Raw genomic sequence first — 71,437 nt, 5'->3', positions numbered from 1 at the left:
CAGGGCCCAATAAATGCAGAAGGAACTTTGTTTACAAATCAACTTCTCTCTCTGCAAGGCAGTGAAAAGTTTCTAGATATATGATAGAAATAATGAGGGAGAAAGATAGACAAACAAAGGGAAGGGAAAGAATGTTTGAGTTTTTCAGGGAATAAGCAGAGATCTTTCCAGGAACTTAGGTGCTACCTCGTTCCATTGGTGACTTGGATTTCTGGTCCTGGCTAGGAGGTATATTTTAGTCTTGAAGAGAGAAGAAAGATACCAGGGAAATCTAAGTCAAGTTGATCCTGTATTATACTTTTGAATAAAACATTTCTCAACATATCTACATTCAGACCAAGTAAAACCTAACCCAAATACAACAGAGACAGACACAATGGGAAGGCAAAGATGCCAAACCTTCTCATCTGTTCCACCAGACATCAGCAGGCCCAAGTGAAGAGTCAGTGTGTTCAGCAACTTTCCTTCAAAGCACCTAGGCAACAGTTACCATAACTCATGCCCATAGGTGTTTTCTATGTAAAGCTGGGGGGACAATCTTACTATAATGCCCAGCTCTGTGACCTCTAAAATGAGTGACCTTTAAATCAACTAGGACCAAGTGATGCTAACGCTGTATTTCGGTTTTCCTTCGGTAACACCAAGCAAGAGAGACTGGTTTATGAGAGGCTATGACAGACGGCCTGCCATGAGTTGACTCTGCAGGCTTCCTGAGGGCGTTTTGTGGCCTCTGGGTGCTAGATGGCCTTCCCTGTGTTCTTTTTTTTTTTTTTTTTTTTTTGCCAGTCCTGGGCCTTGGACTCAGAGCTTGAGCACTGTCCCTGGCTTCTTTTTGCTCAAGGCTAGCACTCTGCCACTTGAGCCATAGCACCACTCCTGGCCGTTTTTTATATATGTGGTGCTGGGGAATTGAACCCAGGGCTTCATGTATGGAAGGCAAGCACTCTTGCCACTAGGCTATATTCCCAGCCACCTTCCCTGTGTTCTTATACGGCAGAAGGATAGAGAGGGAAAAAGCTAGCTCCCTGAAATTCTTAGAAAGACACTACACTCCATCTCTTTGTTTGTGGTTATTTTTTTTTTTTTGGCCAGTCCTGGACCTTGGACTCAGGGCCTGAGCACTGTCCCTGGCTTCTTCTTGCTCAAGGCTAGCACTCTACCACTTGAGTCACAGTGCCACTTCTGGCCGTTTTCTGTATATGTGGTGCTGGGGAATCGAACCCAGGGCCTCATGTATACAAAGCAAGCACTCTTGCCACTAGGCCATATCCCCAGCCCCTACACTCCATCTCTTAATACCAGCACCTTGGTTAAGTTCCGGAAGGCGGATTGGGGGAGGGGTACACCATTATTCGGTCCACAGCACCACTTATCCTCCTCTTCTAGGGAGAAAGCTTTTGTTTCTCACTACTTTTGAGATGTAAGGAAAAAAATAATATAAAGAAGAATTACCAAACCGCACTCAAAAATGACCTTTCGTTTTTAAAGGTCATGCATCTTTTCTCCCAAGCGTCTGCACCAAAGGTGGTCATGTAGCTACGCAATGAGAAGGCATAGGCTTAATGTTAAGGTTAAAGCACACGTAAGGTTCGATTTTAAGCTCGATGATGTGTACTTTGCAAATGTGCACGTGCTCAGGTATGCTTGCCTTCTTCCCTGCTAAAGCTGCAAGTCCCAGCTCTGCCCTACCCCAGCCGGCGTGGGCCTGTGCCCCACGCAAAGCAGAGAGAACGTCACAGGAGTGAGTGCTACAAGGTAGCCCAGGGTATGCTAGGTTGCATTACTGCTTAAGAAAAATCATCATTCACTCCCATTGCTTTAGCACCAACAGAAATCACGTGTGCCCTGCCTGGCAATTGCACTTGAGTTATCGCTTCCTCTGCTTTGCTGCTTAAATTGAACTCCAACTCGTCCTTGCTTTGATTTCTACCCTTTCCCCTCTCCTGACCCCAGCCCCACCTTTGCCAATTCATAAGGTGGGGGCCCAGCTGGGACCCCCCCCATGGGAAGCTGTTTGGCTTTAAGCCCACCTTTACCTGTGGGAACACCTTGAGAAAGGCACCTTCCACTGTAAAATGGGGCTATGAATACATTAATAAGATGATAATTGAGTTAATAATAATGAATCTGTTATAAAGAAATTGTTAATAATCACACCTATCAGAAGAATGGCAATAGGATTACATTAGCTCATACTAACAGGGGCTTTAGCAATGGTTCACACAAAGAAGATCATGGTAAGAAAATACACTTCCCATTTCTACCGCCTCTGCTCAGGACGTGCTTTCTCTCCTCTTAGGATTCTCCCCTTACATCTCCAAACAGAGCCACCAGGGGCATCCGAGGTCTCCAGTGACATCAAGGCCAGTGACGGCTCTGTCACTAACCCCGGGCCAGGGCAGATGGCATCAGAGGACATGCAGCACAGATGCTGGAGTTCAACCAACCAAGTTTTGAGCCAGATCGCACATTAGGGAGCTTCTGGTTTTCTGTCTTTCAGAGGATGGAGCTCACAGTCTGGTATTGTTCAAAGCCTTCTCTCAGGCCAGGCGCCAGCAGCTCCCGCCTGGATCCCTGGCTCTTCAGAGGCTAAGATCTGAGGGGTGCAGGTAGAAGCCAACCTGGGCAGGAAAAGTCCTTGAGACACTTATCTCCAATTAAGCACAGGAAAGACCGGAAGTGGCGCTGTAGCTCAGGTGGTAGAGCACTAGCTTTGAGCAAAAAGAGCTCAGAGACAGGTACAGGTACCTAGGCCCTGAGTTCAAGCCCCATGACTGACCCAAAAAAAAACACAACACCAACCACTGGCCTAAACCTTGCTTTCAACTCCAGTTTACTAGCCCTGGACCCTGAGGAAGTTGTTAAGACTCTATCTCCACAGCCATGAGATGCTGAGTGAAATGAGTAATTCCAACGGTCACATCCCAGGTGTTGTCAGAGCCTCATCCCCTTCACAAGTGCCTGGATAATCAAGGCCGCCATGTTTCTCTCCCATGCTCACCTCCTGCCCAGATCAGAGATAGAGAGAAATCAGAGCCTCTGTACTCCTGCCTTCCCCTCCGCCAGGCGATCACAAATGACTGCGTCCCTCCACCGAAGGGCGCTGGCCTATGAATGTGGGGCCTTGAGTAACACCAAAAAAAGAAAGAGAGAAAGATATATATATATTACATAATATATCATATATATTCCTAGTATACATATGTTCCATATATATATATATATATATATATATATATATTCCTAGTATTGAAGCCAGGGCCTTCTATACCATTAAGCTATACCCCCTAGCCTTGATAGTCTAACATGTGAAAGTGCTCTAGTGTTCATCAATGTGAAAAGAATACCATAAATCAGATATGGACCCAATGGAATACTAGTTAGCAATAAGAAGGAATAAGCTGATATACACAATATAGAGGATCTCAAAAATATACTGAGTCAAAGAAGGCAGATGAGGAAGAATTCCTATTATCTAATTTCATTTGTGTGCACCTCAGAAATAAGCCAAATTAAGCTATGCTGATGGAACTCAGAAAGTGGCTGGTAAGAGGCTGACAAGAAAAGGGAATCGGGGCACTTTCTAGGTGACAGAGGTGGCCTATGTTTTGGTTTTGGCTTGAGCATGCAGTTAACAATTGTCAAAAACACATCTGAGTGAACATGTAAGATCTGTGAGGCTGGGAATGTGGCCTAGCGGTAGAGTGCTTGCCTCGCATGCATGAAGCCCTGGGTTTGATTCCTCCATACCACATAAACAGAAAAGGCCAGAAGTGGTGCTGTGGCTCAAGTGGTAGAGTGCTAGCCTTGAGCCAAAGAAGCTCAGGAACAGTGCTCAGGTCCTGAGTTCAAGGCCCAGGACTGGCCAAAAAAAAAAAAATGTAACTTCTAAAGCAAACAAAAGCAGCGATCTAAGTGGCTCTGCAGTTTTATTCTGGGAAAATCAAATTTTTTTAAAAGGCAATTTACCCTACTAGTAATAAAAACCCAGTGGAGAAATGGTGAGACAGTAGGAATTTTGTGGTCCTCAGAACCCGATTCCAGGCCGCTCCTCTGCCCTCCCACTGACGCTGTACGCAGCCGGCTTCTCCTCCGCCCAGATATGTCCAGAGCTCAACCATCTCATTTCTCCTTTTGTGGAAGAAGTGCACATCCAAATCTTCTTTCACTCCTGGAAATGTGACTTAATAATTTGAACATCTTTACATATTGTCTCCTGATCATTATTTTAATTTTAAGAACTATCTTTCTTGTATTACCCGGAACACACTGTGAGACCAAAAGAGGATACTCTTAGGAGAGAAACACAAAGGCACAATGTCCAAGTGCCTCTTCATATTTGCATAAGATAATATAACATACGTGCTGAAACCAACTCCAAGATATGGAAACATGAGATTTCTTTCTTTCTCTCTCTCTTTGGCTTGTTTTCTGTTTTTCGTTTTCGTTTTCGGGTCTTTATGATTATGTCTTCTTTACCTTAGGTAAAGTACAAAAGTACATCTTCAGAAGGGCTGGGGGAGGGTACAGAACTCTAGGGGAAAGGGGAGAAGACGTTCAGCAGTGGAGCTCACTGGACATGGATGAAAATGAACTGGACAGCTTGTGGGCGGAGACAGGAGGGAGGGCCTGGGAGAGAGTGAGGAAAGACACTGTAGGAAAGGAAGTGCACTCATTACCTAGCTCATGTCATTGTAATCCTGCTGTACATCACCTCTATAATACCAATGAGGTAAATTAATTTTAAAGACTATTTTTATTACATTATTTTCTTTTTCATATATCATTGTGTATGTTGTATATGTGTGCATGCACTGGTCCTGGGGCTTGAACTCACGTCCCTGAGCTTTGGTGCTCAATGCTAGTGCTACAGTATTTGAGCCACAATTCCACTTCTGGCTCTTTGGTGATTAATTGGAGACAAGAGTCTCATGGACTTTCCTGCCTGGGCTGGCTTTGAACCACAATCTCTAGATCTCCGCCTCCAGAGTAGTTAGGATTACAGGTGTGAGCCACCAGCACCCAGCTCTGCTTAAATATATTGAAAGATCCTTTGTCTACATTAGTTTTTTTTTCTTCTCTCTAATCCTGAATACCTGTGATAATTTATACTTCATTTTACTGACTCAATGTCCTTTATAGGCTACTTTGGGCTACTGTTAATGAAGTTGTATTTTTATCAGGGTTGGAAATCTGAACCCAGGGGCACATGCACACTAGTAATTTATCTACTAGTGAGCTACCCACACCCCTGCCAGTCAGTCCTTCATGAGGCTTCTATTTCTATGATACTGAATATTTTAGTATGATAGTTCTTATTTCCTCTCCTTTCAGCCTACTATATCTTTCCTGAATATCCTGCCTTTCTTCTTTGAGCTTCAATCAAGCTATGGTTCTTTTCCTTTTTAACTTTTTTTTCCTGCCAGCTCTGGGGCTTGAACTAGCGGCCTAGGCACGATCCCTGAGCTTCTTTTCCTAAAGGCTAGCACTCTGAGCCACAGTGCCACTCTGGCCTTTCCTGTTTATGTGGTGCTGAGGAATTGAACCCAGGGCTTCATGCATGCTAGGCAAGCACTCTACCACTAGGCCACATTCCCAGCCCCTCACTTTCCTAATTCTGCTCTTGAGCCACAATAGTCCATTGTTCTGAGGAGGGTTTGTTCAACTCACCTTTGGTTTTCTTCCTGCCGGCATTCTTCCTTCCAGTATCATTGTATGGTTACCAATGTTTAGTATAGTTTGTTTCAAGTAACAAGTTATAAATTAATACCTTTGGTTATTAGTGTCATTGTGGAATGACTAGGGTTTTACACTATATAGTTGGAGAAATATCATGGGCCATTTCCAGAGTATTGGGTTTAGGGTTGGGATCCTTTCACGTGAGGTGACTGAAGGTTACAATTAGTTTGTTTCTGTCTCTCCTCACCACCAGGAAATCCAGGCCTGTCACTTCAATGCTCTAGTATAATAAAGTTTCTCTCCCTGACTCCTCTTCACTATGAAACTGCAGATTCTAGCAAAAAAAAGCATGTCTGTGGGTTCCCTTTGTTGCACATTAGGCACTTCTGGTTTTGCTCTGTTGGCAAGCTGAGAGATTGACGTTTAACCCTGTGCTGGTGAGCCAACCGGTGTTTTAGCAGTGTGGAATTTGGCCAACCTATCTCATGTGTGGGGCTTAGCATCATGTCTGCCCCCTGGTTTACTTTACAGGCACTTTAGACAGAAGACTAGAGAAAACCCTCTGACTATACCATTTTAACCACAGATAATTCAGTATCCGTACAATACAAATATAAATATTCGTGTCTTTGCTATGGCGTAAGAATAAAGTATATAAAAACTTGCATACCACTTAGTCCCTAACCTATTTCATCTGCATCTTCTGCACCCTCCCTCAACTTTTGTCCTGAGTACAAGATGATTTAAAAATCATCTGTAACAAATATATTTCTTCTCCTGAAATGTATAACATTTAAAATGAATTGCCAGGCGTTCTGCATGGCTCAAGCCTGTAATCCTAGCTATTCAAACAGTTGGGATCTGAGGGTAAAGGGTTGAAGCCAACTCAAAACAGAAAAGTCTGTGAGATTCTTAGCTCCAATTACTCACCAAAAAAACCTGGAAGTGTAGTTGTGGCTCAGGTGTAGCCGTGGCTCAAGTGGTAGAGTGCTAGCCTTGAGGAAAAAGAAGCCAGGGACAGTGCTCAGGCCCTAAGTTCAAGCCCCAGGACTGTCAAAAGAAAAATAGGATTTGGATATAAAACAGAAGAGATTTGGCCAAAGGGTGATGAGAAGCCAGGCATTAGGAGCTCCCATTACTAACCCTGGCTATTTGGGAGGCTAAGATCTGGAAGAGCACAGTTCCAGCTCGGCCCGAGTCCCCCGTCCTGAGATTCCCTTCTCAGCCATGGAGGCCGCCCGTCCTTCCGAGCTATGTGGGTGGGATTGGGAGAGCCACAGCTCCAGACCAGCCCCCGGGAACGAAAAGTCCACGAGACGCCATCTCCGCAGAGAGAGGCTGGACACAGTGGCACACGCTTCTCATGCCAGCTATGATGGAAGCCTAGAACATGCTGATCACAGGCCAGACATGGGCCTAGGCCAGAAACGAGACCCTCTAGCAAAATAACCAGCGTACAAAGGGCTGCAGGTGTGACCCAGTGAGAGAGCACCTGCCTGCCAAGGGCAAGGCCCTGAGTTCAAACCTCGGCACCACCAAAACTAGAAGGAAAAAGTGATCACAGAAAGTATTTGACAAAATAAATGTGAATTCTCTTCTGAGGACGTTGATGTAAATGTTGAAGTGTCTCAGCTTCTGAAGGGGGTAAAAATGATTATTTTGACTCTCCTTCTCCTGCCCTCCCTCCTTCCCTTCTTCCCTGTCAGTTCTAGAGATTGAACTCAGGGTTGTGCACTTGCTAACCTGAAGCTCTACCAGTCATGTCTCTAGCCCAGCAGTTTGCTGGTTGTTTGGGAAATGGAGGCCAAAGAACTTTTCTGAACTGGTCTGTCTCCTGAGTAATTAGAATTATAGGCATAAGCCACTTGTGCCCTAGCCTGAGATCATCTTTTTTAAAAAAAAGAAATGTTTGGGCTGGGAATGTGGCTTAGCAGTAGAGTGCTTGCCTAGCATGCATGAAGCTCTGGGTTCGATTCCTCAGTACCACATAAACAGAAAAAGCTGGAAGTGGCGCTGTGGCTCAAGTGGTAAAGTGCTTGAGCCTTGAGCAAAAAGAAGCTCAGGGACAGTGCTCAGGCCCCCTGAGTGCAAGCCCCAGGACTGGTAAAGAAAGGAAGAAAGAAAGAAAGAAAAAAAGGAAGAAAGGAAGGAAGGAAGGAAGGAAGGAAGGAAGAAAAGAAGGAAGGAAGGAAGGAAGGAAGGAGAAATGTACTCTTTATCTGGCTTATATAACTATAAACCTCCGTATATACCTTTATAATAACAATAATTTTTTAAAGTGTCTAAACTGGTTTATCCACTCCACCATTAGTTGAAATTTAAGACGCTACCAGTTTGGAATTATTACAAAGATGCTGCTATACCCACTAATTTACAAGCATTGCAATGAATACATGTTTACATTTCTTTACTTTTTTTTTTTTCTTTTTTGGTCTGAGACTGAGACTCAAATTGAAGCATCTGCTCATTGGCTAGCGCTCGACCAACTGAGCCATATCTCCAACAACCATATACACACTTCTCCTGTGTAGTCCTAAGAATAGCTACAAAATAATAAGGCCTAAATAGCCAACATTAGTTATACTATGTCAGATTTCCAAAGTAGCTAGAGAATTCTTCTTTTCCATGGTGTTTCAAGCCTATGATAAGCTTCTGTTTAGAACTTACTAAAATGGTTATATTTAAAATGGTCACCAGGCTGGGAACATGGCCTAGTGGCAAGAGTGCTTGACTTGTATATATGAAGCCCTGGGTTCGATTCCCCAGCACCACATACATAGAAAAAAACAGAAGTGGCCCTGTGGCTCAAGTGGCAGAGTGCTAGCCTTGAGCAAAAAGAAGCCAGGGACAGTGCTTAGGCCCTGAGTTCAAGGCCCAGGACCAGCCAAAATAAATAAATAAATAAATAATAAAATGGTCACCAATCCAAATAGTATGTTAAGGCTATTCTTAAGTGAATCCTACTAATATTTTTTGTTTTGTTTTGTTTTTCTGCCAGTCCTGGGGCTTGAACTCAGGGCCTGGGCACTGTCCCTGAACTTCTTTTGCTCAAGGCGAGCACTCTGCCACTTGAGCCACAGCGCCACTTCCGGCTTTTTCTATATAAAGGGTGGTGCTGAAGAATCGAACCCAGGGCTTCGTGTATACGAGGCGAACACTTTACCACTAGGCCATATTCCCAGCCTTGAATCCTACTAATTATTTTATGTCCCTTTACTAGTAACAGGATATGCGATTATGGCTTCAAACTGGAATCCTCAGATCCTACCCTCCTGAGTAGCTAGAATCACAGACATGAGAGTCACCAGCACTGGGCTAAGTAGCCATCTTTAATAATGAATGTCAAATACTGGCTGTGTTGCAAAATAACAAGCCACACTCACCCTCCAAGGAATTTTAGGAAGTACTTTGTTGACGTTTACGTGAAGCTCCATTGAAATTGTTTTCATGTCAAGAATGGAGAGAGCCTAGCATCTCGGAATGTGGACTCCAAGCCAGAAAAATTGAGTGGATCGCTCAACCCAGTAGCAAGTAGTTCTGAAAGGAAAACCAAGTCCCTTAGCTTCTCCATGCCTCTGCCTCCTATCAGTAAAATATAATATAATGTTCTATTATATAATAACATTCAACCCTGCTTTGTAGGGCTATTAGACACTTTAAAAGGGCTAACACATAGAAATCGCTAATACAGGTGTTGTTTGGTGTCAACAAATACTATGTAGCATAAAATCGATGAGTGAGGAGGATGAGAGAAAAGGGACAAGAACTATTTGGTGTATACTCTCAACACACCTAGACTGATCTGGATGAAAGAATGAGCGAAGCCCTGACTCTGTGGGGAACTGCAAGTTCACTCCAGACACTTGGTTTCTGCTGAGCCCTCGTGCTAAGTCATTTGAATGTAACTTCCTTGATCTTGAACTTCTAGCCTCAAACAAGGTGAAACAATACCTTCGGCTGTTTCCATCACCCAGTATGTCATTCTTTATCCCAGCAGCCCTGGTGCACTAACACAACACAGTATGTCCAATTTCTACTTCCTACTCTGTTGGTTTTTTTTTTTTTTTATTCAGAGGAGCAATAAATCTATAATGACAAGAAACACCCTCCCCCCATCCCTGGTCTCAGGAATTCCTAAGGAGCCTTTGTAAATGGCTCCTAAATCTCCACTTCTTCAAGCCCTTCCCAGTGACTTGAAGTAAGCAGGGCTCCCTCAGCACTAGGCACTGTACTGGGTATGAGTGCTGTACTTCCCCGTCCAGAAACCACCCCCACAACGAACACGCATGAGGAATTTTATTTTATTTTTCTCAGCACTTAAACTATTTCAGTCAGTCTGCTCGGGAAGATGCTGTTCTTTCTGGAAGGTTCGTTTGTGCGGAGGTGCCCCGTTCAGATGAAAGCAACACAGACTTCACACTTGGGCCCGGCTGCCTGCCGACCCTGCCTCCAGTCACAACATTGAGGGGCCTCGTTTGCAGTTGTCTTAACTTTTTTACAAAGGGATGTTGGAAGAAAGTATCTCAAAGCGTTCATCTCAATGCTTTCCTCTCCTTTCTTAGCTATTTATTATAGTGTGAGATATGAAATAGCTCACAGAGCTCTGAGGTTTTAAAAATCAATTCCACCGTAACTAGGACCTAAGTCTGAAGAAAGAACATTGTGTTTCTCCTCATGATTCAGAAAGTGCAAATAATATCCGGGATGATCTATCACCACGCTCATATCAAAACAGTTAAAACTTTAAAGAAAAGAAAAAAGAAAGAACAGCAAAACTAAATGTTTGGGGCTGGGAATGTGACTTAGCGGTAGAGTGCTTGCGTAGCATGCATGAGGCCCTGGGTTCGATTCCTCAGCGCCACATAAACAGATAAAGCTGGAAGTGGCGCTGTGGCTCAAGTGGTAGAGTGCTAGCCTTGAGCAAAAAGAAGCCAGGGACAGTGCTCAGGCTGGAGTTCAAGCCCCAGGACTGGCAGAGAAAGAAAAAAACTAAACTAAATGCTGGCAAGGATGCTCAGAACTGTACTTTTCACACATTGCTGGTAAGTGTGAAATGGCACAGGATTGCCTGGAAAACCACTGGGCAGCTTCTTCTAGAGCCAAACACAGGCCTAGCCAAGAACTATGCATGTGCACTCCCAGGTGTTATTTCAGACTGGTGAAAATGTACAGCCACAAGCCACTTCCTTGCAGCTTTAACGGGCCACGTTTGGAAACAATCAAGATGTCCATCAGCAGGCAAGTGCTGATCAAACAGGCAAGTGCTGGGGGAATCGAGGCAGTGAAATACTACCTAGAGGAAAAAGAAGAAACAAATATCTGGGCACCAGTAGCCTGTCATCCTAGCTACTCAGAAGCTGAGATCTGAGAATCACAGTTCAAAGCCAGCCTGGGCAGCAAAATCTACGAGACTCTGATCTCCAATTAGCCACCAAAAAGCCAGAGGTAGAGCTGTGCCTCAAGTGGTAAAGCATCAGCCTTGAGTGGAAAAAGGTCAGGAACAGCCTAGGCTCTGAGATCAAGCCCCAGTACCAGCATAAAAAATAAAAATAAAAAAGCTAGGTGTGTGGCTCTCAGTTGTAATCCTAGCTACTCAGGAGACTGAGATCTGAGGATCACAGTTCAAAGCCACCCCCGGGCAGAAAAGTCCCCATGAGACTATCTCCAATTAGCCACTCAAAAACCACAAGTGGAGGGGGCTGGGAATGCGGCTTAGCAGTAGAGTGCTTGCCCAGCATGTATGAAGCCCTGGGTTCGATTCTTCAGCACCACATACACAGAAAAGACAAGAAGCAGTGCTGTGGCTCAAGTGGTAGAGCGCTAGCCTTGAGCAAAAGAGCTGAAGGATGGTGCCCAAGACCTGAGTTAAAGCCCCACAACTGACAAAAATAAGTAAAAATGAAATAATATTCAATTATGAACCAAAGTCCCGTAAATTTATTTAATATAAAATTTTCTTTGCTTTCATATCAGCATCTCTTTCAGCAGTAATGCATAAAACTGAAGTCCAGCTGGACACTGGCGGCTTACACATGTCATCCTAGCCACTCAAGAGGCTGAGATCTGAGGATTGCGGTTCAAAGCCAGCCTGGGCAGAAAAGTGCGTGAAACTCATTCCAACGAACTATTCAGAAAAAGGTGGAAGTGGTGTTGGGGCTCAGCCTTAAACAAAAGAAGCTCAGGAACAGTACCCAGGCTCTGAGTTCAAGCCCAGGACCAGTATAAACAACAACTGGAGTCCAGTGGGAGTGAGGAAAGGGGAACCACTGCACTGTGTGAAAGGAAATGTACTCATTACTGGTCCTTGTTATTGTAATCCCTCTGCATGTCACCTGTATACTAATAAACTTAAAACTTCGAAGGCCATCGGTAAAGAAACTGCTAGAATTTCAATCAGAAGTTAGGGAGGCATCTGAACCTAATCTGAGCAGCCTTCCATACCATTAATTTTATCCTCAAGAACCAGTAGCATCCTTTCCCTTGTGTGATTTCACACAGGCATACGGAGCTTGTGTTATTTATGTTTAGTCCTACGAAGCCAGCAGGGTGGGCAAACTGACATGGCTGCCACAGGGTACCACTGACCTGCAGTGAGTCATAACTACTGTCTGGGGTCCCCATGGTAACCTCTGTGAGTCACAAGGTCAAAACTGTGGGGTTAATGTCATCCCACCACTGGAGCAAGCATACTGCCGAGAACAGCCTTGACTACTGTAAGTAGCCCCCAACCTCACGTTTAGGTGGGAAATGAACGATTTTAACCCATCCTGAGAAGCCAGTTCCCAGGGTACAAACCTCAGAGTAGTAGCTAGGAACAAGGGAAGGGCAGAGAAAATTACTTTGAGAATCTGGTAGACAGAAACCAAGGAAGAAAGAATGAGGATTCCAAAACCGCTCGTTGTTCCTTGGTATTTTACCTTTCACTAGCTGGCCAGACATCATAAGCTTAAGAAAGCACCATTTTACTAATATTGCTCAGAAGATAGTAGAGTATTAGCCAAATGACCAGGATGGCCACCCTCTAATTGTCAGAGATGAGTTTTTGTCTCCTTTACGTATTTTAGAGAGAAGCTTTTCTAGGACCCACTTTTTTTTTTCCCCTGAGCAGAATTGTTGCATTACCCAATAGGTCTAATTTTCAAATAGGTTTTGTTCTGCCTCTGGCCACTGTAAATCTACTATTTATTTCCTATAACAGAAAAAAGCTATTATTTTCTCCTACAATTATGATATTCATTCGCCTTCCACTCACCAAGTAATTGAAATCTAATCAAGAATTTTCCTGTAAAAAAAAAGGAATGCTTTAAAGCACAATCAATTTCAATTTCTCAACTGCCTCAAGATGTTCTGTTTAAAAACTTTGGAGTTCCCATTTCAGGCTTCGATATAGAGTTGTGTCCTTTCAGTGGTGAGTCTATTTTAGTCTTCAGAAATCACTAACCCAGTAAACGAGGAAGAAAAGGTAATTCATCATTGTGGGGGAATGAAATCAGTCATAAAGTATTCAAAATCCTACTTACTTACCTAGTCAATGGCTTCCCAGAGAACTGAATCTCCCAGAGAACTGAATTTCCTAGGGGAAAGCCACAAAGTCATCGTATAAAGAAACTTATTAGATCTGAGGAACTTTCAGAAGAGTTCAGCTGTATTGTTCTATCACTAAGGAATTCTTGATATGAGAGACAGCTTTGGGAAGGGGCACTGTATCAGGTTCCCAGGAAGAGAAACCACCAGAACACAGTCATAAAGCCCTCCAATGGAAAGTACCCAAATGGCTGAGTAGTCGTCATTAAGGTCATATATTCGACTCTCCAGGAAACATGCTCTACTCCCAATAGGTCACATCCTAAGTGCTGTACTTGGTCATCTGGTTTCCAGAGTACATAGCAAACCTCATAGTGCGAGCTGGCACAGAGGCTGCTGTCATTGTACAAGGGCAGCTATAATAAATGACTGTTGAGCAACAGAGAAAATGGGAGGGAATACTCTGGAAAAGAAGAGTCGGATTGCAGGCCCCAGTGGCTCATACCTGTAATCCTAGCTACTCAGGAGGCTGAGATCAGAGGATCTTGGTTCAAAGCCAGCCTAGGCAGGAAAGTCCATGAGACTCTCATCCCCAATAAACAACTCAGAAAAGGCAGGAAGTGGTGCCGTGACTCAAACCATACAGTGCTAGCCTTGAGCAACAGGAGTTCAAGGACAGTGCTCAGGCTGAGTTCAGGCTCCCTTTCCAGCTCAAGGCTAGCACTCCATCATTAGAGCCATATTTCCACTTCTGTTTTTTCAGTGTTTAATTGGAGATAAGAGTCTTTTGAACTGCAGTCCTCACATCTCAGCCTCCTGAGTGCCTAGGATTACTGGCTGAGCCCCCTGGTAGCCAGCAATACCAGCATTTTTTCTTTTAATTTGCCAGTCCTGGAGCTTGGACTCAGGGCCTGGGCTCTGTCCCTGAGCCTCACTGTGCTCAAGGCTAGCACTCTACCATTTGAGCCACAGTGTCACTTCTGGCTTTTTCTCTTTATGTCATATGAGGAATTGAACCCAAGGCTTTATTCATGCTAGGCAAGCACTCTACCACTAAGCCATATTCCCAGCCCAATACCAGCATTTAAAAAAGAATCCCTTCATCCCAAAAGAAGAGGAGGAGGAGGAGGAGGGGGGGGAGGAAGGGAGGGAAAGAGGGAGGGAGGGAGGGAGGGAGGAAAAAAGGGGAGGAAGAAGAAAAAGAAGAGGAGGAGGAAACAACAGTGGCCTTGAATAAATGACTCTTGAGATTCAGTAGCTTTAAAACATATTTCAAGGGCTGGGAATGTGGCTTAGTGGTAGAGTGCTTGCCTAGCATGCATGAAGCCCTGTCAGTACCACATAAACAGAAAAAGCCAAAAATAACACTGTGGCTCAAGTGGTAGAGTGCTAGCCTTGGGCAAAAGGAGCTCAGGACAGTGCCCAGGTCCTGAGTTCAAGCCCCAGAACTAGGGAAAAAAAAAGTCAGAAGTGGAGCTATGGCTCAACTGGTAGATCACCAGCCTTGAATAGAAAAAGCTAAGGGCCAGTGCCCAGGCCCTGAGTTCAAGCCCCAATAGCAGATTTTTATTTTTGCCAGTCTTGGAGCTTGAACTCAGGGTTCAGGCACTGTCCTGAGCTTTTTCAGCTCAAGGCTAGCACTCTACCACTTGAGCCATAGTTCTACTTCTGGTGTTTTAGTGTTTAATTGTAGATAGAGTCTTTTGAACCTTGATCCTCACATCTCAGCCTCCTGAGTGGCTAGGATTACTGGCTGAGCCACCTGGTACCCACCAATACCAGCATTCAAAAAAAAAAATCCTTCACACCAAATAAATCCTTTTAATATATAAGAATAATTATAGTCCTTTGATTGTATGTAACTGGCACCTGTGCTTGTTGACCCAACTAACTATACTTTTGTAAATTCCCTGAAATGAGAAATCAAGAAGAATTAAAATTTTAGGTGGTGGCTAAGGTCACATGTACCATGCCAGATCCTTATGTTTACATTATGCAGAAAGTATAAATGTGTTTTGGCCTGGCCTCCATTGAGCTGTCCTTGGCTCTCTTCTCTCTACTCAATGTGATGTCATCCAGGTGCCACCCACAACTTTAAACGGGTGAAAATGGTGACTGTGACATCCTTGGGCTCTAGTCCCCGCTCTCGACCTGTTTTCTGGACATTACTACTTGGCTGTCTATTGGGCACCTTCAACTTACCTGATCTGGCCCTGAGCACTACGTTTGCATTCCTCTTAATGGCATTACCAGTTGCTCAGACCAAAACCTAAACAACTTTCATTTCTCTCATTTCATTTCAGAGTCTCCATGAGCTCTGGAAGTTCAAGCTTCCCTGACTCTGGAGCCATCCACAGTTCTCTGATCTTTTATTCCGATTTTTTTTCTTAGAGGAATCACATTATTTCAGGTCTTGTGAAACTTAGATCTTCTCCCTGTGTTCAGCTCTGTTTTCAACACAAAACGATTGTACACTGATCACTTAAGACACCATTATAAACTAAGCCATCATTCCCCCCGGAGTATAGCAATGGCCACCCAAGCCTCCCTCCCTCTCTCTCCACCATCTCTTTCCACTCAGCAGACAAGGTTATCCCTAGGTGCTCTTTTGGTTTTTAGTTTTTTAGGTCAAATCTCTGGTTTCCTTTGGAATAAGCCAAGCCTCTAAGCTGTCACAATGCTAAAGGTGATCCTGCCTCTGTGCCTACTAGCCCTTTCACTCCCTGCTTACTCCCCTCTGGCTAGAACTGTTTGTCCTTCCTGCAATTGACAAGGTTTACTTTGGCCTTCCAGCTTTTATAGTGTTTCCTCTTTGGGAGGGACCTCCATTTCTTCTTCAGTCTCGTTTTCAGCTCAAATGTCACCACCCACCAAATACTGTGTCCCTAAATCCACATCCACTGCAGTCATTCATATCATCCTCTCTCCCTCCACACTACATGCATTTAGCTTCTCAGTTCACTTGTTTTACTTTGTTGTTGTTTACGGTGCTAGAAATTGGAGCTAGAGCTCTTCCTTGGATTTGGGCTCAAGGCTGGTGCTCTACCACTCCATCTCTACTTCCAACTTTTTGCTGGTAAATTGGAGATAAGTCTCTTGGATTTGTCTGCTTGGCTTTGAACTTCTGTCCTCAGATCTCAGCCTCCTGGATAGCTAGGATTACTGACCTGAGCACTTGTGCTCCCTACTCTCACCACTTATTCATTATTTTACTTAGTTTTTGCTGCTCCTGGAGCTCAAACTCAGGTCTATCCCTGAGCCTGTTTGTCCTCAAGGCTAATGTACTACCACTTGAGCCACAGCAAACTCTTCCAGCTTTTTCTGAGTAGTTTATTGGAGATAAGAGTCTCATTAACTTTTCTACCCTGGCTGGCTTTGAACCTCAATCCTCAGATGTCAGCCACCTGAATAGCTAGGATTACAAGCATGAGCCACCAGCACCCAGCATATTCTACTTCTTTTAATGGGGTGTGTGTGTGTGTGTGTGTGTGTGCGCGCGTGTGTGTGTGTGTGAATGTATGTGTACTCACGCTCATGCTGGTCCTGGACTTGAACTCTGGTTCTGGGCCACTGAGGCTAGTATTCCAGGCTAGTACTCCACCACTTGAGCCACAGCTCCACTTCCGATTGACTTTTTTTTTTTTCTTTGCCAGTCCTGGGGCTTGAACTCGGGGCCCTAGGCATGGTCCTTGGGCTTCTTCTGGCTCAAGGTTAGCACTCTACCACTTGAGCCCCAGTACCACTTCCAGCTTTTTCTGTTTATGTGGTACTGAGGAATCAAACCCAGGGCTTCATGCATGCAAGGCAAGCACTCTACTACTAGGCCACATTCCCAGCCCCCAATTTGACTTATTATAAAAGCACATAAACAGAAAAAGCCGGAAGTGGCGCTGTGGCTCAAGAGGTAGAGTGCTAGTCTTGAGCACAGGGAGGTTCATGGACAGAGCCCAGGCCCTGAGTTCTAGCCTCAGGACCAGCAAAAATAAAAAGGAATGAATGAAATGTTCAATACTAAAGCAGCAGATGTGGCATAAAGCAGTACTACCATTTATAGAATGACTAGACTAGAGAAGTAAGAACTAGCTTAAAGTCTCCTTTATTCTGCGTTAATTATAATCTGCTGAAAGACTATCCTGTCAGTCAATAGCTGCAAATTTAAGATGTGGATCGATGTCATAATCACTGTTCTACTATGTATGTCATCATAATGCAGACAAAATGGCCATACCAGTGGGTCTAACCTGTAAGGTATATGCTGTAAAAGGCAAAAAAGTGGGAAGGAAAATATATTTATTTTATATATTAATTTCCTAAGTCTTTCCTGAATTATACCCAAGCACAATACCCAAGTACTAATTTAGTACTAAGGGTTATGAACATTATGCATATATTCTGAACTAAGTAAAGTACTGTGAGAATATGAAAAATATCAGTAGGTAAGGTTTGGATCAATTTTCTTCATATCTGTTGCTGCATATTGAGATATAATTCACCTATCATGAAAGTTCAATGTTTTAAAGTACATAATGAGTTTGTTGGTGTTGTTTTTGGTACCAGAACTGGGGCTTGAACTCAGGGCCTAGTCCCTTGTCCCTTAGCTTTTTCACTCAAGATTAGCATTCTACCACTTGAGCCACAGCTCCACCTTGAACATTTTGGTGGTTGATTAAATGAAGTCTCACAGACTTTCCTGCCAGGACTGACTTTGTATTGTGATCCCAGCAACAGAATTACTAAGTTATATAATAACTCTGTAACTTTTTTTTTCCCCAAATTGACTGTCTCATTTTATATTTCCATCAGGAAAGTCTTTAAAAAAAGAGGGACTGGGAATGTGGTTTAGTAGTAGAGTGTTTGCCTAGCATGCATGAAGCCCTGGGTTCAATTCCTCAGTACCACATAAACAGAAAAGCCAGAAATGGGGCTGTGGCTCAAGTGGTAGAGCACTAGCCTTGAGCAAAAGAAGCTCAAGGACAGTGTCCAAGCCCTGAGTTCAAGGCCCAGGACAACAACAATAACAACAAAAACATAAAAAGAGTGAAGATCCAAGTATGAGGGTTTGAATTTCTCTACATCCTCACCACCACTAGCCATAGTCTTTTTGTTACTGCTGCTGTTGTCAGTAGTAGAGCTTGAACTCAGGGCCAGGGTACTGTCCCTAAGCTATTTTGCTCAAGGCTAGAGCTCCACTGCTTTGAGCTACAGCTCCACTTCCAGTTTTCTGGTGGCTAATTGTAGATAAGAGTCTCAGGACTTTTCAGCCCCAACTGGCTTCAAACCATGATCCTCAGATCTCAGCCTCCAGAGAAGCTAGGATTACAGGCGTGAGTCACCAGTGCCTGGATCCATTGCCTTTTTTTTTTTTTTTTTGCCAGTCCTGGGCCTTGGGCTCAGGGCCTGAGCACTGTCCCTGCTGCTTTTTGCTCAAGGCTAGCACTCTGCCACTTGAGCCACAGCGCCCCTTCTGGCCATTTTCTGTATATGTGGTGCTGGGGAATTGAACCCAGGGCCTCATGTATATGAGGCAAGTACTCTTGCCACTAGGCCATATCCTCAGCCCCCCCATTGCCTTTTTTATTAACACCATCCTAGTAGGTTTGATATGGGAATTTCGTTATGGTTTTGATTTGCATCTCCCTAAGGATTATGATGCTGAACATTTTTCATATGTTTATTGGCTACTGGTGTATTTTATTTTTGCAGGAATGTTCATTCAAATGCTTTGCCCCTATTGTAGTTGGGCATTTTGGTTTTGTAATAGTTCTTTATATGTCTCTTAGAAGCTACATAAGTTTTAAACCTGTGTTGTGGTTCAACCTCTAGAGGCTGAGGCAGGAGACTTTTAAGTTTGAGGCCAGCCTCTGCTACATAGTGAGATGGCCTCCAAAAAGGAAACTATATGTGATGTTTATGCATTTTCTCCCAATCTGAGTTGCTTTTCCCCTTTTGTTGATGGTATTGATAGCAAACACAAAAGTTTCTATTTTTTGACATTCACTTAACTCTTGTGTGAGTCTGTGTGTGATTTTTGGTCTCATATCTAAAAACAATTACCTAATCTAAAGCCATGAACATTTAGTCTTCTAAGAATTTTATAGTTTTAGCTCTTACATTTAAGTCCATGATCCAGTTTGAAGGCGTTAACGTGGTGTGAGGTAGGGGTCTTGGGAATGTAGATTTCCAATTGTACCACAATGCTGCTTGAAAAGACTCTTCCCTTTCCAGCCCACCCCCTGCCCCGCCCCCATCCAATTCAGTGGCCTTGGGAAAACAGGGCACATAGAGTGGTAGGTTTCTTTGTGAGGATGGCTCCCAGCATGTGAATGCCAGTAAGCCCCAAACCTGAAGAGCAGGCCAGTCGTCTGGAAATTCAGGTAGCAACGCTGTTTGCAGTCTTGCATGGCGGATGTGAAGGGCATCCTGGCAGGCAGGAAGTCAGGGTAGAATTTCTACGCTGTGTTCTTGAAGCTTCTGCCTCCTATAACCTCAGTTGTTCCTGATAAGGCCTTTGATGGATGACAGAAAGTTCACCCACCTCAAGGAGGTCAGTGTGTTACTCAGTCAACTAATTTATAGATGATAAATCATATCCACATCTACCTACACAGCAAAATCTATATTGTTTGACAAAACAGCCAGGCGCCACAAACTAGCCAAGCTGAAACATAAAAATGAACCTTGTAGGGCTCTGTGGCTCATGCCTGTAATCCAGCTAGCTACTATGATCTAAGAAGTCACAGTTCCAAGCCAGCCTGTGTAAGAAAGCCTGTAAACTCTGATCTCCAATTAACCACCAAAAAGCCAAAAGTAGACGTGTGGCTCAAATGTGAGAGCACTATCCTTGAGCACAAAAGCTCTGAGACAGCACCCAGGCCCTGAATTCAAGCCCCAGCATTGGCATTCCGCGCCCCCCCCCCCGAAAAAAAAGACCAAATTAACCTTGTCAAAGAATCAAATGGTATAGGGCACAATGGCTCACACCTGTAATTCTACCTGTTTTAAATCTTACGATCTCAGTCTGTTAGTGTTTGTTCAGAATTTTGTATCTGTTCCTAAAGGATACTGGTCTATAAGTTTCTTGTGATGTCATTGTCTCATTTCAATATCAGTGCTCTACTGGCCTTATAGTACGATTTAATATATGCTTACTCTGCAGTTGTTGGTCAGTTTGTGAAGGATTGGTGTTGAGGGGCTGGGGATATGGTCTAGTGGCAAGAGAGCTTGCCTCGTATACATGAGGCCCTGGGTTCGATTCCCCAGCACCACATATACAGAAAACGGCCAGAAGTGGCGCTGTGGCTCAAGTGGCAGAGTGCTAGCCCTGAGCAAAAGGAAGCCAGGGACAGTGCTCAGGCCCTGAGTCCAAGGCCCAGGACTGGCCAAAAAAAAAAGGATTGGTGTTGATTCTTGAAATATTTAGGTAGAGTTTAGCAGTGAAGCTATGTGATCCTGACTTTTTTGTGGGGAGTTTTGAAAAATTATTACTACTCATTTAATCTGTTTACTCATTGTAGGTCTATTTTCTATTTCTTCCTGAATCAGTTTTGAAAACGTGTGTCTTTTTAGAAATTTATCTATTTCATCTAGGCTATAGAATGTCAGAATGAAAACATAAATCACATTTCCTTAGATGCCTTTACATTTCTGAAAGCACATTAGTAACTTCTCTCCTTTGCTTTTTTTTTTAAGTTTTTCTATTTCGAAACAGGGTCTCACAATGTAATGTGTCTGGCCTCAAACACAATCCTGCCTCACACTCACAAGGGGGTGGGGATTACAGGTGTGATCTGCTAGTGCTAGGCCGCCCTCCTTCACTCTTGATTTTGGTATTTGTGAGTCTTTTCCCTTTTTTTTCCTTAGTATGCCCAAAGGTTCCTCCATTTTGTTGATCTTCTCAAAGAGAGAATTTGGGGTTCTTTTCATTTTCTCTATTTTTCTCTTCTCATTTTTAAAATTTCCTTCCTTGTCTCAATTTCCTTCTAATGACTGTAGGCTCCGATTACTGAGGATCTTTCATCTCTTCTGCCGTAGGGGTTCAGAACTCTATTTCCACATGAGCAAGTTTGTCACTGTGTCCCACAAGTCTGGGTATCTCATGTTTTCCAATATTTCTAATAGCATATTTGCTATTTAGGATGGCACTGTTTATTATCAACACAGGCATGAACTTGTCAAATTTCCCATAGGTCTCTATTTCTACGTTCATTCAATTTTGATTAGAAAACATACTTTATATGATTTCAACCTTTTTAGGTCCTCAGTGGTTTATGTCTCGTAACATGATCTTTTTTGGAGAGTGCTCCAACTGCACTTGAGAAAAGCGTGTACTGTGCTATCATTGGTGGAGTCGTAATCAAGTCAGTTAGGTCTATGCTACATTTCAAGAAAAAAAAAGGTGTTTTTAGAAATGACATTTTAAAATTATTTTTTAACTTTTTTTTTTTTTTTTGGTACTGGGAATTAAACCCGGGAAGTTGTGCTTGCTAGGCAAGCACTTTTCCACTGAGCTATATCCCATCCCAGAAATGACATTTTTATAATAGGTCACAAAATGTGATAATAGGTCATAAAATGGGTATACATAATGCTTAATGACTTCTTCATGTCTTCTATTTATCAATGATCTGTCTAGTTTATCTTACCAATTCTTGAAGGTGATGACTGAAAACCTCAATCTATTTTTACTGAATTGGCTATTTCTCCCCTACCAGGTTTTACCTCAAGTATTTTGAGACTGTTAAGTGTATATGTCTAAAATTGTTCTATTTTCTTCCTGACCAATTTACCTATTATCATAAAAATGTTATTTCTAGTAACACATTTTTTTCTTGAAAGCTATTACTGCTATTGTAAATAATCATTAAACTGTATTTTTCTCAAACTTTTGCCATTCACCCTATTTGTGTTTGAAGGCAAAATATTCAACTTAAACGACATAAAATCCTTCTGTTAAGTTTAGACATATTTCATGGTTTTTTAAAGTAATTTTTTAAATTTTTATTTATTTAATTTTTCAATCCTGTGCCTCGGATTCAGGGCCAGAGCACTGTCCCTGGCTTCTTTTTGCTCAATGCTAGCACTCTGCCACTTGAACCACAACACCACTTCTGGCTGTTTTCTATATATGTGGTGCTGAGGAATCGAACCCAGGGCTTCATGTATACTAGTCAAGCACTCTTGCCACTAGGCCATATTCCCAGCCCCATATTTCAGGTTTTAAAATGAAACAAATCATAGCTTTTAAATCTATTTACCACATGTAAATGAAAACAATATTGAGAATATAAAAGCTATTGTTTTTCAACTCTTGATGAGTCCTTAATTTAACTTAAAAAGATTTGTTCTACAAGATCCAATTTGAGCTGATCTAATTACCTGCTAAAGGTCCACAATTCTATTTCTGTCATACCAGCAGGGGAAGGAAATTCCTAAGCAGAAACACTGCTCAGAAAGTATTCTACCATGTCTCCAAATCCCTGAGAATCAAGAAAACTGGAAGCAACAGAAAACACTGTAAAGGTAACTGACTTTTGTTGAAAACAAGCACTTCTCTAATCTAAATGTGCCAAACAGGCAGGACAATAACTAACAAGTTAGTTATTCTCTAGCAAAGCAATGTCCAACAGAAGTAACATGTGAACCACAAACACAAATCACATATGGAATTTTAGGATTTCAAACAGACAGGTTTTTAAATGATCAATATTAAACAAGTATTAATATATTTCATGTAACCCAATATATTATTATTCCTACATGTGATTAGTCTACAAATGTTTTTAATTTCCTGTTGTCTTTAAAAGTTAGAGTGTATAATTTTACACTTAAAGCATATATCATTGCAAACTAGCCATGTTTCAAGAGATCAACAGCCAATAATGCTTAAGGGCTACCACAGTGGACAGTGCAACTGTGACATTCAAAGCTAGACATGGACTTTTAAATACTCTGTAATGATCAAATCACAGTTACATTTTTTTTAGATGTGCCATTTGAATTAAACTTAAGAAGTACAGAATTTGAATGCAGATTCACAGACAGCTAAAGTGTCCCATCAGCTCAGCAAGTAGTAAAAGTGTTTCTGTCATCTCCATGTCATAGAAGAGGGACCTGGGGTTGAGAAAGGGTAAACTCACAGCCCATGTGAGTGGTAAGGACCTCATTTGAACTCTCATACTACCTGGCCTTGGTGCCTTTTACTCCTAGCCTCCAAACTCATGTGCCTCCCCCAAAAGAATCCAGCCATTTATCCAATCATGAGAGAGACAGACAGATGGAGATGGAGAAAGAACAGAACAAAGTAATGGAAGTAACTGAGTCCATTTCCTCTGCCTGTGTTCAATTCAGCACAATTTGCTTTGGGCCCTACTGTGCAGGGTGGCCTTCAATATTAGGGTCCCACTTGCCCCTGTTGGGGTGTTCTGACCATAATAGATCGCTGCTGAGCACGGACTTGGGAGTTTTGCATTTCTAAATGCAACTTAATGTTGAAGTTTTGTGAATATGATAGTACTTCTTACTCCCGTTTTGTAGACGAGAAACTTGAGGCTTCAGTTACATTCATACAACGAATAGCAGACTAGAGAGCCAAGATCCCATCAAAGTCAAGTTCAAGGCTCTTAACCTCCCATCCTCTGATCTCCTTGTGCTGCCCTATATATTACAATATTTGGACTAAGTTCTTAGACAATACTGTTGGGCATCAAAGAGGACTCTGAGGAAAATGGGCTTGTATCTGCTATAAATCAGCAAACTGATGCTGAAAGCAGGCTCCATCTTGTAGGAACTGGTCTGTACTTTCAGAATGTCTCCAGTCCACCCCAATTTTACTGGAATTTCACAATTGGGGGCCCTTCTCCCTTGATTAGAATTTTTACAATAATAAGCCTGGGATGTGATTTTATGTTTGAGTAGTTGACGTCACTACTACTGTAAAATTGTTTCTCACTTGACACAATTAGGCTTTGCATCAGCAAACCAGCTCCCATCTGCCTGTGCCGCTGCTAACTGGCAAGGTGAAGGCAGCAGTCTGAGTTAATGTAGTGAGACCTTGTCTAAAGAAAAAAAAAAGTTTTGACATACCTATAAACTTACATTGGAAAGTCCACTACTTAATAATTACTACGTGAATGCATATAACCTACAAATCAAATTACCAATAAAAACATTACCGCAACAGGTATGAGACAGTAACTGCCTTGAGCAAGCCTCAAGGAAGTTTATCTTACGCTGTTATTCTTACTTTGATTTTTTTTGTTGTTTTCTTTAATCCTTATACAGACCCCAGTCTTAAATTTGCTCTGTAGTCTAGACCCAAGAACTTCCTAACTCAGCCTCCTGTATATTGGGATTACAGGCATGCACCACCACATCTGGCTTTAGTTATTTAAAAATCATCGCTTCCATATAGTTTAATTTTTTTTAAGGATCTTGGGTGAAGAAGCCATTGCCAAATCTTGGCATGCTCACTATGTATGGAAAGCATTTTGTGGGCACTAACTTTGAACTCAGGGCCTTGCAGTTGCTAGGCAGATGTCCTATCACTTGTCTCTCAGTCCCCTCCAATAACACACCAGAATAAAACTGCCTCACAGGAATGTATGTGATAGTTGGGCTTTGGAGAAACAATAGGACCTGGAAGGAAAATATCCTATCTTAGACACGTTAGCACAAAGACAGGTCCTGCAGAACTTTTATAGGAAACCCTATCATTGGTCATAACAAAAGTTTGATGGAATTTTTTTTTGCTACGAATCAATTTGATTCCTTTATATATAAAAAAAAATCTTGGCTGACAAGTAAATAAATAGGTCTTGGCTGGCCATCACAAGCTACAAGCGAATTCCAGAGCCTCAGCCAAAGATTCTGCACACCACAAAGTACATCTGGTTGATGTCAGGCCAAGGTTTAAAAGACCTAAGAGCCACTGTTTAGTAAGACTTGCAAGGAGCAGAAGAGCCAACAGGAAATTAAATCCTCTTAAGTTCAATACTATCAGCCCCCCACGCCCCAGGTGGACAACTACCTGCGTGGGGCCTATATCATTCATGCAAGGAATAGAGAATGAAATGTCCATCACGGCCACTCTTGGCCCAAGGAAACCTCAATAGACACAGTAGGGCCTTCGTGAGAAGTGCCCTCTGGCCTGCATGTGGCCAAGGCGGATGGTGCCAGCACCACCCATGCTCTAACGAGGTACTGGTGGACATCACCGACACCACCCCCCCCCCAACAGAGAGGTGCCCTACAAATCAGTGTCTCCCCCAACTTCTCCCAATCGGAGAGGGTAAAGGACCCCCAAACAGGAGGACAGTCAGGGATGATGGGGTGGGAGCCCGAGCGCTACATGGATGAGCCGGGAGGCTGGGGACCGGGAGGCGGGTAAATCCAGGGCCCACCACCCCTCTTCCGGGCCCGGCCTCGGGAGTGAGTCACCGGAGAGCGCGGAGGGAGGAACGGGCGGCCCGAGGCACCGCCCGGGGAGGGCTGTTCAGGGTAGGAAGGTGGGCTTCCAGGGTCCCCTCCTCATGGGAGAGACGAGACCCCGGCACGGAGGCCGACGAGGTGGGGATCCGCTCCTAGGCCACCAGGATGGGGCACGGGGTCGGCCAGCCCGCGCGGCGCGCGGGAACTTCCCGCGCTCAGTAACCCGCTCCTCCCCCTCCCCCTGCTCCTCCCCCCGCTCACTGGGCCCCATGCCCTCCCCCCGCCACCACCACCCCGCCAAGGCCGGCCAAGCCAGCCCACCCCCAATCCTCAGGCGACCCTGCCTAGCTAGGCCCCAGCCCTGAGTCCGGCCACGAACCCCTCAGGCCCAGCCCGGCGACCCGCCGCGCGCGGCCAGTGACGGTACGGCAGGGTGCGTGGCCAATCCGCTCGGCCCTAGAGGAGAGGCCTAAGCCACGCCCCTCGCCACGGACCAATGAGGAGCCGGCGCCGGCGGCCGCGACCGGGGTGAAAGGACACGAAGCCCCGCCCCGTCCCCCCCGTCTCCCTTTGCCCCGCCCTTTCCCGCCCGGCCCGCCCCCCCGCCCCAGCCCCGCGCCGCCGCTGGAGCCGGTCCCCGCGCTGGGCCCGCCCCGTTCCTCCCGCCGGCCGCCAGCGCGCCTCACGGCTCCCACCCCTCCCTCTCCTCCGTCTCTCTGTCTCCCCCCCCCACCCCTCTCTCTCACGCCTAGCGCAATGGCGGCGGCCGCGGCGGAGCAGCAACAGTTCTACCTGCTCTTGGGAAACCTGCTCAGCCCCGACAATGTGGTCCGGAAACAGGCGGAGGTAAGCGAGCTCGTAGCCCGGGTCCCCGCGCCGCCCCCCCCCCCCACCTCCCGCTGCCGGCGCGCCGGCCCGGCCCGGCCCCGACACGGGGGCCTCGGCCTCTCCGCGGCGCCGCGCAGGCCGAGCTCGGCGGGCGGGCGGCGGCCCGCAGCCCACGTGTGCGGAGCGGCCCGCGGCTCCCGTCCGGCCCTTCCGGCCCTGCCGCCGCGGCGCCGGTTGCCTCCGCCCGGCCCCGCGCACACGTGCGGCCGCGCCTGACACGCCGCCCCGCCCGCCCGGGCTGGAAGTGGCGGGTCCCCGGTTCGGCGGGGGGCCCCCGGGGTCCCGGGCTGCCCCCCGACCCCCTTCCCGCCCCATCCCGGCCCCCCACCCCACCCCCACCCCCACCCACCGGCCCCCTCTCCCATCCTCGCCGGCCGGGCGCCTTGTCCCCCGGTAGCTCTCGATCTCCTGCCTGGTTCTGACGATCGGAAGCCGCTCTCTCCCCTTCCCCTTCCCCTTCCCCAGCCCGGTGAAGTTGCCTTTAGGGTTTCTTCCTAAGCGGCTTCCACCTTGATCTCTGGAGACTGGGGGGGTGGGGGGGGGTCGTCTCTAATGGGATCTACTGGCACTTCCGTTGTGTCGTGGGGCCAGTACCATCTGTTTCAGGCTGGAGGATCGTTAAATGTGCAGCTCAGGACCTCACCACCCCTCTCTGCATCTCCTCTCCCCTTTCTCTTTTTTTTTTCCCCTCTCCACACCTTCCCTTCGGTTTGGTAGAACTGTTACCTTGCCGACATTGAGGCCACTGTGGGAGGTTAGATACTTCCAGGGGAGGGAGAAACTTTCCGGCCGACCCCTCAAACCTGTTCTTGGAGTTCCTAGCAACCTTGTAACTGAAATTCACTGGAAGAGGTTCAGACTTGGCGTTCACCAGAGCCAGCTATATTTCACAGCTAGTAGAAATTGACAGGTCCGCTTTGTGATCCAGCGGCCTAAAAAGTCTCCACAGAGTTTGTCTTTTTAAATCAGTGGCGTTATTATGTGCTTTGAATTAAGTTCTGGTCACACCTCATGATACAAGAGTGAGGGCAGTAAGTATTCTGGAACTTCAGATCTATAGGAAAAAGCTCTTTGAAACCACTACTTCATTCTGGTAGCTTTTCTTTTTAATTCCTTGTTCATTTATTATTATACATGGTCGTGGTTAAAATTCATACATTACGGTTTTTTAGCCCCCCCCCCAAAAAAAGTATTGTCTCGTGAGTCTTCAAAGTACATCAGCAACAAGCGTGCACGATAGGTCTCCATTTGTGCATGAATGAGTTTACAATACATACCCATTATTTTGCAACTTAGTGTATTTCACTTTGCCACATAATCTAGAACAGCTAAAGACCATCATATTGATAAAAAAAATTTATAAGCAACCCCCTATGAATGGATAATTGAGCTTTCCACTGTCCTTTTAAAATACTATTGTACATGTGTATCTGTCATGACAAGCTTTGTGACATTATTGGTAGGATTAAAACGCCATTTGTATCTCGAAGTATTAAGTGTGTTGTGTCCTGAATTTGCATTCAAGATTACGCTGATGCTAAACAACATTCTGAGGCTTTCTGCTCCCTTTAGATAATTTTTTTCTTTACCAAAATTCTTAATCCTAACTCAGAAATACTCGTGTGTTACAAAGCAGAACAGCATTGTAATTAGTAAGCTAGTTTAATTCTCCCTCTTCCCTCCAGTTGCTTAAGTCCCTATTGTCAAGCCTGGTAGGGAATCTCTTCCATTGAACCAAATACCAGTGTCTGATTGAGCTTGAGTTCCAATTGGTGCCTGCAGTACATCTTTTATCCCATCTTTTAACAGCATTCAGCAAATAAGTACTGTTACTCTTAATCTCTTTATTCTTAGCGAAAATATTCAGATACTACATTTCATTGTATATCCTCAGAATATATTTTAATGTAAATTAACCATTGATACCAAATTTTCTGAATTTGACCCAGTTGGTTTGTGTATAAGGGTTTTTAAAGCTTTCCCTTCAACATATACAGAAAGTGTTTCAATGTTTGAAGAAATTATTTGAATGCACTTAGTCTTAAATAAAACATATAAATAAGCAATTGAATAATTGACAAGGCATTTAGAATTGAACCTACATGTGATAACACACTTAGGTATTTTATTAATCATATGATTCCTCATACAGATTTGGTACTTGATTGATTCTAATACAGAACTTCATGAGATTTGAACAAAAGGTGGGATAGTGTGCTGAAAAATGTAATTATACATGGGCCACGGTGTTGAGGAGGTTGCTTGTCCCCTCTTCTCATGCTAGGGGAGGCTCTGCATACATATTTATGGAATGAGTGAGATGAGTACTCATTAGCATTTTGCCTTTGTGGGCAGGGAAGAGGGTGGCAAAATCCTGACACAGCATGATTACATGTGGTAGAATCAAATGGAACTGAAGCTCTGCCACAAAGCTGGGAACATTCACTGCACCTCTCTGGACAAGTGATAGGACTAGGTGTAGAAATGCCTGCCACTGTGGAACTTCCTAAACATCTGTCGAAGCTAAAATAAAACAACCAAAAAACACTTCACCAAGCCATTACCTCTGGCTGTGGTTTGGTTTTGGTCTTTTTTTTTTTTTCTTCCAGCCCTGGGGCTTGAACTCAGAGCCTGAGCACTGTCCCTGGCTTCTTTTTCCAAAAGGCTAGCACTCTACCACTTGAGCCACTAATGAGTTTTTCTGTTTATGTGGTGCTGAGGAATCGAACCCAGGCCTTCATTCCTGGTACTAGGCCAGCACTCTTTATCCGCTAAGCCACATTCTCAGACCCTGGCTATGTTTTTGATATGAATGTCATAATGCATTTTTTTGTCTGTATGTGTGCTGGTCCTGGGGCTTGAACTCGGGGTGCTGTCCTGAGCTTTTACTGCTCAAGGCTCAAGGTGAGTGCTCTACCACTTGAGCCACAGTTACACTTCTTTGGTGGAGGTCGGGGCTGGGGGGAGCTGGAGTCATAGCTCAGTTGATAGAGTACAAGCTAGTAAGCCAGTAATTGAAAGCATGTCCAATACTGAATTAAGTGCCGATCTTAGACTTTAAAAAAAAAAGAAGAAAGTCTCTCCAGTGGCTGGCTTTGAACCAAGATCCTCAGAACTCAGCTTCCTGAGAGCTAGGAATAAAAAGCATGAGCCATTGACTTTAGCCATGGTGCAGTTGATTCACTACCATAGTAAAGTGTATTGAAGGGCCTCTCTGGCACGGATGTTCCCATCACTGACTTCTAATTCATTCTGGATGTTGACTATTTCTAAGTCTCTACTATAGTTAGCACCATCCTATCAGTCGTCCTGCTTGAGAGAGCATGGAGATCCTCAACGTGATCAGAGGTTTTTGAGATCGATAGTCTGGTGAAGTTTAAAACAAAAAACACTTAATTTTTTAATCCTTTGTAGCAAGAAATTAAAGGATTATGATATTGTTAACTGCACTGTAAGATGGAACCCAGGACATTGTGCATGCCTTCCCCCTACCAAGAGCTACAGTCCCAACCCAGGAGACTTTTATTGGGGGGTTGTGGGGCTTGAACTCTGGGCCTGGTCACTGTCCTTGTAGCTCTTTTGCTCAAGGCAAACACTTTGGACCAGCACTCGCTCCACTTCCAGTTTTTGAGTGGTTAATTGGAGACAAGAGTCTTAAAAGCACACTTTTCTGCCCATACTGGTTTTTATTTTTAAGTGAAAAGGTTTTGCTGTTGTTTTTTTTCCAGTTGCTTTGGTTTAAAAAAAAGGAGGGGGGGATTAATTTCAAGACACATAACCATTTTTACAGTCAGCTTGCAAATATCTTTGCATAAGTTATCTCATTTTTTAAAATAAGTTCAGACCAACTTCTCCTTAGCTATGAATGCATTTGGCACAGTTTTTTTGTTTGTTTTTTAGCATTGTTAAGGTCCTAAATGCTTTTTAGTAGAGAGGAACAAGGTTATTAGAAGATCTTAAAATCCCCCCCCCCAAATCTGTTCTTCCTTAGACTGATATATTTGAAAATGGTGTGCTCCCCCATAAATGGGACTTTGATATTGTCAGGGGTGAGGCCACCTTGGGAAATCATTTGACTTGACAATTTCTTAGTCAGATGCCCAAGGCCATCAGCTTCCATTGAGAATTTTGTGTGGCCTGAAATGCTTTTTAAATATATCCAAATAGCCCTGGGCGGTTAAAAGGTTTCCCACTCTTGCAGTAGAGGAAGCCCTCAGGGCCGAAACTCAGAACTGACTAGTGTCAGAGAAATAACAAAGCCTTAGAGCAGAATTCTGTGTCTTTGTTATCTTTGATCTGGGCTGGTGATTTTAAACCTTCCTTTCCTATCTGTCAATATCTGGAGGATGTCATATCTCTAGGAGTACTTGGAAGATCTGTGGGTTCCAAGTAGCCTCACTTCTATCTTCCCTTTTTTGTGCAAAGATTATTATAGAGATGCTATACTGTGAAAGAGTGGGAAAGCCCTTTGAAGTTATCCCAGTAAGATATTGTTACCTATATATTAGTGGATGGGTGAAAGTTGATGGTCAGTTCTTTCAGGGGGAAAAAAATATCCCTGGTTGTGTACTTCAGTTGATTTATTTTCTACAGTGAAAAGACTCACTGTTGGAGTATTTGCATGTGCACATGCACCCACTTCAGCTTGCATTGGGATCCATCCTGACGGTCTGTTTTTAATTGAGGTCAACTTTTTATTGCTAAATTTGTTCTGATTTTACATCATTAACAGAAGTGTGTTCTGAGTTACAGAGTACTTTACTAATACACGGAGGAACCATAGTCTCTTGGCTACATTTCTCTTGAGTGCAATCATTTGTTTATGTGTGTAATGCTTGGAAGATAATGTAGCATAAAGAATTTGAGTACTTCCCTTTAACTGATACGCTTAATGTGGAGGATGCATCTGGTGTTAAGAAGTAGTGGTGACTTAAGCAGTTGTACCTAGTTTTCCAATAGTTTTAAGAAGCTTTCCAGAATATAAAGTGATACTAAGTGAGTACTTACTTTGAAGCACATATAAGCCAAGCCATTTTTTGACCTTTTTGTAGGCCATGACTTTTATGAACCAGAGACTATAAGTTGAGAACATATACAGAAACCTGGGAAACATCTATTTAAGAAGCATGGGTAGAAAAGAACTGAAGAACTCCTTGGACATCTCTTGGCTAACCTGTCTCTGTATAGTCTACATCACAGAAGGAAATGTTAACCTAGACCTAGACTGCTTCTGTAAAATGCTCCTCCTCTACTTTCCACTCTGTGCTTCATTCCCTTCACCTCCTCACTCATGAGGTTTCCTAATGACACCCTAACTTATCATTTTCTTCTCTATGTAGGAAACCTATGAGAATATCCCAGGCCAATCAAAGATCACATTCCTCTTGCAAGCCATCAGAAATACAACAGCTGCTGAGGAGGTAAAATTAATTTCTTCATATTTGAGAATGCCACATTCTTACCAAAGGAGCTGGGGTATTGCATTACGGTTAAAGTGAATAATGAAAATGATTTACTATGTAGATGTTTCTAGAAATTTACTAGCTAAAGGTATATAGGTGTTAATATAACTTTTGAAGTACTCTGTTAATTCCAAAGGAGAAAATTAGATCAGTTAGTATTTTCATATTGCCAAATGTTTTGCAATAATGTATTTTATCTACATAGATCTGTGTAAATAATCATCTCTAGATGAAACATACTAAAGATATGACATACTTTTTGAAAGTTGCAGTTTTTTTTTTTTTTTTTTGGCCAGTCCTGGGCCTTGGACTCAGGGCCTGAGCACTGTCCCTGGCTTCTTCCCGCTCAAGGCTAGCACTCTGCCACTTGAGGCACAGCGCCGCTTCTGGCCGTTTTCTGTATATGTGGTGCTGGGGAATCGAACCTAGGGCCTCGTGTATCCGAGGCAGGCACTCTTGCCACTAGGCTATATCCCCAGCCCCATAAAGTTGCAGTTTTTAATGAGTTGCCTAATGTGCCAAATTCAGAGTTGCTTGGAGTTTTAAGATCCCTTTATCCTGATGGTAAAACAGACATATATGCTAGGATTTAAGTATTATATGTCCTTGAGTATGTTTACTTTAGAAAAGATAGTGAAATATTCAAGTCTAAAAAACTTACTGTGCCTATAAAACAATTAGGACAATAAGGTAATAATATGAAAATTACTGATTTATTTTGGGGGGTGCAGCTTGGACTCAGAGCCTGAGCACTGTCCCTGGCTTCTTTTTGCTCAAGGCTAGCGCTCTGCCACTTGAGCCACAGCACCACTCCTGGCCTTTTTTTTTTTTTTTTTTTTTTGCCAGTCCTGGGCCTTGGACTCAGAGCCTGTGCACTGTCCCTGGCTTCTTTTTGTTCAAGGCTAGCACTCTTACCACTTGAGCCACAGAGCCACTTCTGGCCGTTTTCTATATAGGTGGTGTTGAGGAATCGAATCCAGGGCTTCATGTATACGAGGCAAGCACTCTTGCCACTAGGCCATATTCCCAGCCCAAAATTACTGAATTTTTAAATTTTAAGACTGCTCAAATCTTTGGTCAGTTTAGGAATTAGATAACTGAATTAATTATCCTCAACATTTTGGCTGTGGCATTTGTCTTTTCCTTTGGTGATTACCAAAAGGAATATTGCACAGAAACCACAAATTTACATGAATATATTTCATAGAAATGTAAAATATAAAACATTCTTTCTAATTACATTTTTTGGGAAAGTCTAAAAGGTGCCTTTGGGACAAATTCTTAAAATGGAACAGTAACATAATGGCAGAGAATGTTCTCTCTAGTAAAACATGAAGGTATTAATGGTGTCTGTTTGTAGGCTAGACAAATGGCTGCCGTTCTCCTGAGACGTCTTTTGTCCTCTGCATTTGATGAAGTCTATCCTGCTCTTCCATCTGATGTTCAGACTGCCATCAAGAGTGAACTCCTAATGATTATTCAGATGGAAACACAATCTAGCATGAGGAAAAAAATTTGTGATATTGCTGCAGAATTGGCCAGGAACTTAATAGGTGTGTGTATAGATACATTTATTGTTAGGTTTCAGGGAAAGGCTGTTGTATATGTTTTTGTTTTCATATATTCTTTGGTTTAGTGAGACAGTGTCCTGTATGTCCCCTATCGGAGCTACACACAGTGAGTATACTTCTTATCCAACTTGTTACCTCCTCCCTCATTTCCCCCCTCCCCATTTTCCTCTCCTCCGTGAGTTGTACACTTGGTTTATACTGTATGGTTTTGTAAGTATTGCTGTTACATTGGTTTGTCTTTTTATCCTTGGTCTCTCAATTTTAGTATTCCCTTCCCTAGTTCCAATACACATATATACAATATCCAGGGTACTAAAATCAATTACAGTGATATTAGGGGTAAAACCATGAGAAGAGAATACAAGAAAAAAAGAAGCTACAGGTTCACATGGCATGTTGAAAATAACTACAACAATGATATACCACTTGTTTCCATAACTTGAAGTTCATTTCACTTAGCATCATCTTATATGGGCATAGCTATTGAGCTATTGTGATCTTCTGGTAGGACTATCCTAGACTTGTGCTAATTATTCCCTATAAGGGAAACCATAGAATCCATGTTTCTTTGAGTCTGGCATACTTCACTTAGTATGATTTTTTTTTTTTCCCAAGTCCTCTTTTTTTTAAAAGTAGAATCTTTTAGAGGGGATGATTCACAAGTATCACAGTAGTGTTTATTTGATCTAAAATGAATGTGATTATGGATTCTGCATTTAGAGCCAAAAATTACAGATGTTTATATAGAATTCAGTCATAATACTTACCAATTGCTATTCAAATGTCCATATGGAAAAATAATCTTGTAATATGCTTCAAAGGTTTTAGCTATATTTCCTCTTTTATCTGTAAAGTTTTACAAGCACAGTCTACCTGATGGTAGGAGCCTTCTTTCTATGTAGTTGAACTTGCTGACCGAGGTAGAAAGCAGTGCACTTCATGTGCTGTAACAGCCATGTGTGCACAGGTACTGATAAAGCATGTACTTGTCTGTTAAATTGCTGTACTACGTACTTCATAAAATGCCAAAAGATTTTAAAATGAGATAAAAAGGAAACTTTAAAAAGTACATTTTTCTAATAGTAAAAATCCTAAGGGTCAACTGAAAACTTTATAATGTAATTGAATGCACAGATACGCCAAATTCACATGGTACCACTGAGCTGCGTCTTTGGCATGGTTGTAAGCTCTTTTTAGGTGATAGTTGAAGGATTCTTGGGAAGAGAGGGCTTATATAGGGCAATGTTATTGATTATGCATGGTGCATCATATTTTTTTTAATCTCAAACACCAACAATGAAGTCTTGTTTAAATTCAGCCAATAAGTGTAATTCTTTCTGATATCAACTAATTAAGAATTAGTTGACTTGGTATGACAAGTTTTTAATAGTTTAGGTAAATAAGTTCAAAATCTACTGGAACTTTTAATTTTTAATATAACAGATTAGAATTTTTTATTCTAAATGTATAGATACATTTTCCTTAATTAAAATCTCATGAAATAATTCAAAGTATTCTTACGTGTAGATGCTTTTTGGAGTTGCCTCAGACTGGGATTACAGGGGTGCACCACCAAGAACTGCTCGTGTGTTTTTGTTTTGGTGTTTTTCTTTTGTTTTGGGGGGCTTAGACCCAGGGCTTACATGCTAGCCTAGTACAGGCTAGGCAAGCACTCTACTGCTAAGCCACATTCCCAGCCCTTTGTTGTGTTTTTTAGCAGCTATCTTTTGTTGTTGATCACCATCAACAACCATGGACCTGGGCCCTCTGAGCTCTTTAGCTCAAGGCTAGCACTCTATCTCTGTGAACTCAGCACCACTTCCAGTTTTCTGGTGGTTAATAGGATATCAGAGTCTCACAGACTTTCCTGCCAAGGGTGGCTGTAAACCACAACCCTCAGATCTCAGCCTCCTGAGTAGCTAGGATTACAGGTGAGAGCCACCAGCGTCAGGCTGAAGCAGCTATCTTATTCTTCACTTTAAGCTTAATTTTGTTGTTGTTGGTTGTTAAAAGGGCAGTTTAGATTGGGACATTTTGCTATGGTTAGGGATTTACTTGGCGCATGTGCAAAGCCCTGGGTTTGTTTTATAAATAAAGGGGTAGAGGGAACTTTCCTTCTATTTTATTTTAATGTCCAGGCAAGCACCACTATTTTTTTTAATCAGTCATAGGGCTTGAACCCAGGGCCTAGGCACTCTTGCTGAGCTTTTGTGCTCAAGGCTAGCGTTCTTTCACTTGGAGCCACAGTGCCAGATCATGGACATTCCTGTACACACTGATTTCAAATCGTGATCTTCAGATCTCAACCTTCTGACTAGCCTCAAACTTTGGGCTACTCTTTGGGTCTTTGTGACATGTGAAATCTCCTAACTAGAGCAATAGTTTTCTTACTACAAAGTATCATTTAAAAATTTGTATTTTAAAATCTTGTTAAAATAATATTTTGTATACTTAAAATTATAAAGTAGCTACACGTAGGTGGCTCACTCCTGTAATCCTAATTGGGAAGCTGAGATCTGAGGATCACAGCTTGGAGTCAGCCCAGGCAGGAAAGTTCATGTGGTTCTTATTTCCAGCTAACTCGAAAAAGCTAAAAGTGTGGAACCTGTGGTTCAGTTGGTAGAGTTGCTAGCCTTGAGCAATAAAGCTCAAGGGCAATGCCCAGAACCTGAGTTCAAGCCCCGGTACCAGCACAAGAAAGGAAACTGTAAAGTATGTGCCGGGCCTGGAAGTACACACTTCTAATCCTGGCCCTTGTGGATCAGATGCAAGAACAACTGGAGGGCTGGGGATATGGCCTAGTGGCAAGAGTGCTTGCCTCGTATACTTGAGGCCCTGGATTCAATTCCCCAGCACCACATATACAGAAAATGGCCAGAAGTGGCACTGTGGCTCAAGTGGCAGAGTGCTAGCCTTGAGCAAAAAGAAGCCAGGGACAGTGCTCAGGCCCTGAGTCCAAGACCCAGGACTGGCCAAAAAAACAAAACAAAACAAAAAGAACAAGTGGAATCCAAGGACAGTCTGGGCTACACAGCAAAGTCTGTGCCACACTGGGCTACTTTAGGAAGACCCAGTCTGAAAAAATCCCAGAATCAATACATAGGACACCACAGGTCCTGCAGAATATAAGCGGCTTCTCTGGGTCCTCTTTGTCCTGCCGTGATCTTCTCTTCCACTTTGAAAGTAATCATTATTTTGTTTTGAAGACTATGCTATCAAATGTTATTAGCTCTGTCTTCTTTTAAACTGTAATAAATATCCTATATAAGAGATTTAGTCAGATAGTTGGACAGTCAACTTTCCCTCTGTTTACCTCCTCCTTAGAAATGACCACTGCTAATATCTGCTCACATAAACCCAAACATATATACATAAGGTCTTTTATTAGATTTTGGCAATGTTTTTATGGTTAAAAGACTTGATTTTAATGAAATTTCTAAAACTACAGAGCCAATGCCGTGTGCACTGTTCCATGTTTTCTGTGGGGCTGGTGAAATGAGCACGTCGGGGGTTGGGCAGGCACCCCTCACGACCCTCTTTCCTCCCTCGCAGATGAGGATGGCAACAACCAGTGGCCGGAGGGCTTGAAGTTCCTCTTCGACTCTGTCAGCTCCCAGAGCATGGGACTGCGGGAAGCCGCTCTGCACATATTCTGGTACATTTGCCAATCTTGCTTAACAGAAAAAAATGGGGGAGACTGGGAAGGTGCCTTTGCAGGAGAGGGCTGGCCTAGCATGCATGAGGCCCTTGGGTCCCACTCCGCGACATCAGAGAGACAGAAAAGGCCGGAATGGGCGCTGTGGCTCAAGTGGCAGAGTGCTGGCCTTGAGCAAAAAGAAGCCAGGGACCAACTGCTCAGGCCCCAGGACTGGCAAAGAAAAAAGAAGCTCCAGAACTGATTTTTTTAGCCTAATTCAGCTTTTGGAACTTTCCAGTACACTTTGTGTTTGTATTAAAAGCAAAATGGGGAATGGGAGTAGAGCTTGTTTTACATACAGTCTGCAGTTTTCCTTTGGTCCTGACATCTTTCTTAGTTTCCATGCCTTTATTTGGAGAGTAACAGTGTAGGTTTTAGACAACCACTATAACTGTGAAAAAGAAGAGAATGGGGGTGTGTGTCTACTGTTTTCTGTTAGTGTGCTTTATCATGTTCAACAGACCTATGTATGAACAAATAGGATCCTTATACTTGACAGTCAAGCTTTTCTACCCCTCGAGCTTTGTTTCTAGTCCTTTGTGCTCTAGTTATTTTTCTGGTAGGGCTTACTTTTTGCCCAAGCTATGCTAGAGACCATAATCGCAGAGCAGAAATGAGCTTTGCTAGAACAGCAGGACTGGGAGTGGATGGGCAGAAAGCATGGTTCATAATGTTGCCTCCTGCAACTTGTTACTTGTTCTTCCCATCCTGCCCTGCGAGTCAGCTGTGAAGCTGAGAGTGATTTGGATAAAGCCTGGAGCAGGGCAGAGCCAATCTAAATGGCCATGTGTTTGTTACCATTCGCCCTAAGTAGAAAGAGAACTTGTTAGAACATGTGAACATGAGGTTCAGTTTTGAGATAATTGGGCAAACTAGTTATTAGAGATTCTACCCTATGCTTTTACAAAGATATAATGTAGCTTTTAAAGAGTGTTTTTGGTTCATTTTCTAGGAACTTTCCTGGAATTTTTGGAAACCAACAGCAGCACTATTTAGACGTCATCAAACGGATGTTAGTTCAGTGTATGCAAGATCAGGAACATCCATCGGTAAATAATTTAAATTCCACTCATATTTACATCTGATTCCATCTAACCTGTGAAAGAACTTAATGGGGGGGATAGGATGTACTAAAACAAATGCTAATATACAGGTGAAGAAAATTTTCATCTTGAGTATGAAAAGGTCAATCTATCCAGCATCACATTTGTGGCATCTTTTATTCTCTTATAGATCAGGACATTATCTGCTAGAGCTACAGCTGCATTTATACTTGCAAATGAACATAATGTTGCTCTCTTCAAACATTTTGCAGACTTGTTACCTGGATTCCTACAGGTAAGAAAACAGTATAAAATTTGTCATAATTATGTCACTATTTTCATTAATCTAAATTCTCATCAGTTATATATAGTACATACATTTTTTAATTGGGTAAGTACTTCTTAACCTCTAATCTGCAGTGAAAACAGCAGGTAGATCTGTGTCCCTTTATGTGTAGTATATATCTGTGCCCTTGACTTTTTTCTTTTTTATTTTGTTGGTACTGGGAGTTTGAAATCTGATCCTCAGACTTAGCTGCCTGGCTGGCTTGAACAGCTAGCACTCTGCCACTTGAACCACAGCCCTAGCCCATCTTTTTTTTTTATTGTTTAGGAGACAGGCTTTTCTGCCTTACCCAGGTGAACCTCACACCAAGATTACAGGCATGAGCCAGTACCCGGCTCCATGACCTCCTTTGAGATAGGGTTTCACTATGACTGATCTCAAGCTCATGATTCTCCTGCCTCAGCTTCTATGTACTGTTTAGTTCTTAAAACTACTTACATAAAGTATTTAATAATGCATAATCACATAGGTGTTTCATATTGAATTTACCAAATAACCTATGAATGAGATTGAAGGCTAATTTCATAAAAGGAGAAACCAAGGCATAGAGAACAAAATACTTTCCAAGATCATAGTTTGGGTAGAAAAAAATCAGAATTCTGTCAGGCACCAGTGGCTCACGCCTGCAATCTTAGCTACTCAGGAGGCTGAGATCTGAGGATCATCATTCGAAGCCAACCAGGGGCAGGAAAGTCACGAGATTCTTATCCCCAATAAACTACACAGGAAAGGCTGGAAGTGATACACTATGGTTCAAGTGGTACAGTGCTAGCCTTGAGCACAAGGAGGCTCTGGAACTATACTGGTGGCCATGCAAAACAAACACCACTAGTGTTGGTGTTCCTGTTGGCAAGATCTCCTGAGATTGTGAAGTTCTGGACAAAGCAGTGTGATCTTCCTTGACTTCCTCAGTAGTTTGCTTTAGGTATAAGGATTTCTGAGTAGTCATCCATAGCTATCAAATACCAAAATCTGTGGATGTTAGAGTCCTTTGCATTAAACTAATCTGCCATATACATATAGCCAACGCAGCCTCTCATACACTTTAGTGTAAGTAGTTGTTATGCTATAATGTTGGAGAATAAGAAATAAGGTCTTATTCAGTATACACAGTGTTTTCTGCCACCACCCCCGAACTTCTTTTTTATGCTTTATTGGTTCTTTCTGCTAGTGCAGAAGGCCAAATATAGGTTTTTAAAAGGCAAAAATGAACTTGTGGCTAGGTTCACCTCATTTGATTTTCTGTTTTTATAAATAACCTGCTTTGTGTGAATGTGTGAGACACATGAAAGGTAAATAAGACCCTGGCTGGACCCCGGCAAAAACTGAAACCCTGTCTCAAAAATAAACAGAGCTTCTACCTGTCATCTTAGCTGCTAAGGAGGATGAGATCTGAGGATCCCAGTTGAAAGCCAGCTCAGGCAGGAAAGTCCATGGGGACTATTGTCTCCAGTTAACCACCAAAAAGCCAGACGTGCAGCTGTGATTCCAAGTTGTAGAGCTCTAGCCTTGAGCAATAAATCAGGGACCCTAAATTCGAGCCCCAAGACTGGAACAAATGAAAAAAGCTGAAAAGCTAGAGGTAAGACTCAAGTAGTTGGTCACCTTCCTAGGAAGCATGAAGCCTAAGTTCAAGTTACAGTACTGCCACCACGACCCCCCAAAAAGGATAGAGGAGGCAAAGGATTCTTCTGGTATGAAAAAATTTCTTGACAGATGTACTGTGATGGTTGTGGTAGCCTCGCTGGGTTTTAATTTTTACTTAAGAGTTTATTTTATTTTTATGTGGAACAGTAATTGTAGCCTTTTTATGCAGAACAGTATAAGCTACGTAATGATAAAATCAGGGTGCTGGATGCCAGTGGCTCTTGCCTATACCTAGCTACTTAGGAGGCTGAGATCTGAGGATCATGGTTCAAAGCCAGCCTGTGCAGGAAAGTCCGTGAGACCCTCTAAGTAACATCTACTTCCTAACATCTATCACTAGTTGTAGTTCCACTAGCAGTGCTGTAGAACATCCTGTCCTGTTGGACATCCTGTCCAACATCATCCCTGTGCCCATTGTGTTTCTAGGCCCTCCCCTCAGTATAGTTCCCACACTGGTTTCACTTTTTTTTTCCTTTTTTTTTTTAAATTAAATTTTATTGACAAGGTGTTGTGCAAAGGGGGTGCAGTTACATAATAAGGTAGTGAGTACATTTCTTGTCATATCTGTTACACCCTCATTTTTCTTTCCCTTCCCTAGTTCAGGTAGTCATATATACAATAGCCAGTGTACCAGAATCATATACAGTAACCACATAGGGTACGCCAAAGGAAATTCACCTAGAACATTAAACGTAGTGACGACAATAGAATCCTCCTGTGTCCTCTTTTTTTTTTTTTTTTTTTTGCTTATCCTCATATAATCATGTGTACATAGCTGTTGAGCTATTGTGATCCACTGATATAGGTCTGTCCTAGACCTTTTTATGCTTATTTAGTAGTTGTTTGGTTTTTGACACATAATGTAAAGCCGCTGATCCAAAAACATGTGGAATGGTTTCACTTCTAATTCCACCCATGTTGCTGTAATTACAGAAATCCATTCATTTTTAAAGCTGAATAATATTCCATCATGCATATAAGTATCAGATTTTCTTCATCTGTCATTGTGTTGTTAACAGTGCTTAAAACATGCATGTGTATGTGTCTTTACATGATTTTAATTACTTTGGGTATGTGCCCAGTAGTGGTACCATAAGGTAGTTACGTGCATTACTATAAAAGAAAGCCATACATATGGTTATTGGTATGACAATAGGAAAGTACTTTCTTTTGGTTGCTGCTTAGGAATGTTTTGCTTGCTGAGTTTTTCCTGTTTTATCTTTTCTAGGCTGTTAATGACTCGTGCTACCAGAATGATGATTCGGTCCTCAAATCTCTGGTTGAGATTGCAGATACTGTCCCAAAGTATCTGCGACCTCACTTGGAAGCAACTCTGCAACTGAGTCTGAAGGTAAATTGATATTCAAGCCTATGTCTGTACATTAAGTGCAGATAATAACCTCTGAAGTATTAAATGCATACAAATCTGCCTTCCTTGTAGTTGTGTGGAGATACCAGCCTCAATAATATGCAGCGCCAGCTTGCCCTCGAAGTGATTGTCACCCTCTCAGAGACTGCAGCTGCTATGTTAAGAAAACATACTAATATTGTTGCACAGACCAGTAAGTCAGAGCCCTTCCGTGCTTATATGTAATGTCACAGTTATTGGGTGCATGAGAATTGATGTGATTTCTCAGATCTGTTGACGATATCAATGTCCTTTGAGAGTTAGATGAATCTGAGGAAATGCACATATGCATAAATATTAGGCAGTTACTTAAAAAGTAATGCAGAGGGTCTGTATATCAGCATGTAAAGCAAACCTGAAAACTGAGGTAGCAATAATATGAAGATAGGCTCAGAGCACCCAGATGACACCAGGGCTTTCCTCGCTGTTTTATGGTGCTTTGCTTCATAGTCTGAGGGTAAAACTTCCATGATGAATGTACTCTGGAAATAACTGCTGTACAGTTTCATTTTGCTAGGATAAGGACTTAGAACTAACCTAATGGTTTTCTGTCCTAGCCATTTCTTCATGGGTTTCTGTTATCTGATCACCAGGTTTTGAGAGTAAACATTACCTTACCATGGTTATTTTATAGTGACGCCTACCTTTTATTTATCTTACACTGAAGTGTAGTGGTTAGAATTTTAGGGCTTTCCCATTAAAGACACTGTCACTCTTTGTTACGACAGTGTGAGAATTGGAAACAAAAATATTGCTCATTTGTGGGGTAGTATCACCACCAATGGAGAAAATAAAAAACATGTTAAAACTGGCCTAAGGATTAAGGCCACCAACACAAAAGTCATCCCTGTGTACTAAAAATTATCACTAAGAAGATTTGCTAGGAAGATACAGATGTTGTAATAGCAGCCCTGTCTGGTAATATATGAGAATAAATCAGATAGCATATTTGAAGACTTAACAGAAGAGGAAGTAAGCATCAGTTCTTTTCACATCAGCCTATAGATCTAGTTTCAAGTCTGGGGGGGCGGGTGTCAGCAGTGGAGTTCCTAACAAGTATGTAAGGCCCCAAGTTCAAATCCTAGTACATATACACAGAGAGAGAGAGAGAGAGAAAGAGAAAGAGATTAAATTCAATGTAATTTTAGTTGGTTCTAAAATTCTTCTTGAAAGAGTATAAGTACTGGAGTAGCAAGGGAGATTGTGAGCAAGTAAGCACTTGCTCTCAGCTTTGAAGATTGGAACTTGATTGATGGTGTAGGTATAGACACTGGAGTGAACAGAATAGGAAGAGTAAAACAAAAAGCCCACCTAGAAGATAATTTAGCAGAGGTTGTTGGAATAAGCTGTTTGGTTTTAAGGGGGGGGGGGGACAGAAACAACCCGTTATCTTAATTTTTAAAAATATTAGAAGTCAGGCACTGGTGGGTTACATTTGTAATCCTAGCTACTCAGAAAGCAGAGATCAGAGGATCCAGGCCAGCCCAGGCTGAAAAGACCTTGAGAGTCTTATCTTCAAATAACCAACAAAGGCCAAGTGGAGAGGCGTGGTAGAGCACTAGCCATGAGCAAGCAAGCGCTCTGAGGTCAATTAACTATAAGTATGAAAGTAATAAATTTGTTATTTGAGGTTATTTAAAGGTGTATAAGTATTTTGTATATATTTTGCAAGTTGGTATTAACAAAGACAATTTATTTTTATTTATTTTTTGGGGGGGCGGGGGCCAGTCCTGGGCCTTGAACTCAGGGCCTGAGCACCATGCCTGGCTTCTTCCTGCTCAAGGCTAGCACTCTGCCACCTGAGCCACAGCGCCCCTTCTGGCCGTTTTCCATATATGTGGTGCTGGGGAATCGAACCAAGAGCTTCATGTGTAGGAGGCAAGCACTCTTGCCACTAGGCCATATTCCCAGCCCAACAAAGACAATTTAACATCTGAGTCATCACTATAGGTACAAATGAATTTGTTTGCCAATACTAACTCCAAACCTTTTGACCAACCAAATTCGAAATTTAACAAGAAGGCTGGAAAACGGCTTCAGTGCTCACAGTCGGTGAAGCTTTGGCGTCTAGAAAGTAAATGAGGCGAATAAGCAGAAGAGCTGATGAGCACTGTGGAGGCTCACAGACAGGTGCAGGTGTGAGTGCAGCCTCAGAACACTGCCATCGGAGGCTGGTGGAAAGTGGAGAGAGGAGGCTGAGCTCAGCTTTCAGGCACCTCCTGTGCTCCACTGCAACAGCTGTAAAGGGCCATCTGGTGGTTTTTAGTTAGCCCTGAAGATACTTTTAAGGATTGCCTGTGCAGGCTTATACTTGTGATGGAAATGTATAAGCGTTTCATCAAATTGCACAAAAAGTGGGGGGAAATGGAAAGAATGTTCATCAGTGCTCAGAGTGTACAGTGGAACACTGGATTATTGAAAACCATGCAGGTTGAAAAAATGGACAAGGCATACACATTATAACATTTATTCAAGTTTACCTGTATTTAAAGTGGGAATAAGAAAACAGTGGGTTTGGGCTGGGAATATGGCCTAGTGGTAAAGTGCTTGCCTCAGCACCACATATATAAAAAAAAGCTGGAAGTGGCACTGTGGCTCAAGTGGCAGAGTGCCAGCCTTGAGCAAAAAGAAGCCAGGGACAGTGCTCAGGCCCCAGGACTGGCAATAAAAGAAAATAGTGGGTGTATGATGGCATTCACACTGGTGAGAGAAGGGGTATAGAATGCAGTAGGATCTAGGAAGTTTATCAGAATTCCTAAACATCCCAGCCCAACATAAACATAGCCCTATATTTTTTTAAAAAAGAAAAAAATCGGGCTGGGAAGGTGGCTTAGAGGTAGAGTGCTTGCCTAGCAGGCATGAAGCCCTGGGTTCGATTCCTCAGCACCACATATGTAGAAAAGGGCCAGAAGTGGTGCTATGGCTCAAGTGGCAGAGTACTAGCCTTGAGCAAAAAGAAGCCAGGGACAGTGCTCAGGCCCTTCCAAGGCCCAGGACTGGAAGGAAGGAAGGAAGGAAGGAAGGAGAAAGCTAGTTGGGTGCTGGTGGCTCACACCTGTAATCCTAGCTACTCAGAAGACTGAGATCGTGGTTCAAAGCCAGCTGGAGCAGGAAAGTCCTTAAGACTCTTATCTCCAGTTAACCACAAGAAAACAAAGTGGCACTGTGGTTCAAGTGGTAGAGCACTACTAGCCTTGAGCTGAAGAGCTCAGGGCCAGGCCCAGAGTTCAAGCCCCACAACTGACTCCCCGTCTACCCCCCCCCCCCAAAAAAAAAAAAAAACGATCTAAAGAAAGTGTGATTTTGACCTGAGGTTGACTAAATCCAAGGATGAGGAACCTATGGATTATAGGAAAGCTGGCCAGGAGTCTATGGCTCATGCCTGTAATCCTAGCTGCTAACCTAGGCAGGAAAGTCCATGAGACTCTTTTATCTCCTACTAACCACCAGAAAACTGGAAGTGGCCCTGTGACTCAAGTGGCAGAGCTCTAGCCTTGGGCTGAATAGCTCAGGGACAGTGCCCAGGCACAGAGTTTAAGCCCACGACCAACCAAAAAAAAAAAAAAGGAAGCTGATGTTTTGTTTCACCCTGTTTTAGAAGCAAAGCAAATCATGTTTTTATTTTTATTTTTTGTGTGTGGTTTTTTTTTTTTTTTTTTTTTTTTTTTTGGCCAGTCCTGGGGCTTGGACTCGGGGCCTGAGCACTGTCCCTGGCTTCTTCTTGCTCAAGGCTAGCACTCTGCCACTTGAGCCACAGCGCCACTTCTGGCCATTTTCTGTATATGTGGTGCTGGGGAATCGAACCCAGGGCCTCATGTATACAAGGCAAGCACTCTTGCCACTAGGCCATATCCCCAGCCCCATGTTTTTATTTTTATTGGTGGTACAAACAAAACAAAGCCAGTCTTCTGGTGTGAACTGATTGTTTGCTTTAGTTCCTCAGATGTTAGCTATGATGGTGGATCTGGAAGAGGATGAGGACTGGGCAAATGCTGATGAACTAGAAGATGATGATTTTGACAGGTAATCCCCACTAACTGCGTAGAGGAGGCCGGACGCCATGGGGCCCAGCCCTCCACCACTGTGTTCTCTGTAGAACTGCAGGTTAAACCTGTCAACTCGGAATACCAGACACTGCGCCTTTCTGTTGTCTTCATTTCTGTACCATGTCACTACTATTTTTTCATGTATAATTTGAGTAAGTTTCATGTGTCTAGTGAAAGCTTATAAAACATAGTTTCTAGTATTTTAACAAATAGTACATGAAACTATTTTGTAACGAAAGATAACTTGAACTTTGCCTACCTGTAATGTTTAACCTAACACATTTGACTGAAATTCTACATCATTTTCAGAACCATTGTTTGAATTTTCCCCTCCACAGAATTGGCATCATTGCATAGGGAAAAAGAACAATTTGTCTATTCTAAAAACATCAGAAGGAAGGCACCCAGGTACCAAGCCAGCTCAGGCATGCAAGTCTGGGTCTGTGAGATTATTACCTCCAGTTAACCAGCAAAAAGCCAAATGGAGTGGTGGATCAAATGGTAGAGCAAAAAAAACCTCAGGACCAGCACCATATATGATGTATAATATTTCTGTAATCTCAGCAAAAGACTGAAGATTTTATTGAAAGCCCTTACCTGGGGCCTTGAACTCAGGGCCTACATGCTGTCCTTGAGCTTCTTTGCTCAAGGCTGGTATTACTCTACCACTTGAGCTACAGAAAGTTCCAGCCTTTTAGTGGCTAATTGGAGATAGAGTTTCACAGGCTGGCTCTGAACCTCATTCTTCAGATCCCACCTCCAGAATAGCTAGTATTACAGGTGTGAGCCGCCTGTAACCTAACCGTTTTCTCTCTCTGTGTTTTGTTGTTGTTGGCTTGCATTTTTTTGCCAGTCTTGGAGCTCTGGGTTTGGGCGCTGTCCCTGAGCCTCTGCTCAAGGCTAGCCCGTTCTACCACTTGAGCCACAGCAACACTTCCAGCTTGTCTCTGTGTCAACTTTCCTACCCCGGCTGGCTTCAAACCTTGATCCTCAAATCTCAGTCTCCTAAGTGCTAGGATTACAGGTGTGAGCCACCAGTGCCCAGCCCAAGTTTTTGTTTGTTTTTTTAATCCACACTATCATACCATATGAAAACGTGCTTACACCATTTCTCGGTCCTATTTTAACATGTGCTTAGAAATATGGAGGTACCATGTGCTATTTTCAGTGGGTTCTGAGAGCTGAGCGCACGGTTTTGTTTGTGTTTAGCAACGCGGTTGCAGGGGAGAGCGCGTTAGACCGGATGGCCTGTGGCCTTGGCGGGAAGCTTGTACTGCCGATGATCAAGGAACACATCATGCAGATGCTTCAGAATCGTAAGCTGTGCTTGATGCTCCGGAGAGCCGACTGTGGCTCTCCAAACACTCTTAGTAAACGCTGGCACTGTTTAAAATTTAAACTTGGCCTATTTGTAGTGTTTAACCTGACGCATTTGACCGAAATTCTTTATCATTTTGGGAACCATTATTTAATTTTTCCCTCGACAGAATTGGCATCATTGCGTAGGGAAAAATCATTCTAAAGAAAACATGGAGATTTACTCTCTAGGTAGAAATCTCTAGATTTGGACTTAAATTTAAGACTTTTTTATTATCTTTAAGAAGTTGGACGGGGCTGGGATATGGCCTAGTGGTAAAGTCCTCGCCTCGCATACCTGAAGCCCTGGGTTTGATTCCTCAGCACCACATGTATAGAAAAGGCCGGAAGTGGCGCTGTGGCTCAAGTGGTAGAGTGCTAGCCTTGAGCAAAAAGGATCCAGGGACAGTGCTCAGGCCCTGAGTTCAAGCCCAGGACTGGCAAAAAACAAAACAAAAATAAGTTGGACAAAGGAGTTTCAGTTCATCAAATCAGCTTGTAAGGCTTTATTTGAATGTGCATGGAATAATAGTGTTTGACTCTTATCTCCCTTCAGTTCTGTGTATTTTGTGAAAGAAAAGGGGACTCGGGGTACGGCTTAGAGGGTAGAGCAGTTGTCTAAGTAGCAAGCACAAGGCCCTGAGTTCAGTCCCCACTACTGGCCCAGGAGTGTAACTAGACTCTTCTGTCCATTTTTCTCACTGATAAATACGTAGAAAGTTTTGTTGTTCTTTTGCAATAATTTTTTACTTTGCTAGAATGACATTCGTCAAGTCCAATTACTACAAGTCTGGTAAACGTAACTCTTTTTCCCTAGCTGACTGGAAATACCGGCACGCGGGACTCATGGCCTTATCTGCCATTGGGGAAGGGTGCCACCAGCAGATGGAAGGAATTCTAAACGAGATAGTAAATTTTGTTTTGCTTTTCCTTCAGGATCCTGTAAGTACCAGGAAATCTTTTGATTCGTAATTGTCATTACTACCATACTTAGACATGGACAGCAGCTTGTTTCCCTTACTAATGCAAAGGAGCATTTTTATTGCAGCATCCAAGAGTGCGGTATGCAGCTTGCAACGCCGTGGGACAGATGGCTACAGATTTTGCACCCGGTTTCCAGAAGAAATTTCATGAGAAGGTAAGTGACATGTCCTCACATACTCCAAAGTGTCAGAAGGGGGGTAAACTTTTTTTTTTTTTTGCCAGTCCTGGGCCTTGGACTCAGGGCCTGAGCACTGTCCCTGGCTTCTTTTTGCTCAAGGCTAGCACTCTGCCACTTGAGCCACAGCGCCACTTCTGGCCATTTTCTATATATGTGGTGCTGGGGAATAGAACCCAGGGCTTCATGTATACGAGGCAAGCACTCTTGCCACTAGGCCACATTCCCAGCCCGGGGGGTGGGGGGTGGTGGTAAACATTTCAAATGCCCCCCTGTGTGCCTCCATTCCTAGGTGATCGCAGCCCTGCTGCAGACCATGGAAGACCAAGGCAACCAGCGGGTGCAGGCCCACGCGGCAGCCGCCCTCATCAACTTCACGGAGGACTGCCCCAAGTCGCTGCTGATCCCCTACTTGGATAACTTGGTGAAGCATCTGCACTCCATAATGGTACTTAAACTGCAAGAGGTGAGCTTCAAGATCCCTAAGCTCCAAGATTAGGTTTATTAGGTGGAGAAGACGTGGCAAAGAGAGTGAGCAAGACCATCGACCAGGACAGGAAGTTTGAGGCAAGCCAAGCTGTTTCCTGCGCAATAATTCAGGCTCAATCTGAGCATAGGCTAAGAGAATTTTGAACATCATGTCATCCAGTTTAGTAAATTAATATGTAGGTTGCCTAGAAAATAAGGCAAGAGATTATCCAGACTTGAGGATGAGCCATCCTATGTTTTTGTTTAGTTTCCTTCTTTATTTTCCGTGTTGAGGTTTGAGCCAGGCACCTTATACTTGCTAGGCAGAAGTGCTAGCATTTTGCCATTTCTCCCTCTTCTTTTCATGCTTATCAGTGCTGTGGGAAATGGTGGTGTCCACAGGAGATAAATGTGAAAAACAGAAGACTGAAAAGCAGAATTACAGCCATTGCTAGGGACCTGTTAAAGCGAGAGATGATTCTCAAGACCATTTGTGGAGTTCAAACACCAGTACCAAAGGGGAAAAACAGATGGTTCACATGAAGTCTTCAAATTCTTTCTGCCACTTTTAATTTAAAGGTGGAATTGTCAAGAATCAAGGAAGAAATGTCAAACTTTTCTTCTAATCACAGTGGCAGGAACCAAGAATATGTGGAAATGATGTCCTTTATTGTTTAAATAATCAGCCTAGCTGCCAATAGTGGTTTGTTGCAGGTTAAGTGCCAGGATGCAACTTGACAACAATTGAGCGGTTAGTACAACAGTATGTGTGAACAACCACTGTTGGTGTCTGAGGCCCATTTTGTTGTCAAATACAAGCAAAGTGGAATACTGCTGTAAAGACAAAATGAACACTAAGGGTATAGAAAAAGACTCGTTAGGCTGATGGTGTTGGAGTCACCAGGTATGAACTTAATTAGGGGGAGGAGAGAGAACCACATAAATGGTTCAGCATAGATTATTTCTTATGGAATGTCCTATAGTTTCTGCACTCTTAGCTTCTAGAAAGCTTCTCACAGCTTGCTTCTTCAGAAAAACAAGAACTGGGTGTAAGGTCCCCCAGAGGGCTCCAAGCAGATGCCCCGCCTGTTTAAATCTCTGTCCAGTTACCTAGGTAACTGGCCCACCTGGAAGCAGTTATACCCCTCCCCCCCCTGAGGTCACACCCTAAATCCATCTGGATACACCCTGCCCTCCGTAAGGTATGGCCCAGGAGTGACTCTGGAGCCTGCCACTCTTGCCTTGGATTTAGCAGCAGGCCAGCTGTTCGGCTGAAAAAAGTTCTCCATCATTGGTTGTCCACTTGAAAATCTCTTACCCTGGGAAGGGCGTGGTAACAAAATATTCCTTCCAGTCTACCATTCCATTTATTTTGCATATCTTCCTTCTCGTAGCTGATACAGAAAGGCACCAAGTTAGTTTTGGAACAAGTGGTGACGTCCATTGCATCAGTTGCAGATACTGCAGAAGAAAAATTTGTCCCCTACTATGATTTATTTATGCCATCACTGAAGCACATTGTTGAGAACGCAGTTCAGAAGGAGCTCAGACTTCTGAGAGGAAAAACTATCGAATGCATCAGCCTTATTGGTCTGGCTGTTGGGAAGGAAAAAGTAAGTGATTTGTAGTAATGGGTTAAATTTATTACGTCCACCCACGGGGCATGGCATTGAAGGTAATGGGGATGTTTTTTCCTCTCTGATTACACCTGTAAATAATTGCCTACATTTTTCAAAACTCACTTATAGGAGCAGGTGGCTCACGTGTGTAATTCTTTACTACTCAGGACACTGAGATTTGAGGATTGCTACAAAGCCAGCCTGGGTAGGAGAAAGTCCGTGAGACCCTTATCTCCAGTTAACCACTAGAAAATCATAAGTTGCACTATGGCTCAAAGTGCTGGAGTGCTAGCCTTGAGTGAAAAAGTTCAAGCACCACAACTGACCCTCTTCCCCCCCATTAGTATTTCCCCTGCCTCAGGTCCTCAGCCCTTCCCATTAGCCACCCATACCTGAGCTCCCTGCCCTAGAGCTATAATGGAGCACTCCCATTCACCATTCCAACCTACTTCCTACTTCCCTTTTAGCCCCAGAGCTATATAAGCAACTACCTGGATAAGGTGCTGATGCCTTAGTGTTCCCTCTCCCTTGGGAGATAGGGCCCTACTAATGAACTTGTTTATAAATTTTTCTCCTGTCCATGACTATCTCTGCATGGTCCCTTGGGATGGCTGGGACAGATTCTTTCAAGCCCCTCCCCCCCAAAAAAAACACAAAAAACAGTTATGCTCTAATTACCTTTTCCTTTCCCCTCTATCATTCAGCCTATGTCTCCCAGAAGGCACGCAGGAGCACAAAGTTTGGCCTCCCACTTGTGCTTGCTTTCCTGGTAAATCCAAAATGCATCCAGTGTCCTGGGAGGGAAACAGTGTGCCTATAACTTCAGAAAATAACTACCAAGGATCATTGACAGATGTGTTTATTCTCAGCTACCACCTCAGGTGGTTCAAGCTGATCTAAAAGAAGTTCTCGGGCTGGGAATATGGCCTAGTGGTAGAGTGCTTGCCTCGTATACATGAGGCCCTGGGTTCAATTCCCCAGCACCACATATATAGAAAATGGCCAGAAGTGGCGCTGTGGTTCAAGTGGCAGAGTGCTAGCCTTGAGCAAAAAGAAGCCAGGGACAGTGCTCAGGCCCTGAGTTCAAGCCCCAGGACTGGCAAAAAAAAAAAAAAAAAAGTTCTCACTGACCTTTCACGTGCTGACCCTCATCACTATCAACATGGAAATTTCTCTGTGTAGAGAAGCAATTTCTAGGTTATGTTCTGTGAGGTACTCGGAGCCTGTCTATCCACACTTGTCCCTGTCCCGGCATCTGGCTTTTCACTTGATTGTAAATGGAGATTGCCAGAACTACACTGAGTCATTTGAACATCATACATTGTTGCAACTCACCTCCTGCTCCCTAGTCCTCAGCAACCAGGAACAGCACAATAACACAGTAATGGAGACTGGGCCCCGGAACTGAGGCTTAGGGTTCCAGCTGCAGATCCCATGGTTACAAGGGTTTTTTTTGTTTTGTTTTTGGCCAGTCCTGGGGCTTGAACTCAGGGCCCTGGCTTCTTCCCGCTCACGGCCACTTCTGGCCATTTTCTGTATATGTGGTGCTGGGGAATCGAACCCAGGGCCTCATGTATACGAGGCAAGCACTCTTGCCACTAGGCCATATCCCCAGCCCAAGTTACAAGGTTTTTTTATTGGTCTTGGTGCAAGGAAGTAAGATACAAACTTAAAGAGAGCCAATATTTTTGCATGCAAGTGGTAGTTGACCTTCTTCTGGGAAGGAGAGCTAAACAGTAAACAGCTTGCCCTGTTTGCATAAACCCAAGTCTACCCTCAGGCTCATACACCATTTAGGTTGGTGTTAGCTCACACCCAGGAAAGACATCTGAGTTCCAGTTAAGCAGGATTGATTGACCTTTCCTGGAAACTGGGCCTTCTGAATGTTCTGGAAGGAGGCACTCCATCCTCCCTATGCTTTGGGGGTCTTACAGCTGGGACTTGGGGGCTCTCACAATACATAAAAATTTCAGGCAGTTAATTCTACAAAGCAATTAAAAAAATTTGTGGATAGATTTGAATTATATGTACTGCTTGAAACATATGCCATGGACCAGAACTTGATGCCATTAGGAATAAATTTATGTTTCAGGTTCCTTAGACCTGAGTTTTATTAAGTTGGTTTGAAGAATGAGGAATTTCTTGCTATAGTAGTTTTGATTGTGGCATTTGACTTGTGGAAAGTGTGGCCTGGGCACTGTCCCTGAGCTCTTTTGCTCAAGGTTAGTGGCTCTAGCACTTAGGGACAATGCCACTCCTGTTTTCTGGTGGTTCATTGGAGATAGGAATCTCACAGACATGTTCTTGCCCAGGCTGACTGGAACCACATTGCTCAGCTCTCAGCTAGGATTATAGGCATGAGCTACCAGTGCCAGGTGAAAATGTAGGCTTCGTTCTTGTTAGCTTTCTGAGGTGTGAGGAGGTGCCTCTAATGTGCTACACGTTGCTCACACGCTGCTCTGCGTGTTGTCTAGTTCATGCAGGATGCATCAGATGTGATGCAGTTGTTGCTGAAGACCCAGACAGACTTCAATGATATGGAAGATGACGACCCTCAGGTACGCTGCATTGGCCTTGCCCTGTGTATGGCTTGTAGATAGCACAGGTAAAATGTACACACAAAATCCCACGTAGCTGCTGTTCACCCCTGGATTCATCACTGCCTTTTCCTTCTGCTTTGTGAGCTGAACTCTCTGCATCTATTGTCAGTGGCTTGTGCTTTCTATTTCTGTCAAGTTGTGTCACTCTTGAGGCTTTGTCCTCCCCTCCTTTGCTCTCACCTAAAGCAATGACATTCACAAATATGGCTACAGATTTCCTGCATGTAAATCTTTTCAAGTCTCGTTTATCTACTCCTTACTAAATATCTCCAATCAATCAGCTGTCTCGTAGCTCTTTGAAAACCACACAATTTGTCTCACTCCATCAGAAGAGAAATACAGAAACCAAACCTAGTAATTTCAAAACCTGCAGCATTGTCTACCCATGAGCAGGTGTCCGTTTCATTCATTAATTTGGAACTTACACACACAAATGCACCTGGATAAATACTAACATTTCTCAGGATGAGTTTCCTGATGAGTTCAGTCTCATCTGCCACAATCTTAAAAGTATTCCCAGTGTGGGGGGGGGAAATGAGGGAGGAGGGAACGAGTTGAACAAAAAATGTACTCACTGCCTTATATATGAAACCAACCCCTCTGTACTTCACTTTGACAATAAAGGGGGAAAAAGTATTCCCAGTGCCTCTCAAGGTACCAAATAGTTGTTGGACAAGGTTTTGACTTCACAAGAGCAAGCTTTTTCCAGTACCATCAAGGGGAAAACAGTTCTGCTTTTTGCTTTGTGACAGTCCTGGCTCTGGCACTTGAGCCATAGCTCTACTTTCATCTTAAGTTGCTAAGGAAGCATATTACTTTGGGGGCTTTTTTTTTTTTTTTTAACTTGCTTTCCTGGGCAGTAGTAAATATACATATATGTATATTGGTATAACAAAGGTCCATGGGGAACAGTAAGTACTAGGTAGGGAGTTGGTGGATGGTAGGAAGCTGGGAATTGCCGTGTATACAGAGCCAGGAGGGTGGAGAGGACAGTGGCTGTTACCTTTGCATGAGCCCATAGTAGAATGCCTCTCATCCTCCTAAGTAGATAGGATTACAGGTGTCAGCCACCAGCGCATGGCTTAATTCTTTTCTTTAAAGCAAGTGGTGGGAATTGTTTGTTGTGTTTTATAAGTGGGGTGCCAGGCTGTAAGGAAAGTAGTTAAAATTTCTTGAAGTGATTCAAGTTACTAGTCCTATCCCAGTGTATGGGGTTTATAGGACTTCATTACTGATTGGAATATATTAATATGTAATCTTTGGAAATGCATTTATTAAAGCGCAGGAACATAGGGCTGAGAATGTGGCTTTGTGGTAGAGTGCTTGCCTAGCATGCATGAAGCCCTCCCTGAGCCAGAAGTGGTGCTGTAGCTTAAGTAATAGAGCTCTAGCCTTGAGCACAGAGAGGCTCAGGGACAGAGCCCAGACCCTGGGTTCAAGTCCCAGGACCGTGTACCCCCTTCCTCCCCCCCTCCCCCCAAGCTCATGAATATAACAGTAACATTATCTCAGTGGTAGAGAATAGAGTGTCTTTATTTGCTGGTTGTTTTGAAATGTGTTTTAATTCTTTTCCCAGATCTCTTACATGATCTCAGCATGGGCCAGAATGTGCAAAATCCTTGGGAAAGAATTTCAGCAGTACCTTCCAGTGGTTATGGGCCCTTTAATGAAGACAGCTTCAATTAAACCTGAAGTGGCCCTTTTAGACAGTAGGTATCTTCCTAAGGACCGGTAGCAGAGTTGTACTATTTGGCTCTGCAGTTGTTCTTATAGCGTATGTTTTCTCTCTTACTAGCCCAAGACATGGAGAATATGAGTGATGACGATGGTTGGGAATTTGTGAACCTTGGAGACCAGCAAAGTTTTGGTATTAAAACTGCAGGACTGGAAGAAAAGTCAACTGCATGTCAGATGCTGGTACAATCAAAATCCTTACTTTCGTGTCTTCTCATTTATACACAAATAACTGCAAAAGAAACTCATTTGAAAAGCTGTAAAGATATTCCCTTAAAAAGGAAATGCCTGTAATCCTAGATAATCAGGAGCCCAAGAGCTGGAGAACCTTGCTTGGTTCAAAGCCAGCCTAGGCAGACATGTCTGAATGAGCAACTAGATCTCTAGTTAACCAGCAAAATGCAAGGCTTGGAGGTGTGGCTCAAGTAGGGTTGAGCAGACAAGCTTAGTGAGAATATTAGACTCGAGTTCAAGTCTCAGTATAAGTACAAAAGAAAAAACTATGGATTAAGCCTTTCATTATCTTCTAATAGCCAAAATTAGTGCTTTTAAACAATTATGTAATTCTCTTGATAGATTGTAAAGCTCTGCTTTTAATTGTTCACTAGTGACATGATTTTTATTAATGATTTACTTAGATTATTTGAGAACAAGGTCTCTACTTGACCCAGATGGCCTCTTTCTGTCTCAGCTCCCAAGGTACTGGGATTACAGGCTTGTATGTACCATCACACCCGGCTCTGAAGTTTTAAAAATAAAAAATAAGATAGGTACTGGTGGCTCCTGCCTTTAATCCCAGCTACTTAGGAGGCTGAGATCTGAGAATAGCAGATCAAAGCCAGCTGGGGCAAGAAAGTCCATCAGACTCTTATCTCCAATTAACCACTAGAAAACCAGAAGTGGTGCTGTGGTTCAAAGTGGCAGAACTACTGGCTAGCTTTGTGCAAAAGCTCAGGGAGAACTCAGGGACAGTACCCAGGCTATGGGTTCAAGCCCCATGACATAGATACATACGTACGTACATACATACATACATGCAGTAAGCCAGGCACTTGTGTAGTTTCAGCTACTCACTAGTCTGAAGCACAAAGATCACATAAGCCAAGTAATTAGTAGCCAGCCTGGGAAACCTCTAAAACAAAAGTACATTATGCCGTGTACAAGATTTGCAAAGTAATTTGCTACAATTACTTTTTTTTTTCTTCATGCCAATCTCTTATTTTTTTGCTCAACACTAATACTACCACTTGAGCCATGGTACCACTTCAGGCTTTTTCTGAGTAGTTTAGACTTTTCTCCCCAGGCTGGCTTTGAATTTCAATCCTAAAATCTCAGCCTCCTGAATTGTTAGGATTATAGGCAAGAGCCACCAATACCCAGCAGTTTTCAGGTTTTGTACCCTTTGTTTTGTTTTTTGCCAGTCCTGGGGCTTGGACTCAGGGCCTGAGCACTGTCCCTGGCTTCTTTTTGCTCAAGGCTAGCACTCTACCACTTGAGCCCCAGCGCCATTTCCGGCCATATTCCCAGCCCAAGTTTTTGTACTCTTTTAAAACTGATATTTTTTTGTTTTAAATAGTTTCAAACTGCTGAAACTTTTCTAAATATCCTTCAGCCTTGTAAAAAATTATATTATCTTTGAGTAGTTATACAAAGAAATTGCAATTCAACAAAGCCAGTTTAGTTTATAAATAGTATATTCCAGCCTTTGTGGGGTTTTTTTTTTTTTTTTTTGCAACTTTTTTCTTTCTTTTTTTTGCTATGGAACCCAGGCTTACCTTAAACCTGCAGCCTTTCTAAGTGTTGGGATTATAGACATGTGTCAAACCTAGCCTTCCTTTATAACTTTTTTCTTTTTGCCAGTCCTGAGGCTTGAACTCAGGGCCTGAGCACTGTCCCTGGCTACTTTTTGCTCAAGGCTAGCACTCTGTCACTAGAGCCACAGGGTCACTTCTGGCTTTTTCTATATATGTGGTGCTGAGGAATCTAACCCAGGGCTTCATATATATGGAGGGACTAGACCGTGTTCCCAGCCCCTTCTTCTGTTTTTTTGTATTTGATGTTTTATGCTCACTGGCAGGTGCCTTACCTCCTGAACCACCCCTTTAACTGCTTTTTTTTTTTTTGTCCTGAGCACTGTCCCTGAGCTTCTTTTGCTCAAAGGCTAGCACTCTACTACCTGAGCCACAGCACCACTTCAGGCTTTTTCTGTTTATGTGGTGGTACTGAGGAATCAAACCCAGGGTTTCATGCATGCTAGGCAAGCACTGTACCACGAAGGCACATTCCTAGCCCTAACTACTTTTTTATTAATTGGCTTTGTTACACGGGGGAGATTTCATTGTTAAATCTCCACATGTTTATACTGTGTTCCAGTTTTACCCTCTGTCACACTTTGTCCCCTTACAATAAAACCATTTCCAATAGGTGATTTCAGTTTCTGAATGGCGGTATATCATTTGATAGGTCTTCTGGTTTTAAAATTGAGGCTTACTTGAATGCCTTACTTGCAACTTCAAATGTAGTAGTACTCGAGCGGCGTTGGAATGTTTTGGGGCTTTGTTAACAAGAGCCGGAGGTAGAGCTCAGTGCTGGCCTGCCTGCCCGATGGGTGCAAAAGCTGTGTCTTGCCTCCGTCACAGAGGGATAAAAGGTTATAAATAGATCTTGATTGCTTTCCCGTTCTTTTTGCTTTCAGGTTTGCTATGCAAAGGAGTTAAAGGAAGGTTTTGTGGAATATACTGAGCAGGTGGTCAAACTGATGGTTCCTTTGCTGAAATTCTATTTCCATGATGATATCCTTTGACCATGGACTGCAGAACATTGCTAGATTGAGTAAAACTTCTGGGTGTTACTTTGTGTTACCTGAAGCACGCATCACCATATTGTTTGTGTTTACACTAGCTGTCGGTGCAGGGATATACTTGTGCTCTGCATGTGTTTTTATTCCTTTCACCTTGTGCCAAAATCATGAAGAAAAAGATGAGAACTGTCTTCTAGTCAGTTCTGAAGAACGCCTTTGTCACTGTTTTCAAATACCTCTTAATAATATGGACAAGAATAAGACCTTTGTCAATATGTCAAAACTAACAGCTTACATTCTATAACAGAGACTCAGACATTGCACATGTGGAAGGCCAAGGGAAAACATTTCAGCAATCCTGCAAATTACTGTGTTTATCCCCAGTTGCTTACTAACAGGCATGATTAATAAGCTTACGCATTCCATGCACACAGGCGCGCTTTCCTAGGTGGTAGGTAATAGGACAGCCATAGAGAGAAGCATTGGGAGCCCAGACACTACCAAACAGCAGCCGGGCTGGAGATGTGGCTGGAGTGGTAGAGTACCGGCTGAGTGAGCGGGAAACGCTTCCTTCAAGCCCCAATACCAGCCAAACACATGAGTGCCATCAAGACTTTATCTTGCAAATGGGGTGGGATATGAAGAGCCAGTGTGGTCTTACCTGAAATTTTGGGGTAGCAGTACATCATGCAAAATAAAAATACTCTTCCATTCTGCTGGTCGTAGCTCTTTTCACAGTCCTTCCTGACTCTTGAGGCTTACGTTTGAGTTAGAAGCACTTCTCTGTCACTAAGCTCATCTCTGCCTTACAGGTGTGGCATGTAGCAGTGAGACGTCACTGTTTTTATTCACACTTGATACATTTCACACAGGCTCTTGGATAACACAGCATTCCTCCCGACATAGCATCCCTTAACATTTAAGTAGAATGATGGAGATGTCTTTGGGGCTTCTTTAGTGATTGTATTTCTTTAACAATGAGACGTGTTCGAGTGGCGGCAGCAGAGTCCATGCCTCTTCTTCTGGAATGTGCGAGAGTCCGTGGTCCTGAGTACCTCACACAGATGTGGCATTTCATGTGTGACGCCCTGATCAAGGCCATTGGCACTGAGCCAGACTCCGATGTCCTCTCGGAAATCATGCATTCCTTCGCAAAGGTACGAGTACATTCTTCTTGTAGTATCTTCCCCTGATATTGATAAGGTAGTGGTGGAAGTTAGGCATTTTTAAATGTGATATAAGTAATTGCTTTACTGAAAAGTTCAGTTTACTGAAGATATTTTAATATTTTGTTTGTTTAGGAGTATGCATTGGAGAAATGGTAAGTTCACCCCGGAAGGTCATTATGTCAGATGGTCAGAAGCACTAAGAATGCGTTGCTTGGAAACAGAAAATCTGATGCTCTTGTATTCCAGGCCCACTACCGTACCCACCCATCCGAACACTGCTAGCGATTCATGGCTACTTTCTATCCTGTTCCCTGCCCTCGTTGCCTCATTTGTGCTATCAGTAGCCTCAGTTAGTCTACTCCAGAACTTGTTTTGGGGGGCAGGGTCTCACTATGTGGCCCAGGCTGGCCTCAAGCTTGAGATCCTCCATATGTCAGTGTCTGTCAGTGTCTCCAGCTCTGGAATTACAGGTACTTGCTACCATGACCAATTTGGAAGTCCTTCTTCTTTTCTTCCTAGTTTCATCTCTTTGCTGTCCCTTCCCTTCTCATACCCATCCATGTACACAGTTCGCTAGCTTGCTCCAAGGTTGATTTAAGGGTTCTTCACTTTTGAAAGGGTATGTCCCAGCCTTCCCAGGGGACCATGCGGAGATAGTCACAGACAGGAGGAGGTTCCTAAAGAGGTTTATTAGTAGGGCCATATCTCTCATGGGAGAGGGAGCGACGTGGCGTCTGCACCTTATCCAGGTGGCAGCTTCTCTCTGGGGCTAAAGGGGAAGTAGGTAGGTCTTAATGGTGAGTAGGAGTGGCCCATTATAGTTCTAGGGCCGGGAGTTTAGCTGTGGATGGTTCTGGGGGCTTACGGGAGGCGCTGAGGACCTGAGGCAGGGGAAATGCTAACAACTTTGTCTTCATTTATATTCCCACAGTTCCATTTCTTCCCTTGGAGTGAATGCCCGGTCCCCGTGGCTCTTCCCCAACCACTCGCTCTGCCCTACATTCCTGCCCTTAAAGGACACTGTTACCCCCTGTGCAGCTCCTGTTTGTGCTAAGTTGTGAGCGTGGGAATTTTGCTCTCTGGGAGCTGGTTTTGTCTTTTCTACCTTGGAATCCTCAGAAACCAGGATAATGCCTGTCTTGTAGGATGTGCCTAGTAAACCATTTGAAAGACTGCTTCTAACCTCTCCTCAAAAAGCCCTCCTTGTAACTATACACCTATTCATTTAACCAGTCATCTTCTAGGATATTCAGCTACATTCCTATTTCCCAGACTTCTGCCTTAATGCAGCCTAAGCTTGCAGTTAAAATCCCTTGGCTCTTACGGGTTGCTCTCTGTCTTCGACCCCATTAGTGCATTGAAGTCATGGGAGATGGATGCCTTAACAATGAGCACTTCGAAGAACTGGGGGGCATACTGAAGGCAAAGCTTGAAGAACATTTTAAAAATCAAGAATTACGGCAGGGTAAGTTTGTTGTGCTTTTGTTTCTGAAAGAAAGCCTTGACGTGTTTAGTGACCATTTAAAAACATTTATTTGGGTGTGTTTTAGTTAAGAGACAAGATGAAGACTATGATGAACAGGTTGAAGAGTCACTACAAGATGAGGTAAATTATTTCTGCACTTTGTTTACCATCATTTGCATATGAGTTAAATGCTTCAGTTTCTGATTCATCCTACTTGCATTCTGATATAAGTATTGATAATCTATGACAGAGGTGATGAGATTTTATCTGTTGTTTTATAGAGCAAGTAACTTGAAATTAACTGGTCTTGGGTGTTTGTGTTAGTGCCTTATGCCCCACGCTGCAGTACTTCTTCACACATGTTGCTCACAGCAGCTGTTTGGGTTCTGTACTGCTCTAGCCTTGGTAAATACAGCAGCCTCAGTTGGCACATTCAACCTTTTGCCTCAAGCATGAGGCCCTGAATTCAAAGCTCCAGACATATTAAAATGAAATGGAAATATGAATCACCTCACACTCTTAACAGGCTTTCTTTGCATTGTTCATTCAGTTCTTTCTCCACCCAGTTTTAGCCCTGGGGTTGCCACTTCGGTGGCCCTGTGCTGGGCCAGCGCTTCCCTTGCCTGCCCCAAGTCACGCTCAAGTCCCTAAGCTCCCCACCACCCTCCTCCAAAGTGAAGGCACAGTGTCAAAAATAGACAAAGGAAATAGACAATCCAATAAATGCTTAACCATCATTAAGTATATTCCAGGAAAACCTTTGCAGTAAGTGTGGTATTTGTCATACCCCTTACCCCCTTCCCGTCCCCACCTCCCCCCCCCCCCCCCCCAGTCCTGGGGCTTTAACTCAAGGCCTGAGCACTGTCCCTGGCTTCTTTTTGCTCAAGGCTAGCACTGCCACTTGAGCCACAGTGCCACTTATGGCTTTTTGTATATATGTGGAGCTGAGGAGTCAAACCCAGGGCTTCAGGCATGCTAGGCGAGCACTCTACCTCTAAGCCACATTCCCAGCCTGTCATACATACCCTTTTATATTGATGAGATATGACAGTCAGTCTTCAATATTATTTTAGTCTCTAAAATTTAGTCTAGATACTTGGTAATATGCTCCTAAAACAGGATAGGAATCTTCTGGGTTTTTGTTTTGTGTTTTGTTATAAGTGTTGCTACTGATACTACAGATAACATTTTAACTGATCTGGGTGTGTGTGTGTGTGTTATGTTTGTCTTTTAGGATGATAATGATGTTTATATTCTGACCAAAGTGTCAGATATTTTACACTCAATCTTCAGTAGCTACAAGGAAAAGGTGTTGCCGTGGTTTGAGCAGCTGCTTCCACTGATTGTCAACCTAATAGTGAGTCCCGCCCTGTCTGCCTACAAAGTACAGTGTACTTTGGTCTTGTGTATGACCTTCATAGATCCTTGAAAATTGCCAATTGCTAATTTTCCATAGAGCAGTTACACTACATTCTAAAGACACTCAATTGCATTTTCATTGTTTCAAACACCCTGTTTAATTAACAAATACAGAATGACATTTTTTTAGTGTACCATAGAAAAGTCCCAATTTTCACAGATGGATAGCTTCTATATTTGATTTTTGTTTTATAGACTGTTTTTGCCAGTCCTGAGGCTTGAACTCAGGGCCTGAGCACTGCCCCTGGCTTCTTTCTGCTCAAGGCCAGCACTCTCCCACTTGAGCCACAGCGCCACTTCTGGCCTTTTCTGTTTATGTGGTGCTGAAGAATCAAACCCAGGGCTTCATGAAGTACACAAGGCCAGCACTCTTGCCACTACGTCATGTTCCCAGCCCCTAGACTTTATTTTAAAACAACTTCAGTTCATCATCAAAGTAAGCAGAAAGTGCAGCTCTTGCTTCCTCCCTGCAGCACACGGCTCCATCATCACACGCCTGGATGTATTTTCAAAAGAACAGTGCACACAGCCAGCTTATTGAACATCCTCCCCCCTTTTTACATTGCTGTGCTTTGTGGTTTGGGATTCTGCTTGTCTTCTGGAGAGTGGGGCAGCGGGGTGGGGTCACGGCAGTGTCCGGCCCACCGGCCATGATTTGTCTACATCACTGTTTGTGCCCATTCTTTGAGTATATAGTCATGCCCGATTGGCGTTAACTAACAAATCACACAGGGTTAAAAATTCCAAATTATTAAATCTGAATGTTAAATACTGCCAATGCTAAGGGGGGGGTGGTTGTATTCTTTTTTTTTTTCCCCACTGCCTGTGTCAGGCATATCCATGTGAGTAGTGACTATTTCTTGGTATTCTTTATGTATACCAGTCAACACTTAAAACAATCTCTTTTTTTGTAGTGTCCACATAGACCCTGGCCAGACAGACAATGGGGCTTGTGCATCTTTGATGACGTCATAGAACACTGTAGTCCAGCCTCGTTTAAGTATGCAGAATACTTTTTGCGGCCAATGCTCCAGTACGTGTGTGACAACAGCCCAGAAGTCAGACAGGCAGCAGCATATGGCCTGGGAGTCATGGCACAGTACGGTGGAGATAACTATCGCCCTTTTTGTACAGGTATATCTGTTTATTCTCCTGCATGCACATCATTGCAGACAATGCTTCTTGCACCTGCTTGGTTTCCTCTTTTCAAATACCTCATTCATAGCACTTAAGAGTTTGTTCTTGAGCTGAACGCTCCGAGCTCAGATCTGAGAATCACACAGTTCAAAGCCAGCCCAGGAAAGTTCTCCAATCGATACCCAAAAGCCAGAAGTGGAGCTGTGACTCAAGTTGTAGGACACTAGCTTTGAGCACTAAAACTCAGGGATGGTACCCAGGTGCTGAGCTCAAGCCCCAGGATTGGCACTAAAGGAAGGGGGGGGAGGGGGAAAGAGGGAAGAATTCATTCTTAGCCAGGCACCAGTGTCTCCCAGTTACAATCCTAACTACTCAGGAGGCTGAGATCTAAGAATTGTGATTTGGAACACCTGGGTAGACATGAACTTTGATACTGATCTCCAAATAACCACTAAAATAAGCCAGAGGGCTGGGAATGTGGCCTAGTGGTAAAGTGCATGCCTAGCATACATGAAGCCCTGGGTTTGATTCCTCAGCACCACATATACAGAAAAGGCCAGAGATGGCGCTGTGGCCCAAGTGGTAGATTGCTAGCCTTGAGCAAAAAGAAGCCAGGGACAGTGCTCAGGCCCTGAGTTCAAGCCCCAGGACTGACCAAAAATAAGCCAGAAATGGAAGATATATGTAGCTCAAGCAGTAAAGCACCAGTCAGTCATAAGCAAAAAAAGCTGAGAGCTCAAGGCCTTTTAGAAATGGAAATGAAACCAAGTGGAATCCAAACCTCCTCCACCATAACCTTTCCTGGCCCCGTTGCACGTGGGATGGCCTTAGAAGACTCTTTACACTCTAGGGAATAGAGGTCCTAAGGCTCGAGTCCCCTCTGGTGACAGGCACTGTCGTCTCTGGGTCCCCTGACCAGGGCTGGTGTCGTCCTCTGGCTACCATTTTGAGCACGTCCTTTCACTTTACCTGGAAAAACAAGCAGCCCCCACATACAAGTATTCATATTCACTTGTGTAAAAACATGAGGGCTCACTGGCCTTTCTTGCAACACTTCTTTAGAAGCGCTTCCGCTGCTTGTGAGGGTTATTCAGTCTGCGGATTCTAAGACCAAAGAAAACGTCAATGCCACAGAGAACTGCATCTCAGCAGTGGGGAAGATGATGAAGTTCAAGCCCGACTGTGTAAACGTTGAAGAAGTCCTGCCACACTGGTTGTCTTGGCTGCCACTACATGAAGATAAGGAAGAAGCCGTTCAGACTTTCAATTACCTGTGCGACCTGATTGAAAGGTAAGCGGCCGGGACAGGCTCTTCCCTGTGTGGACAGCAGTCGTGCACAGCCTCCGTTGTTTACATGACTAATAATGCCATAGCCCGGTGAACATTCTCCTTTACAATTATTCCTGCATGTGGAATTCAATTTAGTACATAAGGAACTTTAGGAAATACCTTGAAGTTATCACATACGTTGTTAGTGATGTTATTTGACCCTCTAGAGTCCTGGTGCTTTTCTAAACGTATATCAGCAGGCCATCACAAAGCTGGCTCCCGGCTGTGGTGGAATTTCTCCTATTTTAGGCCCCTGAGTACATGAGAGGTTCAGCCACAGGCTGAACTCTAGGACCGTCTGAGATCAAAGCCTAAGTCTGCATTCCCCTGCTATTACATTAGTTCAGTCTTTGCTCTCTCGCTGTTCATCACTGTTTTAGCATGAATAAACCCATCAAAACCACTGGAGTTGTAGCAGTAGATGATAGGCCTGTATTCCTTCGTGACTGCTTCAAGTTCAGAGTCACACCAGTGCTGTGCTAGGGTGTCACCACTGGCAAACAGACAAGGAGCAGAACATGATAGCCGCCTCCGTCTAAAACCCGCTCTGGGGCTGGTGGCTTGTCTCCCTGGAAGTGACTCCTGTTACCTACCCTCAGTGACAAAGGCTACGGTTCCACTCACGTTGACCTCTGTTTTTCCATTACAACTGCCTGGAATTTATTTCCCCGTTCATTCTTGAAATGTTCCTCAAATCCTTTTGAACTTCAGATTTTTTTTTTTGGCCAGTCCTGGGGCTTGGACTCAGGGCTTGAGCACTGTCCCTGGCTTCTTTATGCTCAAGACTAGCACTCTGCCACTTGAGCCACAGTGCCACTTTTGGCCTTGAGATTTATTTTAGAAAGTTTGTGTCCAGAAAGTAGTCATACTACTTTTTGTTGTTGTTAGTGCATTTAATTATTTATAAAGCTCTTAGCATATTTTATAAAGATTTTTTTTTCCTTTGTCAGTAACCACCCAATCGTTCTTGGCCCAAACAATTCCAATCTGCCCAAAATATTCAGCATAATCGCCGAAGGAGAAATGCATGAGGCCATTAAACACGAAGACCCTTGTGCCAAACGCCTGGCCAATGTAGTTCGCCAAGTACAGGTAAGCTAATTGGTTGAAATAGGAAGACTGAAGTAGATTTTTTTTCTTTCCCAGATTTCTTTTTCATACTCTGATTGTAGCTACTCAGGAGGCTGAGATTGAAAGGTTCGTGGTTCTAGACTAGCCGAGGCACAAAGTTCAGGAGACCCCAATACCACCCAATAAAAAAAGTGGGTATGGGGGGATGGGCCTAGTGGTAAAGTGCTTGCCTCGCATACATGAAGCCCTGGGTTCGATTCCTCAGCACCACATACATAGAAAAGGCCGGAAGGCGCACTGTGGCTCAAGTGGCAGAGTGCTAGCCTTGAGCAAAAAGAAGCCAGGGACAGTGCTCAGGCTCTGAGTCCAAGCCGCAGGACTGGCCAAAAAACCAACATCAACAAAACCAGGCATGGTGGCATGTGACTGTCACCATAGCTGTGTGGGCAGTGTAAGTGGGAGAATCCCAGTGCAAGCCAGCCCGGGCAGTATTAAGTAAGCCCTGATCAGAAAAGCAAAAAGGGCTACAAGTTTGGTCAGGTGTTAGAAAATGGCCTTAGAAGCACGAGGCACTGAATTCTGACTTCTGATACCACCCAAGGGGGGAAGACATCGCGGGGCACTGGTGGTTCATGCCTGTAATCGTAGCTACTCAGGCAGTTGAGACCTGGGAACCACAGTTCAAAGCCAGCCTGGCCAGGAAAATCTAGAAAACTGTTATCTTCAGTTAGCCACCAGAAACCCTGAAGAGCTCAGGGGCAGTGCCCAGGCCCAAATTGCAAGCCCCGCAGCCAACACACAAAACTACTGAGCACTTCGTGAGTGCATGTGGCCTCGGTTCCTTTAGGATGGCAGTAGCCAGGCTGGGAATGCGGCTTAGTGGTAGAGTGCTCACCTAGCATGCATGAAGCCATGGGTTCAGTTCCTCAGTACCACATACACAGAAAAGGCTGGAAGGGGCGCTGTGGGGCGCTGTGGCTCAGGGCTAGCCTTGAGCAAAAGGAAGCCAGGGACAGCGCTCAGGCCCTTGGGGTTGGGGAGGGGGGTGGAGATGTCAGGTCGATAGCTAGTGTGGGTTTTATTAGCATAAAAGTAAAGTTTTTCTATAATTAAAGCAAACTCTGAAGAGATGAACAGATTTTTCTTGCTTTTTCGATAGTAGTCCTCAAGTCAAGGTGGCTGGAGAAACTGTTTTTAGCATTTCCGTCTGTGCGTGATGACTGTGATCCTGCGGGGCCCTTGGCCCTGTCTGACCGCCTGCCGTGTTTTGTCTTGCAGACTTCTGGAGGCTTGTGGACTGAATGCATAGCCCAGCTCAGTCCCGAGCAGCAGACGGCTCTGCAGGAGCTCCTGAACTCTGCGTGAAGGGCCTTAATATCACCCACCAGAAAACTAACTCCAAATAAACGTTTACCCTTTTGTTTAGGTTTCTCTGTTTCGTTTCTGAGCAGGAGAGAGCGCTAGTGTTGTGTGTAGGCCGTGCTTCGGGAGAGGAAAGCCGTGAGCAGCAGCCCCGGGCGCGGCGGGATCACAGTGGATTTCTGTCCGCCCATTGAGGGAGTTGCCCGTAAACCCTGCAGTAGCACTGAAGAGTATTTTTCTATTGCTATCTCCCCCCCACCCACGTGAGGGGAGAGGGAAATAAAATTAATTTTTCTCAGTAGACATATAAGAACATTTAAGGAAAACCAGCTTTAAGATCAGTTAATCAGCATAGACGTGTGTTAACTCGCTCTACACCCAAGTGTTCGTTCTATCAATTGGAGTGAGTCATTTTGTGGGATAGAAAGATGCCTTCCACCCAGCACACCAGTAGGTGCGGAAGGTGGAGAAGCCTGATGACACCCACAAGCGCGAGGATGTCCTAGTTGATGTCTCCTTGGGTTCTGGTTCCCCGAGAGCCTCGCGCAGTGGCTGGCTGGGGCGGTTGGCGCTGCGCCGGAGCGGGAAGTGGCGCTGGCTTGTGTGGCAGTCATCATCTCCTTTCACTCCTCAATAAACGTTGAAATGCAAAAGAAGCTTGTGTAAAAATTCAGTACTGTCTGGTTTGGTTCATTTTAATGTTTTTACTATAAGAGTGATCTAATATTTTTTTAAGATAATAGCTGTGGCTCTGTTTTCCCCCTGATACTCTCTCCTTGTGCAGTCCAACCTGGAGCATCCCGAGGTATTGTCATCCAGTTAAGCTAAGCTATCGCTCGCCTCTCCCATTCACAATTGGCGTCCTTGGGGATTGCAATTTTTTTTTTTTGACCCGTAGTTTTTCAAACCTAGGAGTGTTACTACTTCAGAAAGATCTGACAGTGTTTTCATTGCAAATTGTAACTGCTATAGAGCCACACACAATGTTGGAACTAATAATTTTGTGATGAGTATTATGGCTAAAATTATTTACTGAAATTTCAGTAAAATGTGTGAATGTTTTCTCTATGTGTTAACCTCACAGCAGTAAATGATTTGGTGGTGTTCCTTTAACTTTTCTAAGGGGTCTTGAATAGATTTCTGTTGAAAACTCCAGTGTTAACATTTTTATAGTTTGTACTACATTTAACCGTGATATAAAAAAAATGAATTTTATGCATAGATCAGAATTAAAGGTTTTTCTTTAAATGATTTGCATTACTTTATTAAACCTAAATCTGAGAAAGACTACAGACTAGAATGCATTATGGTTAGATGGTTCTGGTTAGGAAACACCTTCAGTTCTCCTTGGCTGCTCGCAACATAACAGGCTTGGTTTCCTGGCAGGAGGCATGAGTAAACCCTTCCTGCGTGTCTGTCTGTCTGTCCCTCTCCCTCCAGGGGGGGTCTGTGGGTCTTGGAGAGTGTGTGGCAGTATTTGGGGAAGCTTCTGCGGGAGGGATATACTGGGCCACCACCCCTTTGCTTTCCTTCCTAAGACAGGGCTTTCCATTAGCACCTGTCCTGAGCTGGGTGGAGTGTGTCCTGAGACACCTGGGGCCTCAGGGACTTGGGGTCACACCGCCTCCCTGCTTCGAGTGCACCCTGTGGTGGGCTGGGAGCGGCGCGCTGAGGGCACGTGGACTGTAAGAGCAGGTGTTGGGCAGAGTACCATACACTGTCATTCTAGCTACCTCAGGTGATCAAGAGGATGCAGAACCCTGAGTCCAAACTAATATTGGGGGGAGGGGGAGGAGTTAAGAATGAGGTTTGTGCTCAAGGCTATAGATGTGACCTGAAATACAGGACTAAGGACTGCAGATGATGTCCTATGACATATCATTTTTCTTGGAAAGCTAGCTCTGTGTTCTAAAGTATGACCTATTTTTTGTTTTTTTGGGTTTTATTTTGGCTTGTTTTGCCAGTCCTGGGCCTAGGACTCAGGGCCTGAGCACTGTCCCTGGCTTCTTTTTGCTCAAGGCTAGCACTCTACCACTTGAGCCACAGCACCACTTCTGGCTTATTCTGTATATGTGGTGCTGAGGAATTGAACACAAGAGCTTCATGTATACAAAGGCGAGCACTTTACCACGAGACCATATTCCCAGCCCAAGTATGACCTATTTTACAGAAAGTTGTATGGGCAGCCAGGAAGAATGTGGTACTGCTATTGGATGCAGTTAATTTTTTTTTCCCTCCACATAACCTGTTAGTGAGAGGATATTGAAAAGTCCTGTGTTGATAATGAGATGCACCAATATTCAGTGTCTCTATACTAATTATTACCTCCTCTTGATGGAGAGTCCTCTTAGTAATATGAAGTGGCCTTTGTCTCATCTGACTCATTTTGGTAGGAACATGGTTGCTCCTGCCTGCATTCAGTGTCTGCCTGGAGAATGTTTTTCTATCCTAAACCAGGGCTTCTCTTTCCCAGTGAGATGTTTCCTTATAGCAACAAACGGTCAGGACTTGTTTCTTTCTTAATTCAATGCTGGACTTGGATCACTTGAGCTACTCCAGCAGGCCCTGCTTTTCAGTCCCACTTGTTATGTCTATCGATTGAGAATTGCCGCTGTTACCATAGCTAATCTGACAGGTACATAGTATTTTATGTCATGTTGCTGTTTTTAGGAAGTTTGCTTGCTTTCCTCCTCGAATCATGTCCTGTGGGATTCTTCTGTTTCTGGCTGCATACACGCCTTCCTGTTGTGTGGGATTCTCTTTTCTGCAGTGCTGGTTTGGTGAACATGAAGGCTATAAGTTCTTTTGTTTTTTGTGGTAGGTTTTCTGTCTACATTGACAGTTACTTGAGGGTTTGGAATATGTTACTCCATGCACTTCTGCGTTCAGAGTTTCTGTTGAGGACTCTGATACGCCGGCATTGGTGGCTCACGCCTGTAATCCTCCCTCACTATTCTGGAAGCTGAGATCTGAAGGTCGTGATTCAAAGCCAACCCAGACAGGGAAGTCTGAGACTTACCGCAAACTACTCAGAAAAGGCCAGAATTGGTGCTGTGGCTCAAGTGGTAGAGCACTGACCTTGAGCAAATCAACCTGTTATTCTGATGTTTCCCTTTATATGTGACTTGTCACTTCTCTTGCAGCATTCAGTACTCTTTCTTTGTTCTGTATACTTAGTATTTTAATAATGTTTTTCTGATATTACCTGTTTGGTGTTCTGCAAGCCGCTTGTACCCGAATTACAGGGATTTCTGCTAGTATTTCATTGTTTCCTATGCCTTTAGCTTGTGCCCTTTGCCTCCTATACCCGTGAATCACAGGTTTGGTCTTTTGGTGGGGGGGTCCCACATGCCTTGCATGCTCTGTTGGTATTTTCTTAGTGTTTTGTCTTCTGATGGCGAAGGTAGTCACTTGACCAGGGCGGATTTGATCTGCCCACTGTACACCCTGCTTCATTGCAGGAGCCGCACCCCCACTACCTGGACTTCTGTGTAGCTCCACGTCAGTCCCTCGTCCTCCAGCACCTTTGTGTGGCCATCTTCTACCCAGACTGAGCGTGTCCACAGGGTGCCTTCCCGCGAGCCTGGCTTGTTTTCGGGCCTCCGGAGTATGTTGGTCTCAGACTGCAGCTCCTCTCAAGCGCTTGCTGTTCCCTGTCACCAAGGGCAAGGATGGGGCTCTTCTGGGAAGCTGGCCCCGGGCAGGAGCCCTTCCTGTCTCCCAGTCCCCGCGCTGGTATGAAGTCGTGCAAGAGGTGTAGGCTTGTCTAGCAGCTAGAAATGGGCAGTCTGTGCCCGCCCCTCCGCTCCCTGCCCTCCCTCCCGGCGTTGTTCTTGTATCAGGATGTGGTCTGCCTACATTCTCATTCATGGAATCAGAAGCCAAATGCTTTTAAATCTGTCTAGCCTTTGCTAAGATTATATCTTTTTTTTAATTTAAAGTTTTGCTATTTTTCCTTCAGCTGTATGAAAAACAACTTTACATGTTTTAAGAATTCATCCTTGAGTTATAAAATTGGTAAAGGGCCAAACCCATAGTAAGTATATGGAAAATAGCATTACATATACATACACATATATATATACATATATATGTCAGCAGCTGGCTTTCTGAGTAGTTTATATGTGGGTTTTCAGATTTGGGTGGCAATTTGGGGTGATATATTTAATTATTTCAATACTTGTTTCTAGAGAAGAATCTGAGACCCTTGAGAGGTCAGTATAGGAGCACCTCTGCTTTAAAAAGAGGCAGGCCAAGTGACACTGGCTCACGCCTATGATCCTGGCTACTCAGGAGGCTGAGATCTGAGGATCGCAGTTCAAAGCCAGACTGGACAGCAAGGTCTCTGAGACTTATCTCCAGTTAACCATAAAACCAGTCGAGATTGTAATAACCTGGAAGCGAGGAGGGGGAGGGGCAAGAAGCCCCACCCCATGTTGTCATCATTGCCACGTCCCGCTGTGGGGCGTAAAAGGGGATCCTGCCCCACATTGAGGGGGCCGGAACCACCACCCCCAGACTGCAGGCAGCCAGGGTGGGATTTCTGGGAGAAGGAAGAAGAGGCTGGGAGAAAGCAAGGCACCAGGAGGTACCTCATGGAGCTGAGCAGCGCCCCAGTTCCCCTCAGGCCAGGGGAGCCCCAGGGTCTGTGGACAGTGAGGCCCAAGTCCACACCAGCAGCAGAGGGAGGCCCGAGTCTGGGCCTGCAGAGAATGGAGGCGGGAGCGGCCTAGCTCTGGGCCAGAAGGGAGGAGAGGCCTCCAGAGCCGAGGCCCGAGGAGAGCGGACAGAGAGGAGCAGAGCGGAGCTGAGCTGAGAGGAGCCTGAGGCCTGCAGAGGGGCCTGGAGCCTGTCGGAGCCAGAGCGGATGCAGAGAGCAGAGGCCCATGGAGAGCAGAGGCCCACGGAGAGCCACGTAGCAAGTGGAGTCCCTCAGAGAGGGAAGAGGCCTGCAGGGAGGCCTGTAGACAGGAGAAGCCTGTGGAAAGGAACAAAGGAAAGAAACTCGCCC

The 71,437-nt window shown here is 43.9% G+C and overlaps 1 protein-coding gene across 2 annotated transcripts; it reads left to right on the top strand.

Moving 5' to 3' along the window:
* The first annotated feature begins 15,752 nt into the window (after positions 1–15,752).
* Ipo5 (importin 5) lies at positions 15,753–66,489 on the top strand. Of its 2 annotated transcripts, XM_048341162.1 has the most exons (27): positions 15,753–15,763; positions 26,363–26,475; positions 31,857–31,937; positions 33,340–33,532; positions 37,103–37,205; positions 38,200–38,296; positions 38,481–38,585; positions 41,512–41,634; positions 41,725–41,845; positions 45,627–45,714; positions 46,947–47,053; positions 47,911–48,035; positions 48,142–48,231; positions 48,545–48,718; positions 50,115–50,333; positions 52,814–52,897; positions 54,516–54,648; positions 54,735–54,856; positions 57,369–57,465; positions 58,458–58,630; positions 59,996–60,107; positions 60,193–60,248; positions 61,342–61,464; positions 62,441–62,660; positions 63,726–63,954; positions 64,944–65,085; positions 66,343–66,489. In XM_048341162.1, the coding sequence occupies exons 2-27, from the start codon at positions 26,386–26,388 to the stop codon at positions 66,427–66,429; spliced, it is 3,294 nt and encodes a 1,097-aa protein (XP_048197119.1). In that variant the 5' UTR covers positions 15,753–15,763; positions 26,363–26,385; the 3' UTR covers positions 66,430–66,489. The 2 variants fall into 2 exon arrangements, with proteins under 2 accessions (XP_048197119.1, XP_048197120.1); XM_048341163.1 differs by lacking the exon at positions 15,753–15,763 and having other exon boundaries at positions 26,278–26,475.
* The last annotated feature ends 4,948 nt before the right edge of the window (positions 66,490–71,437 follow it).

This window comes from Perognathus longimembris, chromosome 3, assembly GCF_023159225.1.
Source record: "Perognathus longimembris pacificus isolate PPM17 chromosome 3, ASM2315922v1, whole genome shotgun sequence".
Classification (NCBI taxonomy): domain Eukaryota; kingdom Metazoa; phylum Chordata; class Mammalia; order Rodentia; family Heteromyidae; genus Perognathus; species Perognathus longimembris.
The sequence above is the reverse complement of the archived record's forward strand: the minus strand, read 5'-3'. Positions and strand labels throughout refer to the sequence as shown.

Excerpts from the sequence above, each read along its gene's own strand:
- Ipo5 (XM_048341162.1), top strand. The coding sequence starts at position 26,386 with ATGGCGGCGGCCGCGGCGGAGCAGCAACAGTTCTACCTGCTCTTGGGA. Across the intron at positions 26,476-31,856 it reads TGGTCCGGAAACAGGCGGAG|GAAACCTATGAGAATATCCC; the intron begins GTAAGCGAGCTC and ends TTCTCTATGTAG. Across the intron at positions 58,631-59,995 it reads TCATGCATTCCTTCGCAAAG|TGCATTGAAGTCATGGGAGA; the intron begins GTACGAGTACAT and ends CGACCCCATTAG.